Source organism: Abramis brama (assembly GCF_963993115.1).
Source record: "Abramis brama genome assembly, chromosome: 25".
Classification (NCBI taxonomy): domain Eukaryota; kingdom Metazoa; phylum Chordata; class Actinopteri; order Cypriniformes; family Leuciscidae; genus Abramis; species Abramis brama.
The window spans coordinates 647,231-715,000 of NC_139987.1; the positions used below are offsets into that span (position 1 = coordinate 647,231).

Genomic DNA, 67,770 nt, shown 5'->3' on the forward strand with positions numbered 1-67,770 from the left:
TCTTTATATTTATAACAATTTTTTAGAACTTTATCATTATCGTCGTTGGTGTGAAAGGACCTTTATACAACTTATTCCAACAAAAAGAATTGTTTTTTAATTAATTAAATGCAACAAACCTATGATGGCGTTATTTCCTCCCAGCTCCAGTAGCTGACGACCTGTAAAAAATCAAAATATTCACTCTTAAAACCATGAGTCAAGTCAGGAACCAAAACAATGTCTTAGGGTTTTCCTAGAGCTGCACGATTCTGGATACATTTTTCTGTTTGGTTTCAAATATATATCACAATTCTCACACAATTCTGAACAACCAACTAAACAAAATAACATGCAACTTACTCGAACAGGGCTATTCAGCTAGCTACATTCGAGGGCCGGATTATCAAATCGAAAAGTTGAACAATTTATTGACATAACAGTTTCAATAAATAAGCTAAAGTAAACCTAAAAAAGTATTGTATTTACTTGGAAATGTGGTACCCCCAACAGTACGCAGATTTATAAGACCATAATAAAGAAAAACTTGATAATTTACAGCTGTGTACAACTATTTTCCATGGAACAAATAAATAAATTACACAAGCTCATAGCTATTCGTAAGAAATAAGAATTACTTTATTTATAATTATGCTTAAATGAAAATATTCTGACAGTGAGACTTGATAACCACAGGCTACTCACTCCCACTGTATTACAAATGCCTAAACACAGGTCAAAAACTATACGCACCTAATGCTATATAAATGACTATAACAGTATTCAATATAATATTACATATTTCTGCTCAAACCATGGTAAATTACTACAGTACATTCATGGTAAATGTTTGTAAGGGTGTTGAGGCTGTTTCAGCCGATTTAATACTAGTTAAATCATCGAGTGATTTGTGGTTTGTAACAGAGAGGTTTGTCGAATTGAAACGCTTCTCACTGGTTGTCGCAACGCTGTTTAATAATAGTGTCCGGGACCGGGAGTAAACTCAACTCCGTGCTGAAACAACTAGTGAAACAGCTGAAAACAGCGCAATTTGTTGTTAAGCGAGAAACCGCTTCAGATGATTCTGTGACAGAGCGAACCCGAATAGTTTCAGACCGTTATGCAAGCGCGTTTAGAAAGAATCGAACCAAAAGAATGATTAATTCACGAATGATTGGTATCGCTGTTTCAGTCGACAGAAATACGGGACACACATAATAACTGCTGAAATATCCGCACGGAAAACGTTTCTCAGGTCAGTCGGAGCGCGCATCACACTAGACTAGCCGCACCGCCAGGAGAAGAGGAGGGTGGTGCCGTCGGGCCGGATGGAGGTGATCGGCGGGCCGCCAGTCGAATAGAAGTACTAGAAGTTCTGACAAAAACCTAATTGCTGCTGTCTGTTTTAAATGTTTAATTAATTTGAATGATTTTTAAAAATAGTTTAAATGAATGATTCATAAATACTTCACTTGTTTCATAACTGGATGAATCAGCGTTTATGAACAAATCTCTTGAATTATCAATGACAAATACATTTCACTTGTCGCCACCTACTGGTGTAATGATGCAATCGATACAATCTTAATTTAAAGCACCAAGTGACTTTCAAAAGGTAATTTACTTATTTTTAAGAAATAATGATACTGTGTGGTTGAAAACAGTGTTTGTGAAGCCGTTTACCTATACGGTACGTGATAACAGCTCTCTCTGGATCAGCGGCAGCGCCAACACAGATTTCACTGTTCCGGTGTGATTTTGTAAAAGGTTAAATAGACAGTCAAAATGTTGTCATTTAGGAATATTAAGATCGTATGGGTGTTTGGATTGAGATCGTCATCTTTTAACGATTAATCGTGAGTCTCTAGGTTTTCCTGATGCCAAAATTTTAGTATTCAATAATAATTGACCAGTGAAATTCACAATTCTTAATACCAGTACCACAGCAAAAAACTAACATGCTACTAAACACTTGTTTATTTTAAAACTTCAATATTGTCCCATCTCTGGCCGTAACCGGTGTAAACCAGTGTTTTTCCTTGATGCCTCGCCACAGCCAATCATGCTGCACGCTTACTGGCTCACTGACGTAGGGCTGGGCGATAAATCGATTTTATTGATTAACTCGCATGTGCAGTTTACATCGACTTGTTTGAATGAAAATCGTTTTTCTCTTTAACATCCGCCGACACTCCCCTCTGGGCTCCCGTAGTTCCGAACGGGCTCAGCGTTTGCCATAGAGATACACAAACAACATGGCAAATGAACAAGACCGCGGCAGCACAAGCATTTACAACTGAATCTGCAGGGCTGGCAACTCACTCATTCACCGTGAGACTCACGCAATTGTCACTGTTCACACGCTCTCACGCCACACATTCATTTCCATACGCAGAGAAAAATCACAAAGCAAAGAGGATACTGACACCGACAGACTTGACACAGAAGGTTACTGTTGATATGAAACAAATTCTCAGCTCTCAGATTCTGTCAATTTAATTACGAAATTCAAACAATAAACACCGTTTTGGAGCTTGTAATTGTGATGTGACAGATCTCTGACAGAGTTCAACCGGCATGTTAACCGATCATCTGTTACTCTTTACTACTAGTTAATAGTAAATAAACACAAATGATCAACAGGTAATTTGAAAGATAAAGTTCAAATTACCGAAATGTAATAGAATCGATCGATCAGAGTTTTTTAACCACGGAAAGAGGTCCATAAAACAGCTGGAGGGCAATGTCACGTAATGTTACATTTACCTCAGGATAGCATTTAATGACCATAGCTGGACCGTTAGTTGGACTTAAAAAAAATTTGCTATAGAGAGGAGTATTTTGCTAAATATGATAACTATATTACATGTTTATTATATTTTTACCTATATCATTAAAATATCATAACGTTATTATTATAAAAAACGCATCATATTTATTTTGAGATGTTATTTTTAACCTTTAATAATAATACGAGCTGACAGGGCTCTGTATGTTTACAGCATTAGTTAGGTGAGATTTTTTTTGGGAGAAAAATTAACATAACACATTAACCAATCTACTGTAGCTAATATTTATCCAAAGGAGTCGATACTGAATCAAGATCAGAATCAAATCACAAGAATTGAATTAAATGGAAATTGTGAAATTTGTGCCAAGCAATAATAAAAACAGTAGCATACCAGTCATTGTACCGTCACTAAACAATCAAATTCTGTTTAGTTACCAAATGTTTTGACAATCACAATACACTTATTGTGACACCCCCCCAATCCCAATCCACCCATTTTATGTTATGTTACATTTTCAGTTCACAAAGCCAGGGCCTGCCATCTTGTCTTTTTGGCTGCTTGTTTCTGATTGCACTTTAACCCCAAGGGGGAAATCCAGATCAAATCCCAGAAGGGAAAATCAAAACAAAATATAAAACTTGTTTTGAACAATTTGTAGATTGATTTTAAGTATGGGGAAGAAAAGAAATCGATTTAAATCGTAAATCAGATTTTTTTGTGAAAAAAAAACAAAAAACATCAGAGATTTTTTTAGGCCATATCACCCAGCCCTACACTGACGTTGACGAGATTAACTCCTTAGGTATCGAAATTTAGTCCCGAACGACAAGATATTTTTTGATACTCAATGGTATCGAGGCAATTCGGTCGGTGCCTAAAAAGTCAGTAGTAAAACTCAATACCGATATGGAGATTATTAATGCTTGCTGTGACTGTACTAAGAAAAGCTATTATTCCTTCTGTAGAGCCACATCTCTAGACACCTGTAACCTAAAAGCAGCCAGTTGGAATAAAAGAGAATGTAGATGGAGAACAACAGATTTGTGCTTTCTAACAGATGCCCCACAATGATCATCACTCCAAATTAGCAGCACAGGACATCGTTTGTTTGTCAGCACAAAATGTAACCCTTTATTACAGAAATTAAAGCTAAATGCATGTCTTGGAGCAAAAGGATATGGTGCAGCTGTGCTTCAGACGACAAGAGTTTGAGCCCCGCCTCGAGGTTCTTTGCCGGTCCTGTTCCATGTGAGTGTATAATGTTGTATGATTTGATATGTGAAATAAAGAATAAAACCCACCGAACCGCTCTTGTACCATCATCGCCACCTGTTTGCCCACATGAGTGCTGCCTGTGAAGGACAGTAGACCCACTCGCTCATCTTTTGCCATGGCCGTGCTGTGTACACACACACACACACAGTTTTATTTAGTGCCATGTCAGCATTCAAAGCTATTTTCTTGGCAAAAATGTAATTACAAAAATACAAATATCATATAAATACAATAAAAACCAAACAAACAAAAACAGCAAGTCATATTATACAAGATTTTTTAAATTAACAAATGATAAAACCTTTATCATAAACACCAAAACCATTTCAGGCATAATCTATAATCTCAATAAGTCCTTAAGTGAGGTAACTTCATAAAAGAGCATACTACTATTATTAAGTCCAGGACAATCTAATTAAATATGTTTAACAGAAAGGGGAATCTTACAAAACATGCATAAAGTTGGGTCTTACACACACACACACACACACACACACACAACTAAATGCTTTTTCTCTGTACAGTAAGTGTATGGTATCAGAATAACAGTCAAAATGTTCATGATACATCTAGTGGTCTTATGTGGCTGAAGTGCTAAACTAATAAGAGTATAAATGTGCTTTATTTCAATTTCATGAAAGCATCACATACCCGATGTCAGCTCCACCGCACGTCATAGAGCAGATCGCACCAGGAAGATGATTGTGCTCCAACACCTCAGCTACAATCCTACACAAGAACGTGAAAAAAAGAAAGAAAATCAAAATCAGGGTCCGGATATAAGAGAAAAAAACACTACAAACTCAAGAACTGAAACTTGAAACCGTAACTTCTCAAAATCAGAGATACACAAAACATTCTCTGATGTCAGTGTTTTTAAATGTATCATACAATATTGAATTTATAGCAGTTTCTGCCTATTTTGAAGTGCCCCTATAATGCTCAGAGCTATATGAGGGCTATCTGAGACAGGTTCATAATTTTGATTAGGGGGTCAACTAAAATATTTTTACATAATTTAATGTTTACATAGATAATTTTAACTCATTTTTCTAATCATTTAGATTGTTGCACCAACTGTTTTTTTACCCTCTTTCTGAATGCTCTTTTTTAGTTTCGGTTTCTTTAAAACCGCCTTCCGAAAAGCCCAGTTTGCTCTGATTGGTCAGCTGGAATCAGTCTGCTATGATTGGTCTACAACTTAAAAGCGTGTTTCGGAGATGTAGAAGCTCTTACCATGACTGGTGGGTCCTCCTGAGGCGCTTTAAATACTACTGTAACTATGCTAACTATCTATGATATCAACTCTGCCATATTTCAAGCCCAAGACCGGCAATAACAGTCAAGAAGAACATGCTGATCGACCTGAACCACCTTCACAAGCACAACTTTTTATTTTAGACCTCTCTTACATTTTAGATGTGATGTTATAACTGTCATTTCTCTACAGCATGGTAAAAACTTTATCAAACTGACCAAGTAATGATGTTTTGCCCAGACTAGTTGCAAAGTTCAACCATCATAGAGTGAAAGTTTATCATTTGCATGTGTTTCTAAGTCTTGCCAATTTAAAGATTCAAGCAATTTTAAACCATTCAAGTGCAAGAAGAGGTGAAAGAACTCGATTCTGTACTCGCGCACTGTTTTCTGTGCGCAGACACTCAGAGTGTGCATACAAAGAGTTTTGAACGGACACACACACAAAATAATCTCAAAATACCCGTCTCGGCAAGTATTCTCGCAAACAGTCAGTTATGTCTTAAGTGAACGTAAACAGTTGAGAAAGAAATTTGATGTGTATCATTACTTTGGATTAGTGCATTAGGTCTTAAAGTGACAGCAGCTTAGTAGTTAGGCAAGTGTTTTTTGTGTGGTATCAAAAAAGTACTTTAAGTGTTCTTTAAGTAATAAATGGAAAGAAAAGTTTTTTTAAAACTGAAACTCAAAAACAGTAATATGATCCGAACCGTGAGTTTTTAAACCCATAAAACGGCATACTAATAGCAGTCAATGAACAATAATCAAGGTTAAGAGATTTAAACATCTTTAAGCACACTGATTAACAGTTTCTCACATGCAAGAAAGCAAAATTGTTAATAAATAATAATAAAAGTTATTGTCATAATGCACTAAACTGGTTTTATTACGAAAAATTCTAAACATTTTTGACTTTGCAATCTTTATTCAAAATGCCTCAGCTTGCTCTTCATGTGATATGCTGACGTCCGCAAGGCTGCAGTTCAGCCAGTGGCTTTCAGATCAGGCAACCCTTCTCACAGTCAATCCTTACCAATACATCAAATCAAGTCCTGCCTTTTTTCTTATTTGATAAGCCATTTCACTCGGAAATAAATGTGAAATAAGAATGGGGGGTGGGAGAGAGACAAATACATGTAAATGACGTACTTGGTAACGGCAACACTTGTGAGGGGTGTCGTCGGAGCTCCTTTCCTGTGAAAAGAATTATAAGTCATTGACTGCTATTACTCATCATCCTGCATCCAGTTGACACCCGAGGAGGAAAGCGAGTCTAACCAAAGACAGACGTTTCCGCAGATGAGAGCGATAGCGTTGTTCCAGCCATACACAGCCACAGGAAAGTTAAAGGCAGTGATGATTCCCACCAAGCCAACAGGATTCCACTGCTCAATCAGCGCGTGGCCCGGCCCTCAAAACACAAGTGAAAAACACACTCGGTGTCTCAATTTATTTAAATACAACCACAGCCCTGTTTATATGCATGTATGAAGTGAAGCGAACTCACTTTCAGAGGGTAAAATGGGTCCGCCGATCATGCGGGACAGTCCTACAGCATAGTCACACACATCCACATACTCCTGCACCTCACCAACACCCTCCACATAGATCTTGCCCATCTCCAGAGACACCTGCACACAACACTCGGGTCACAGCGCTCAGTCACTCATCTATGGGCATCTTTACAGTCATTTCAGTGCAATCTTACCAAGCTGCCGAGAGCTTTGATCTTCCTTCTTAAAGCGTCTCCAATCTGTCGAACGATTTCACCTCTCTTTGGAGCAGGAACCTGAATGACACGTGTGGACAAGGGTTCAGTGGATATATATATATATATATATATATATATATATATATATATATATATATATATATATATATATATATATATATATATATATATGTATCTCTGTGGACCACTTTTATCAAGAATTAAACATCTCATGTAATGCACAAACCAAGCACTGAGCTAAGTTGATCGTAGAGACCATTGCGCTTTGTGAACCAATTTAACCGGTTCATTGGAAAGAATCAGTTCGTTCACAAATCGGGCATCGCTTTTGCGTCTTCGAGACGGTGGAGATTTCTTCAGTAAAGAAATATAGTACAGTAAAGTAAAAAAAAAAAAGAAAAAAGTTACACCAGGTGTTTTTACGCAAAGAGTGTGAGCCTAAATGAGGAGCATCAGAGGGTTAGGCTTTGCTCTACTATTTCCCCAACAGACGTTAAATGTTTGTAAACAATGGTTTGGGAAAGTTACACATTATACAGGGATGCACGATATTGGATTTTGGCCGATATTCGATATGCCGATATTTTTTTAATTTTGTCTGATGCTGATACCGATAACGATGTATATACACATTTTAGCCTGATATATTTACACTTTAATTTTACTGAAGAGAAATCCAAGTCAGTCTCCTGTACTACCTTTACCGTATTACACTCATGTGTTGTAGATAAGGCAATACACAAGACAAACAAAACAACATTTGATTCTACCATAAATGTATCATTTTACAAATGTAGACAGACATTCACCCCTGAAAAATAGGTAAATTATTTCTCTTGGAGAATAAATGATATGCCAGGGCCACATTTTATTTTTAAGTTCAGACTTCAAACTTCAGTCCTTAGGAGTAAAATAAATAAAAATAAATTTTCAAACAAAAAAACCTAAATAATGCAAACAAGTCATTGGATAACATTGGGCTGCATATAAAGAAACAAAATGCATGTGCCATGGATAAATAAAATGGAATCGCCTCCGCACGGACAATAAGGAAATTATTTTAATCAAACCATATTGTTGATGAAAATAATACGAGAACAAAAAAAATGCTAGTTATTAATAATGCATCAATGTTTTTGAAAATAGAATTAAACATTGCTACTATTACAGTAATAGTAAACATCTTTAATGTTAGGCTTAGTTTCAGATGACATCATTGCGGTTTGAGCTGCGCGCGCTGAAGCAAAGAACATTACACTGAATGGCTTTGCCAGAAGGTTAATCAACTCAACGGTTGCTGAAGAATGCAACTAAACCAAAGATGTACAACTTTTTATTTCAATAGTGTATAATTATAATAATATGACAGTCCCAATCATAGCTTTTAATGTTTTGCATTGCCGTTTGATCATGCGCGATGAAGCTGAAGAGAACGAGCACCTGGAAACTGGATAACTTTTCTAGCTGGTTGTTTAAATCACCGAAACGCACCCTATGTGAGATTAATCAGATATTTATGTTACATAAACTTAATATTACGAATTATCATATATATTATCTGCACAAAATGACATGAATGCACAAGCGAATTTAACTCTGCTGGTCAGAACGTGTAATCCCTGTTCTGGACGCGCTATTCCCACAACACCGCGCTGAAACACGGCAACTAAACTCAGGGAATTCACAACGTTTTATTACAATAGTGTTCTCATTATAATGGCATGTACACTCACCTAAAGGATTATTAGGAACACCATACTAATACTGTGTTTGACCCCCTTTCGCCTTCAGAACTGCCTTAATTCTACGTGGCATTGATTCAACAAGGTGCTGAAAGCATTCTTTAGAAATGTTGGCCCATATTGATAGGATAGCATCTTGCAGTTGATGGAGATTTGTGGGATGCACATCCAGGGCACGAAGCTCCCGTTCCACCACATCCCAAAGATGCTCTATTGGGTTGAGATCTGGTGACTGTGGGGGCCATTTTAGTACAGTGAACTCATTGTCATGTTCAAGAAACCAATTTGAAATGATTCAAGCTTTGTGACATGGTGCATTATCCTGCTGGAAGTAGCCATCAGAGGATGGGTACATGGTGGTCATAAAGGGATGGACATGGTCAGAAACAATGCTCAGGTAGGCCGTGGCATTTAAATGATGCCCAATTGGCACTAAGGGGCCTAAAGTGTACCAAGAAAACATCCCCCGCACCATTACACCACCACCACCAGCCTGCACAGTGGCAACAAGGCATGATGGATCCATGTTCTCATTCTGTTTACGCCAAATTCTGACTCTACCATCTGAATGTCTCAACAGAAATCGAGACTCATCAGACCAGGCAACATTTTTCCAGTCTTCAACTGTCCAATTTTGGTGAGCTCGTGCAAATTGTAGCCTCTTTTTCCTATTTGTAGTGGAGATGAGTGGTACCCGGTGGGGTCTTCTGCTGTTGTAGCCCATCCGCCTCAAGGTTGTGCGTGTTGTGGCTTCACAAATGCTTTGCTGCATACCTCTGTTGTAACGAGTGGTTATTTCAGTCAAAGTTGCTCTTCTATCAGCTTGAATCAGTCGGCCCATTCTCCTCTGACCTCTAGCATCAACAAGGCATTTTCGCCCACAGGACTGCCGCATACTGGATGTTTTTCCCTTTTCACACCATTCTTTGTAAACCCTAGAAATGGTTGTGCGTGAAAATCCCAGTAACTGAGCAGATTGTGAAATACTCAGTCCGGCCCGTCTGGCACCAACAACCATGCCACGCTCAAAATTGCTTAAATCACCTTTCTTTCCCATTCTGACATTCAGTTTGGAGTTAAGGAGATTGTCTTGACCAGGACCACACCCCTAAATGCATTGAAGCAACTGCCATGTGATTGGTTGATTAGATAATTGCATTAATGAGAAATTGAACAGGTGTTCCTAATAATCCTTTAGGTGAGTGAATATGACAGTCCCAATTATAGTTATAAATGTGCATTGCTGTTTGAGCTGCGCACGCTAAAGTAAAAGATGATCACCGGTACAATTAAGCACTTACTGCATCGTTCATTAACTCAACCAAACGCATCCTATATTAGATTAGATTAATCAGATATATACACACATAATTAACATTACAACTTACAATGGTACAAAATGCTGCGAATGCTCAAGCGAACTTGACTGTGCTCGTCATGAAGGCTTAACTCCATAGACGCGGCTCTTTCCGCCACAATGCGCTCGTCGCTCTGAAACACTGGCAAATACGAATTCACAACATTCTTTTACAGGCGTGTTCTTATTATAATGTTATGAAGCCTATGTGACAGATTTGTGCTGCACATGTTGCACTTAACTGTATCTTCGTTTTCGAAGTGATTCCAATCATTCAAAACCATGGCGAACAGCGCACATCTCTCAACTGAAGTAAATAATCTATTATCTATCGGCTTTGATATATCGGCCTTATTTTCTTATCAGATCGATAACGATAACATCAAAAATGACCATTTATCGGCCGATATCGATATGTGGTCGATATATCGTGCATCCCTAACATTATATATGGAAATCCTGTAATGAAATTACTGGCATACGTCAATTGTGCACATTATGATGTTTACCATATCATCACCTAGCTTGTATTACCCAGCCTTACTCAATACTTGATAATACGAAAGCTTACATCTGCCCACACTTTCCACGCGTCTTGTGCTTTCCGTACAGTTTCCTCATATTCTGCTACGGTTGCCTGTATAAAGACAAAATTCATTCAGGGAACGAATCATGCCTCTTAATATGCGTTTATTCAGTAATGCATTGTTTTATGAAAAAAAAAAGCAGTTGACGTTACCTGACGCACTCTGGCAATGGGCTGATTGTTGGCTGGACAGTATGAAGTGATCACCTGTATGAAACATGGCTCATTAAACAGCATCCTGTACAAAGAACATCACAATAATGCTTCTTACAGTAAAATGCAACAACTGACAAAGGATAACTATGAATAAAAAGTTCTCTCAATTTTATGTTTTATTATCCTCCAATAGTAGTCTCGAGACTTTTTTTTTTAAAAGTTGAACTTCTTTTAACTATACATGGCTTTCTAAACACACGTCTCTCTTGTGCAAGACACGAGTGCAACGGTCAAAGATGTCCTTCTAGCACAGGTTACATAAACATCTGTGTGCATGGCTTGGTGCCTTGGTCACGGCTTTAACGTAGCCAACCTCGTCTCCGCATTGATCTTTATTTCTGCAATGCTTTGAATTAACAACGCAGCAGCACCGCATTTAGTGGGTTCAACTGGGTAGGCTAAGAAAAACATGCAAGCATGACTTGTAGGAACTGAAAGCGAATCAGACAGCAATGACTCGCTCAAACTAACCCAGCAGAATCCCAAAGACTAGGGATGTGACTTTAATCAACGTGTGACAACACCAATGTTACCGGTATCATCGGGGGGACGTCGGGAGCTTTCCCCTCTTTTCCACCTCGCTTTAAAATGGCTTACGGTGCGTGTCCACTGGCGTGTAGCAAGTGGAGCAGAGCGAGCGTTTTCAGTTCATTCCTATGGAAGTTGAGCTTCAACTCTCACATGCGAGTAATGAACTGGACAAGCACGGTTATGAATGCCTGTGCGGCAATTATGAATGCGAATTAGCGGCAATTTGAGGGCGGCAATTGCTTGAATGGTGAGTTCATCATTATTCTTAACCCTCTGAGGTCGACAAACGCGCCGACGCGTTTTGCCGGATTTTCTCCACATTGTAGCACTATAAACTTAAATTACTCCATCATTTATGGTCATACAGAAAAAAGAAATATAAAAAAAGAATCTGTGATATTTCTCCTTTTGTATGTGTCCACTTACAATCAAATCAAAACATTGTGCTTTTGTAAAATAAAGAAAATAAACAGGGTGTGCGTTCTGCCTCTCTGTCGCGGTGAACTTTTTTTTCTTGAGCACGTCTATAAACTGAAACAAAACTCAGCGAATACTTGTCACACATTTATGAGCCATATACCTTTATAAACATTTAAGTGTGTACTTTTAAATGATCGGATTCAAAACGAAAACAAATATTCTCTGTTTAAGTAATTTGTATAAAACCAACAAGATGTCCAGCTTCTCAAACGCTTGCTCATTACAGTTAATTTGGCCACGCCTACTCGCGCAAAAGATATTCACATGCAAATCTCCACATGGAACGCGAACGCGCTCGTTACCTCAACAACAAAACACTTCACTTCACTTTTCGTCGAGTTTGAAAGACGTGCCTGAGCTTACATTGGATTTAGGCTGCCTCAGTAGAAGAAGAACGCGATTTGAAGACAAGAAAGATAAGGTAAGAAATTCTTACATAGCCTAGTTTGTTATTGTTGCATAAATGTCACGTTGCAGCTGAACTGTTGCTAGATATATGGGGAATATTATAATATTTAGACCCGTGTTTACTGTGTTTGTGGATATCTGCTCAAACATAGATATGTTTATGGTAACCATAATGTTTTATATTTGAGAGTGATCGCGTTTGAATGTATCATATTTTGCAAGCGATCGCGTTTGAATGTATCATATTTTGCAAGCGATCGCGTTTGAATGTATCATATTTTGGATGAAAGCAAAACGCACCAAACGGCTTCATGTTTTTATTATTATCTCATTTCATATCATCATAACGGATGAAAACATTTGAAGTAACATGATAATCAATATATTTTTCTCTAGCTTCTTTTGGAAGATTTATAGGCTGCTATAGGTTATTTATTGTTATTATTATTTTATCCGCACTGCGCATATACCTTATGCCTACAAGGCACAACAAACCTGGTGTTCATTATATTATATATCGTTGGAAACGTGTGTGTGTGTGTGTATTCTGTGAATTTTAAAAAGGAATTTTAAAAAGAAATTTTAACCAGAAAAATCTAATATTTATTTCCAAAATCGTGCAGGCCTTTCTCTTGATATCAGTATGTTCACTTTTTTTTTTTTCAGGTCCCAGATGCCACTGAGGACTTCAACATTCACATGAGTCTCAGTACGTGAACATGGTAAAGTGAAAATCTTGGAAATGAAAGGTATGTACAATGTTTTTAGGAATGGCACAAAGGTCTCTGTCTTTGAAGTGCTTTTTTGGCATTTGTTGTGTATCTTTGGATTATGTTGTGTTGTAAATAAATCCAAACAATTTAAAAGCCATTATTTTTTAAATCTCCTCATTTACAGTATTGTGCAAGGTTGCTCAGAATGATAGGGGCCTGATAGCTCCTAATAGGGCCGTTAGGGGAGGTTCTTTGTCTTTCTCAGGTGAGAAAAGCTTACATATTAATGAGCTCTCGCATAAGGCTTTTTCACACAAAACACGTCGTAAAATTTTTAAATCAATATATTGTCTTATCTGAATGAGCAGTCAGGGTGATTTTCACATAGTTTTGCAGCAAATATTCTAGGCTACGTCATACAATTTTCAAAAGTCTTGTGAAGAAATAATCAGTATGGGTTTCATGGCCTTATTTCAGTGAGAATTTTTTTTTGTATTTTCAAAAACCACGCATAAATGTCATTATCTCAAAACTACAAACTTTTACATACATGCTGCTGATATATTATTGTAGCAGAGTTTGTGCTGAATACAGTGTAATTAGACTTTAGCCATGAAAATGTCACAAGTAACAGAAATAACCAGAAATGTCAGAGCATGTCAGAACACCTCCAGGGCCCAGAAAACAGCTCAGACCTCAGAGGGTTAATGAAAAACAACAACAAAACAGTACAATGAAAAACTCACTGAAATAGGCGCTTTTAAATTTCGCTTTGAAATAAATCTGACTGGTAAATGATAACTGAAATCTGACTCCTGCTGCGACTCTTGTTCGGGTCACGCTGAACTGAACAGGTGTCTTCAGTTGAATTGTAGTGTCTGTTCTCTAACTGAACTAAATGATTTTTATTACTATAAATTTAGATTACGACAGCATATAAAAACTTGTTTACTCACTCACTCACTCAGGGCGGGGCTATGCTAATACAGCAGTGTCCTTCAACAGTCGTGGGCAGGGCTAGTGTTTAGCTCACTCACTCAGGGCGGGGCTATGCTAATGCAGCAGTGTCCGTCAGGGCGGGGCTATGCTAATACAGCAGTGTCCTTCAACAGTCGTGGACGGGGCTTGTGTTTAGCTCACTCACTCAGGGCGGGGCTATGCTAATGCAGCAGTGTCCGTCAGGGCGGGGCTATGCTAATACAGCAGTGTCCGTCAACAGTCGTGGATGGGGTTTGTGTTTAGCTCACTCACTCAGGGCGGGGCTATGCTAATGCAGCAGTGTCCGTCAGGGCGGGGTTATGCTAATACAGCAGTGTCCGTCAACAGTCGTAGGCGGGGTTTGTTTTTAGCTCACTCAGGGCGGGGCTATGCTAATACAGCAGTGTCCGTCAACAGTCGTGGGCAGGGCTTGTGTTTAACTCACTCACTCAGGGCGGGTCTATGCTAATACAGCAGTGTCCTTCAACAGTCGTGGACGGGGTTTGTGTTTAGCTCACTCACTCAGGGCGGGGCTATGCTAATGCAGCAGTGTCCGTCAGGGCGGGGTTATGCTAATACAGCAGTGTCCGTCAACAGTCGTAGGCGGGGTTTGTTTTTAGCTCACTCAGGGCGGGGCTATGCTAATACAGCAGTGTCCGTCAACAGTCGTGGGCAGGGCTTGTGTTTAACTCACTCACTCAGGGTGGGGTTATGCTAATACAGCAGTGTCCGTCAACAGTCGTGGACGGGGTTTGTGTTTAGCTCACTCACTCAGGGCGGGGCTATGCTAATGCAGCAGTGTCCGTCAGGGCGGGGCTATGCTAATACAGCAGTGTCCGTCAACAGTCGTGGACGGGGTTTGTGTTTAGCTCACTCACTCAGGGCGGGGCTATGCTAATGCAGCAGTGTCCGTCAGGGCGGGGCTATGCTAATACAGCAGTGTCCGTCAACAGTCGTGGACGGGGTTTGTGTTTAGCTCACTCACTCAGGGCGGGGCTATGCTAATGCAGCAGTGTCCGTCAGGGCGGGGCTATGCTAATACAGCAGTGTCCGTCAACAGTCGTGGACGGGGTTTGTGTTTAGCTCACTCACTCAGGGCGGGGCTATGCTAATACAGCAGTGTCAGTCTGGCTAGAAAACTAAAACTAAAAACTAAATGTACTAGCCAGTGGGGATTATTAACAAGGTGTGCATAGAGGGTTGAGCCTAGTCATCACATTGTGTAGGTAACTATAAAGTTTACTCTAATGATCGTTGCGACCGAAGTGAATAAATCAAATTAACTTTAGCTGGAAAATAACTTTATTCAAGAATTGCTATAAAGCCAAAACAAACAGGATTTGCACCTGCCCACACTGCCAAAAGAACCAAAACCTGGTTCAATGACCATGGTATTACTGTGTAATTACTGTGTGATTTCATGTAATATTCTAATTTTCTCAGATTTTGATTTTGTGGGTTTCATAAGCTGTAAGCCATAATCATCAAAATTATAACAAATAAAGGCTTGAAATTTCTCACTTTGCATGTAATGAGTCTATATATTAGTTTCACCTGTTAAGTTGAATTCTTGAAATAAATCAACTTTTTGATGATATTCTAATTTTATGACAAGCACCTGTGTATATATATATCAATCAATACTTTATTTACTTTTATAATACTTTATTGTTTTGCAATTTTATATGTGGCTTAGTCAACCTCTACGCTTACGTCATATAGCCATGAAGACTACTGATATATGCACTTGCCACTTTTATCCATTTCTTAACTTAAACAATTAGTCAATTGTGTAGGAAAGTAACGTTAGAGGGAAAGAACTACAGTAAAAATGTGAGCAGATGTGTGAACGTTTATGTCACACATGATTCAACCATCAGCGTTTATTCCTCACAGACTGTAAATGTTTTGCCAGATGAGCTGATGTTTAATTTCAGTCACAAATAACAGATTGACTCTTTTCACTTCTGAACCTTAGAGTCGCTTAACTGTAACTGTACATTCATGAGGAAGCTGCAAGTTCACACACTTGACCAGAGCAGATCATTCAAACATCACACAACAATCTCAAATGAATGTTATAGTACATTATATTCCAGCATGAAAGAATGAGACCGCTTCGGCTTTACTATATTTAGAGCGCGTGACGCTCGTGACGCTCGCGAGCTCCTCTTACCTCTCCCTGTCCCCCCCACGCGCCGTTATACACGCCGGCGTTGTCCTCATCGAGGCCCAGCTCTTTCAGCCAGCTGTACTGGGGCTGTGTGATGAGCATGCTGGACATGCTGGCAGCAGGTCTGACGCTCAGCGAGGGTTTCCTCCTCAGGACGCGGAGCGGCACGAGTCTCAACGTCAGCACGCGCTGCATCATTAACTACTGACGGCGAGAGCCAGCGGAACCAACGCTCATGCGCGCCCGCGATCACGTGTGCTCGGCACTTCTGATTGGTCAATCGCGACTCACCCACTTCATCTGGTTAAAGGGATAGTTCACTTTAAAATTAAAATTAAAATGCTGAGCTCATCTGAGTTTATTATAAAATGTAAGACCAAAATAATGTTTTCGGACATGAAATCATAGATGTTATCTTTTGTTTTGCTGTAAATTAATCACTAACACTAAATTGGCAATAATGTAATAAAATTAAGTTTTAATGGTATTTTCGTGCCATGACTGTGTGAGAACATGAAGATGAAAAATGCTCGGGACAGTTGACGGGCCAGGACTGCATCATCACGGAAGTTTAAGCAATGACAATTTAAACATTCAAGCGCAAGAAGATGTGAAAGGGAACTCAATTCATTGCTCGTGTGCTGTGTGGGGAGTTTAAACATCCCAAGAAGTGCGCGCCCATGCCTCAGACAGCGCGCAAATACTAAAGTGAGCTCTTTCACATCTTCTTGCGCTTGAAAATTATGGAAAAAGATGCCTGTCTCAGCGAGTATCGTAGTAAACATAGTCAGTTGTCTTAAATGAATGTAAAGAGTTGTGAAAGAAAATGCATCTGTACAGAATGAATCAGCATATTGGATCCCTGGATTTGGTCTTAAAGTGACAGCAGCCTAATATACCTGATAATTTATACAGCAAAGACCAGGCAGTGTTATTTTACATAACTTTATTCAATTTCTGTAATAGGTCCTGCTGCCATCTGTTGGTCAGCTTTAGAAAACAAATCCTATAACCACATACATCCAGCAGAGGACCATAAACATCCATTTATTTTTCTGGATGTGCCCAACTGATCCCTGATCATGTCACCGGTCAAGACAGTCGCAGACCTTGCATTGAACAATGCATTTTAGTCAAATTAAAAATTAATACGAACATTGTGCATAAAGCTAATTAAACTCTTTCTCCCATATAAGACAGTGACAGTTGTAAAATGTTTCTTTGTTCATAACTTTAAAATAAAATCACAATAAGCTGTATTTCATTGTTCAGTTTTAGTGACTTTTGTTTTTTTCTAACGAATTATGTAAGAAATAATTGAAGACGGGCCATTGAATTATTAGAAAAATAATGCCCACCTGAGGTGGTAATGCGGATGTGAAGCAGAGTGGCCGTTACACCTCAGGTGTGTATTATTTTTTATAATAATTCAACGGCCCGGAGTAAATTTTTCCGCTTTTGTCAGGTTTTTGACCTTAAAACGCTCTTGTGTGTAGGACTACTTTCTCACGCATCAAATCAAAACGTAATTTTAGAGTTAACGGAGACTAATGCAGTTATTAAGGCAGTTATTAATGCAATTAAAGAGAGAGAGAGCAGCCTAGGCAAAATGTATAAAAAGCGCTTAAAACATTCCAAACCTTTTTATTTATACAACTTCTATATTAAAATTGGTATGTTTTCACTTCTATGTCCATATTAATCAAACTATATATATATATATATATATATATATATATATATATATATATATATATTTTATTTTGCAGTAATTTGTTCAGTAATTTATTTACAGTAACCCACTCACCCACAATTTGGGATAATGTACAGTTTTGCCTATACAGTAAAAAAAAAAAAAAACCTGTGTGTGTGTGTGTGTGTTTTGTGTGAGTGTGTGTGTGTGTGTGTGTGTGTGTGTGTGTGTGTGTGTGTGTGTGGGGGGGGGGGGGGGGGGGGTGGGGGTGGCGGCCTCTCTCTCTCCGTGGCCCGCGGCAGCGTCTCTTCTCCCGGGCAGGAACACAGCTTCACCTCGCTGCTGCACCGGCCCCCGCTGATCCAGATTACTGCCCGCTTCCTGGGAGCCAAAACCGACACAACGCTGCTGGAGGAATTAGTTGAGTTTTCTTTTGCTGAAGAAAATAGTCCGTTCCGCGTCCATAGCAACGCTATGTTTTTCATGGCAACGGTGTGATATAGGGCTGCGTTCAGCCCCGACAAAACGTTGCACAACGTTTTTTAAACAGAAACGGTGATGCGTTGAACACACTGTTCTAATGACGCAAGAGTTGCAACTATGGCAGCTGAGAAGGCCATTCTTTGTGTTCTTTGTGAAGAATTTTCAGAGCCTGATGAAGTCGGTATAAATATGTGTTTAATACTACAAAATATGCCCGATGTTACAGTTACTGCACTTGCAACCCAGAACAAAAGAGAACATCCCAATCGAGTGAAGGGATTGCTGAAACTGAAGCACACATCTTACCTAATTCAGACTAAAACACATCTATTTAGCCTCACATACTGACTTTATTTGTAGTTCATACTGTTTTAATACCCTGTATTTTCTTTCTCATTTTTAGGAAAAGCACTTAATTACCATTGTTTATTTATATAAATGTCATACACTTGCAATGAAGCTAAAAATATAAACAACTACATCATTATGTTGATGTCCTATATTTTTACAATAAAACTTAAGACAAACATGTCTTCTAATATCCTCAGCTGTTGCGTATACCGAGCTGCATTGAACACATTTGTAAATTACTTTCCTTAGACCCATTGTGCGAGTTCACTTTAATACCGCGTGCTTTATATACATGTTGCTGCTGATTGGACTGCAGTTCTGACACACCCACTAAACAAGAGAAAACGCATCTCAAACCCCGTTGCACACCGGTGCACGCCGTTTCCAGGAAACATGACGTTCAACCGGGAAACCGTAGCAAAACGTTGCGCACCGTTTTGAACTTGAACGTGCCCACTTATTACCAGAGAATGTCTAATAGGAAGAGAATTGGCACTCTCTGCTTACTTCCGGTTTCTGGACTGGCTGCAGTAACACGTCTCTGTCCATGCGGGGGCGCTCGCAGGCGAGTGCAGAATGAATGGAGGTCTATGGCGAAAAACCCTCAAAATCCACTTTTCTCAGGATATAATTTTTTGTCTAGTAATTTGAATGTTGTATTCGAAAGGAGATGCAAAGAAATTACACATTGCTGGGTGTTAGATTTTTTAGAGTCACTTATTTGGTTTAAAAAGTCTTTTAAAATTTCAATGACGTCAGAATGCTGACGTCATTAGCAGAATGCTAGCGTGTTGTGGGCAACAACAACTCAACTTGTAAGAAATCGAAAAGAAATAAGTACTCGTTCATTCAACTTTCGACCTATAACACATGTTGAACTTGCAAAACCTACAATAAAATCTGAGATTTCTCAACGGCAATCGGGTGAAAGAGACACATTTAGCCGTCTAGCCCCATAGACTCCCATTCATTCTGCACTCGCCCGCGATCACCTCCAGTGGAATTCTAATGGAACTGCAACCAAGATCGATACAATGGGGCTAATAGGAAGTGCCAAGGCTCTCCGTAGACGGGCTCTGTTATTACATGGCTTGGTTGAATACATACAACCGGCGTAGCGTCATAGAACGTCTCTGAAAAGGTTCACGCCCACTTTTAGGGGAAAACAATCCGGCGAGCGCCATTATAGTATCGGATTGAGGACGTGTACTAACCCTTACAAACATGTAATTTGTATTTAAACATTTTTTTTCACACAGTAGGCTACCCCTATTATGTATTTGTATTTAATTAAATTCTTCCACACAGTATTTTGTATTTTTATTTTATTTTAAACACATTTCCATGTATTTATGCCCATCTCTGCCTGCCATCATCATCAATATTTTGCTGTTATGGAAATATCATGAATTACGGATGATGCTATCGAAAGCTAAATCAGGCTAGTTGTATGGCTGGACAGAAAAGTGCACTCAGTAGCTACTCTAAATATAAAGACATAATATTATACATTTAAAGATGTTTACTTCTTAAAACCGAAGTAAAATCATTCACTGGCTACCTGGTGACTCGATGAGGTACGTATGGAAGCCCGTTTCCGCCACGTTGAGTAAAAAAAAAATTTATTTAAGTCATAATAATGAGAAACTTTCTCATAATAATGACTTAACATCTCATAATAATGAGAAACTTTCTCATAATAATGAGAAACTTTCTCATAATAATGAGAAACTTTCTCATAATAATGACTTAACATCTCAAAATAATGAGAAACTTTCTCGTAATAATGACTTAACATCTCGTAATAATGAGAAACGATGGGTTACTTAACGTAATCCCGGGTTCTTTGATAACAGAGTGAGGTGTTTCGCTATGGGAATCGCTTTGGGCGTGACCAACTACGGAAGCTCCTATGCCACCACGTCTGTCTTTGACAGACAGGTCGACCTGAGATCAGGCTCCGCCCCCACCTATAATACTCAGGTCGACCCCTACGAAGTCATTATAGAGAGATTTCTTCCCGTTCCTGTGCAAGGAGGGAAGTGTTGGTGAAACACCTCACTCTGTTATCAAAGAACCCGGGATTACGTTAAGTAACCCATCGTTCTTTTTCTAACTTCGCTCGGTGTTTCACTATGGGAGATATAGACCACTCCCGGATTGCAACGTACGCTATCATATGGGACTTGATGTGCTGGCTCCTAACACTGCATGAGCTAAGGATGGCTCAGACACATTCAGTCTATAAAATCTCACAAAAGTATGTGGTGTGGCCCAGCTTGCTGCAGCACAGATCTCCTGGACCGAAACGCCTCTAAGTAAGGCCCATGATGTAGCCATGCCCCTAGTGGAGTGGGCCCTTAAGCCCTCGGGAGGTTGGTAACCTCTGCATTCATATGCTAAGGAAATAGCTTCTACAATCCAATGGGACAGTCGCTGACGTGACAATGGCTTCCCTTTGTGAGGAGTAGCCCATGACACAAACAGCTGGTCATTTTTCCTGAAACCTGCTGTCCTTTCTACGTACACACGAAGCGCCCGTACAGGACACAAGGCATTCAACCTCCTATCCTCCGAAGAAGAAAACGGAGGAGGGTGAAAAGCTGCAAGATCTGTAGTTTGACATCTATATGACGAATCCACTACTTTAGGTACGAAAGCAGGGTTAGGGCGAAAGGAAACCCTTGTAAACCCTGTAGAAAACTGCAGACAAGACGGGCTGACCGACAGCGCCTGTAAGTCACTCACCCTCTTAGCTGACACCAGCGCTAACAGTAGTGCTGTCTTAAGAGAGAGAAACTTTAACCCTATAGCTTCCAACGGCTCAAAAGGGTGTTGAGAAAGGGCCTCTAAAACTGTAGACAAATCCCACAATGGGACCATTCGCCTGGCCACTGGCCTCTTACGTCGTGCCCCCTTCATAAAGCGACTTATTAAAGGGTGCTGACCTGCTGTATTGTCACCAAAACCCACATGACAAGCAGATATAGCTGCTAAGTATACCTTTATCGTAGAAAAAGCTTTCCCTTTATCTAGCAGATCCTGGAGGAAACATAATATGTCCCTCACTGAACATTGAAAAGGGACAATATGACTCCGTCCAAACCATCCTTCAAAGACTCGCCATTTATTACTATACAGTGAACGAGTGGAAGAGGCTCTTGCACTCTGTATAGTGTGTACGACTGATGGGGGCAGACCTGCTGCACTTAAATTCCACCTCTCACGGGCCAGGCCCAGAGAGCTATCCTGTCTGGGTGAGGATGGTAGATTTCCCCCCCCCGCTTGTGACAGGAGGTCCCTCCGGGGAGGGAGGGGCCACGGCTGACCCGACAGTAGTTGAACTATCTCGGCCACCCAAGGTCTGGATGGCCAACGTGGGGCTATCAGTATCAGCGACAACCCCATTTCCCTCACCCTGGCTAGAGTGGGTGAAATCAGGCTCAGAGGGGGAAATGCATACAGCAGGACATTTGGCCATGGGTGAGCTAAAGCATCCACACCCAATGGTGCATTTCCATCTGCCAGAGAGAAATACAGAGGACATTGAGCGTTTTCCTGCGAGGCGAAGAGATCTACGACCGCCTGACCGTATTTCTGCCATATCTGCTTCACCACCTGGGGATGAAGCTTCCACTCTCCGTACAGGGGATTTCCTCTGGACAATAAATCTGCCCCCCTGTTCAATATCCCTGGAACATGGGTTGCCCTGATGGATAAAAGCCTTATGTCGCACCACACAATCAGCTCTTTTGCCAGCTGGTGCAGTTGAAGAGAGCGTGTGCCTCCCTGTCGGTTGATATAAGCAACCACTGTGGAATTGGCTGTTTTCACTAAAACATGCTGGCCCCTGATGAAGCTCAGAAAATGTTTCAGCGCTAGAAACACTGCCAACAATTCCAAGTAATTTATGTGTTTGTGAATTAGCTGAGGAGGCCAAACACCGTTCACAGCTCTGCCCATCAGAGTCGCTCCCCAGCCCTTTAATGACGCGTCCGTCGTCATAGTGACTCTCGACGACACTGCCCCCAAGGGAATCCCCGATCTGAGGGTCGCGGGGCTTTTCCAATGTCTGAGCGCTCTGACGCACGCATAAGTCACTCTCACCGGTCGGTTGAGATGATGCCGAGAACACAGACGCAGATGCGCGACACAGCGCTGAAAGTCTCTCATTATGAGTAGTCCCAGCCGTACTACAGATATCACTGAAGCCATTAAACCCAGCATCCGTAGGCACAGTCTGAACGGGACAATTTTCCCCGTCTGAAAACGGGCGAGACACTGAGTGAATGACGCGATCCTCCTCTCTGTCAGAGTGACTCGATAAGAGAGGGAGTTTATACTGAGTCCTAGATATTCTGTGTGCTGAGCTGGCTCTAAGCTGCTCTTTTCCATGTTTATTCTGAATCCCAAGCTGTCGAGATGCAATAATACCATGTCTGCGTCTTTGATTGCTTGCTCTTTCGACGAGGCGCATATCAGATAATCGTCTATGTACGACAGTATTCTTATCCCCTTGTTTCTCAACGGGAAAAGTGCTGCTTCCACACATTTGCTGAATACTCTTGGTGCTAGAGACAGACCAAAGGGCATTGTCTGAAATTCGTAAGCAGTGCCTCGAAATGCAAACCTGAGATACTTCCTGTGAGACGGGTAAACATCTATGTGAAAATACGCGTCTGACAGATCGATCGTCACAAACCAGTCGTCCTGGCGGATGGATCGACAAAGTGTTTTGTGTGTCAACATTTTGAATGAATATTTCCGTAGGTGTTTGTTTAACACACGGAGATCTAGAATTGGACGCAGAGATATGCTCCCCTTCTTTGGGATCACAAAGTAACGGGAATAAAAACCCTGACAGCCCACTTCCTTTGGCACCACTCTGATGGCTCGTTTGTCTAAAAGAGTGTCTATCTCGGCCGTCAGGACGCGAGCTGATTCTCCCTCGGCCACTGAGGCTATCATACCATTGAATCTGGGTGGTTTCATGGCAAATTGAAGCCTGTATCCCCGTGAAATCGTGTTTACAACCCACGGATGAGCTGTGCATGCGCGCCAACTGAGTATGCGAGCTGAGAGAGGTCCCCTGTATACTTCCCCAACGCAGGCGCGCTTTGATGACGTCATTACCGTCTCCGCGCTGACCCCTTCTGGAGGCGCGCGCGCTCCCTCCGGCGGAGAGGCTAGGGATACACATCTCAGTGTTTGGATTTTTCTGCAATCTATCGCCCTCGGCTGTCTGCCTGGCTGCGATAGTGAAACATTTATTGTGTTTAATGAATTTGGGGAGCATATCGCCCTTAGCCTGTGGCCTGGATGCGATAATGCATTCTTTATTAAACATTCCCCTGAACTGATGGGCGTTTGAAGACCCTGTGTGAGTGCTTGGTGACACTGGAGAACATTTTGAACTTGATAGCTTATAGCTGGAGCCCTTACTGAACTGAGAACAACAGGGCTGGACCCCCTCTTTCTCTTTGCGGGCAGAGAGAGAAGTGCAGGGGAACATTCGCATGTCAGGTCGCACGCTTTTTCTTCCGATCCTCGGGGTGGGGTGGGCGGTTTCTCGCGGCCGCGGCCGCAAATGAATGTTTCCCCCAGGGTCCGGAGCCATCAGATCTCGGACGATGGCCAGATTGCTGTCCGCTGGGAGGCGGTCTCACACTCCTAGCTCCCGTCTGTCTTCCTCTCGCCGCAGCGGCTGCTGCAAAACCTTGCCGTGGTGGCTGAGAGGGTGGTCGCGGTGTTTGCTTGCGTGGTAAACAGAGGTTAAAAGCCTCGTCCTCCTGTTTCCTGAGGGTGCTGGTTTCTCTCATTTTCTCGAGAGCTGGTCCGAAAAGGCCCTTAGTTGGGTCGAACGCAGCGTCCATCACCTCTGCTTTTTGAGCGTCGCTTAATCCAGACAGGTTCAGCCATAACGCTCTCTCACCTGAAACGGCCAAGCCCATAACACGGCCACAGCCCTGAACCGCGCCACGAGAAGAGCGGAGAATTAGGTCGTTTACCACACATATCTCGTCCCAGAGTGCTGGGTTCGGCACTCCTGTATCTAGTTGTCGCCCCATCTCCTCCAAAATCTCTGCCTGGTACGCTGACAGTAAAGTCACCGCGTTCAGCGATATCGCACTGACTGCGCCGCATACTTGTACATCCTCTGATAGACGCGGCTGACGTATTTGGGATGCGAAATTTGGGATGAGGCAGAAATAGATCGGCGATTCGGATGGAGGTGATAGGCCATTTAGAGCATCCCTTGGTCGGGAGCTTGCTCTTAAAGGGGCTACCCCAATGGCGGGACATCTCCTTCATGCACGCCGGCACGGCGGGTAGGAGTTGTCTCGTTGTGGTTTGAGCAGGCGGTAGCCTTTTCCCGTCATAAAGGTCCCTCTCTGCTCCTTCTGCATCCTGGGCTGCGGGCCACGCTAGGCCCAGTTTTGCCGCGGCTCGCTTGCATACCTCGTGCAGGTTACTGTCTGCCTGAGAGCCAGTGTCAGTCGTGCTAGGGGGTCTAGACTGCTGGACCGGGAAGAGAGAGTTGTCTTCCTCCTCCTCGTCGTCCATGTCCAAGTCGAGGAGGTCAGAGTTAGCATCGCCCTCCGCGTCCTCGTCCCCCGGCTCCTCCTCCTCGTGTGCGAGAAGGCCATCGAACAGAGGAGGCATATCCGGGGATTCGGCTTCCATCATATCAGCCCAGCTCGACGTGGTAGCTCGCTGATGATCGTTAGCCTTAGGTTTAGCGATGGCTCCGGCCAGACATGGGTCCTGCTGGCTAGCCACCGCCACTCTCAGCCTTCTCTCCAAAATTTTAACCGGCAAAGACGCACAGTGAACGCACGTTTGCGGGTCCGCAAGCGACGTTTGAGCGTGCTTAGCGCCCATGCACACGATGCACATGGGATGGGGCTCCCTGCCCGAGACGGTTGCTCCACATGAAGATGGACACGGGCGGGGTGCAGGTTCCTTCTTCGACTCATTCCCTTTGGCGGGGGTAATGACTGTCGACATAACGGCTGGAGAGAGAAGGAGTGATTCGAAGACTCGTCACAACACGTTAGTCCGATCAATGGTTTACAGGGTAGTTAGCCCTTTTCGCGGCTCGCCTGACGTGTAAAGCCTACGGTGGTTTGACACCACTGAAAATTCTATCGTCGTGATGACGCGATATTCCGAACAGAATAGCTCGCCTTGACGCGGACACTATTCGGTGTGACACTCAACACAGTCCCAATCCAATCCACTGATGCCGCGTTCGGTAGCGTAATCCAATGACGGCCCGCCTGTTGAACAGTTAAGCGAAATCAGCGACAAGGTTCGGACGTGCTGAGAGAGCTTGTTGTAGTCCCTCACGGGAAGAAAGCGAGAATGACTTCGTAGGGGTCGACCTGAGTATTATAGGTGGGGGCGGAGCCTGATCTCAGGTCCACCTGTCTGTCAAAGACAGACGTGGTGGCATAGGAGCTTCCGTAGTTGGTCACGCCCAAAGCGATTCCCATAGTGAAACACCGAGCGAAGTTAGAAAAAGAACTTTCTCGAAATAATGACTTAACATCTTGTAATAATGAGAAACTTTCTCGAAATAATGACTTAACATCTCGTAATAATGAGAAACTTTCTCGTAATAATGACTTAACATCTCGTAATAATGAGAAACTTTCTCGTAATAATGACTTAACATCTCGTAATAATGAGAAACTTTCTCGTAATAATGACTTAACATCTCGTAATAATGAGAAACTTTCTCGTAATAATGACTTAACATCTCGTAATAATGAGAAACTTTCTCGTAATAATGACTTAACATCTCGTAATAATGAGAAACTTTCTCGAAATAATGACTTAACATCTCGTAATAATGAGAAACTTTCTCGTAATAATGACTTAACATCTCGTAATAATGAGAAACTTTCTCGAAATAATGTCTTAACATCTCGTAATAATGAGAAACTTTCTCGAAATAATGACTTAAAGCCACAGTATGGAATTTTTCTCCACTAGGGGTCGCTAACCTCTTTACAATAACAAAGGCATAGTTTGATGACGCAACACATGCTGCTGTGTCTATCTATCGATCTGCGCTCGATTGCTCTTCCTTCATCCTCCAACTACCCAGATGTCTGTCACAGTAACTTGAAATTGAATTTGGTGATCTGAATCTGAATTGTGAGAACTGAATGTGAGGATATATAGAGAGTTGAATTTTCAGTGAGGATCAAATTGTATTGGACTTCAGTTCCAAACAAATAAATTCAATTTCAAATTATACAATTCAAATTCAGTTTTTCAATGCAATTATTCAAATTAACCCTCTACTGCATAGCGTTGCTCCCAGGCAACAGAAGGTTTTCTTAAGCCCTATGTTCAGTACATTTTTCTTTAAATGATTGCAACCAATTAGAATGTTTGAAAAAGTATCAAAGAACAGTCCAATAAGGTTTGGGAGTCACTATCAAGCACCATTTGAAGGCGGGACATCCTTTTCTGACACTTGGTCACTGGAGCACATGGTGTGAGATGAAAGCAAGATTATTTGCTTTAGTAATCTTATTTAAAATGACATGAACTGTACATAAAAAATATATGTGTGTGTGTGAAGGTGTAGAGAAGCCTTTTGGCAGGTTTTGTGAAGTTTTTTTTATTTTGCATGTTCACAAATTCAGTTTTTCTTTTTGTTGCCTCAGGGCAACGTTGTGCGATAAGAGGTACTTTTCAAGGATGTCTTGGACAATACCTCACAATGGCAAATAATGTGTTACAAGTAGGGAAGATGTAGGGTTCCTGGGTGCACAGGAACACCCAAAGTCACCAAAGTGACACCAATGTGCAGCATCCACCTGGATGATGCGAAGGCAGCCATATTGTGCCAGAACGCCCACAACACACCAGCTTATTGGTGGAGAGGAGACAGAGTGATAGATGGCTCGCAGTCTCTGCTCTAATTCATCCCAAAGGTGTTCTATCAGGTTGAGGTCAGGACTGGTGCGCAGTCATGTTAGAACAGAAAGGGGCCATCTAGAAACTGTTCCCACAAAGTTGGGAGCATAAAATTGTCCAAATTGTCTTGGTATGCTAAAGCATTAGGAGTTCCTTTCACTGGACCTAAGGGGCAAAGCCCAACCCCTGAAAAACAACCCCACACCATAATCCCCCCTCTACAAAACTTTACAATTGGCACAATGCAGTCAGGCAAGTACCGTTTTCCTGGCAACCACCAAACCCAGACTCGTCCATTGGATTGCCAGTCAGAGAAGCGTGATTGGTCACTCCAGAGTCCAGTGGCGGCGTGCTTTACACCACTACATCCCACGCTTTGCATTGCACTTGGTGATGTAAGGCTTGGAAGCAGCTACTCAGCCATGGAAACCCATTCCATGAAGCTCTCTACAAAGTTTGGAGGTCTGTAGCTATTGACTCTGCAGAAAGTTGGCAACTTCTGTGCGCCTCAGCATGTACTGACCCCACTCTGTGACCTAGTTGCTGTTGTTCCCAATTGCTTCCACTTTGTTATAATACCACTTGTAACAGTTGACCGTGGATTTTTCAATAAATCAATAAAATGTTCCCAAATGAGCCAAGAAATGATGTGGAATAATTTTTATCATGTGCCATCAAAATGCATGCAGTAGAGGGTTAAACAATACAATTTCAAATTATGTGATTCAAATTCAGTTTTTCAATGCAATTATTCAAGTTTAGCAATTCAAATTCAAATATAATTGATTCAAATTCAGTTTCTGGTGGCACATATTTCAGCCCATATAGTCATTTTGTGCTAAAACAATGATAAATGATCCACAGTTTAGACTGCTGTCGTGCTCAGTGTGTGAAGAGTTTTGAAAAATGAACCTAAGAATTGAGAAATGATTGTAAAAAACAAACCGTAAGCGCTGTGTGTTTCACACTCTGGTCCAGTAGGTGGCGGAAATGCACCTTCTATAATGCCGACCGCTAAAATATCACCAGAAGAACCATAGAGAAGAACGGCCCACAGGAAAATGCGCCAATGAGAGCGCGCAGCGTCGATGACGCTTACAGTAAATACGGGCTCGTTACTTCCGGCCGAGAGAAATGGCGGGTGACAGAGCCAGAATGGAGGATCTCGAGGATGGAGAGCTGGAGTCTGATCACGAGTCTGATATGCGGGATGCTGCAGAGGAGCGAGTGCAGGTGAAGCCTGTTCATTCTGTACAACACACTCTTGTTGTGTTCATGTCGACTGATTGACTGTATGTTGAGATTTCTGTGCGAATCAGTGATGTATCTGTCGCCGTTTAAACATCAGCTCCCAGTGTCCGCTAATGTATCATAGACACTAACACTGTTGTGCAGTCAAATGAAGCTGTCTAGGCCAGTTGTATGTAGTTCTGTTCTTCCCCTCACCCTTTTCCAGCTTTGCACATGATATTTCACGTTTGAAGCATTTTTACTTCAATAGTTTGCTAGACCAGGGGTTTCTAACCACGTTCCTGGAGCCAACACTGCACAATTTGACACCCATTTCAGATCTTCGAGTCTCTACTAATGAGCTGCTGCTCTGAATCAGTGTGTTTGACTGAGGAGACCTGCAGAATGTGTGTTTTGGGCTCCAGGGATGTGTTTGGTAACCCCTGTGATAGACTGCTAGTGTGGAGGCTTCTTGAATGGACCTTTCCGCTTGAAAATGTTAACCCAGGTTCATTTTAAATGCTGGTTCTTATTTCATGCTTTCTCTTGCATTGATTTTTCATACTGAAAAATCATGGCATCTAAATCTTTAGAGGGAATGCATTGACACTTTCCCGCAGTAACACACTCCTCAGCCGGACTGAGTGGCAGAAGAGCTGCTGCGTGACTGGAGTTAATAGTGGAAACTGCGAAAACACGAGTAAAACAAACGATTATCAGTTAAACTGAAGGTTGGACTCAATACAGTGTTCCTTACAACTTACCAAAGATCCAGTGATCCATGGATGTTGACATGCAGCCAGGAATCGTGTTTCCTGACATTTATATGTGCCTGATTTCAACGCCGGGGAAATACATGAAGCACATTTTCCTGTGAATACTTTATATAAATACAGTACAAGTATATAAGTCTAAATCCGTGTGATCACTCAATATCAATGTTAATCCTAAACACCTTTCAGATGTAAACGGCTGCTTATTCAAGGGTTGAACATGGCTATGAGCCGGTGTTATATATGATAACCCATTCAAAATGGACTCCTGTCACATCCGTAATGCATGTTTCTAGTCTTATTGTGATCGGTTACTCAGTGCATGTTGTTCTAAAGGAAAATGTTAGTCTTTATAATCAAACTTGCTTTGCTTCTGAATCCAATATAAGCTGATGTCATGCAGCCTCTCATTATGCAATCATCTACTCTTCTGCTGACACCATTCAATCAATCTTTCATGCTCTTTCTGATGTTGACTATATTTGCAGGTCTCTTCTTTCCAGAGCAGAGGACCGTCTTGGAGTGCCGCCTCCGTCACGGGATACCGCAACTGCAAGAACACCGACTCCAGCGACAGCGGCTCCGACTCGGAGGACGAGGCCGTGCGCTGGAGGCAGAAGCGGCTCAAGTGTTCGAGTGTCCCGCCTCCGGTCCAGGCCAGCGCCGCTCGCAAGGTCAACAACATCTGGGGCTCGGTGGTGCAGGAGCAGAGCCAGGAGGCGGTCGCAGTGGAGCTGGGCATCCTGGGCATGGAGGCGGGCGTCAGCATGAGCAGTCGCCAGAGCGAGACCTATAACTACATCCTGGCCCGCAAGATGATGGAGAAGGAGCGTGGAGAGCAGGAGGAGGGGTTGAAGAGCATGCTGGATGAGGAGCTGGAGGGGTACATGCAGAGAGGAGGAGCCCCGAGAGAGGAGTGTCTGAAGAGAAAGCGCTCGGCCAAGGAGAGGCTGGGCCCACGGGCTGAGATGGACGTCAAGGGGCGATATGAGATCGTGGAGGATGACCCTGACGAGAAAGTGATTGATGAAATCGCACACAGGTCAGAACACATGTAGTCAGATGTAGTGATGTCATAGGTACCAAGTCGGCACTGAAATGCACATGGGAGCGTTTGAAAGCAGCGTCTATCAGCGTCAGTTTGTTTTCTTGAGAGAATTCTCCATGTACATTTTAATTGACTCTTTTTGTTTGTATTTTTAATCAAATAAATGCAGCCTTGGTGAGCAGAAGATACTTCTTTTAAAAACATTAAAAATCTTACCGATCTAAAACTTTTGACTGGTAGTGTATATTCAACAAAGGAACTGTGCATGTGTATAAACCTTTACATAAATTTAAATTAGATTTTTTTTTTCTTTTTTTCCCATTTTTATTTTTCATAAATGGTTTCTATAATTTTTACAAGATTTTAAGATAGTTGGATGAAAAATGTCCCTGGTCATTATCTTCATATACCTTAACTGTAAACCTTTTAAATAACCATGCTTTTGTTTACTCTCTGTTAAAGACTCATGGAGCCAAAGAAGGATCTAATAGAGCGTGTGGTGAGAGTTATCGGGAAAAAGAAAGCCATCGAGCTTCTGTCAGAGACGGCAACAATTGAACAAAATGGAGGTCTCTACACTGTGGTATGTGGAAAACTGTCACGCAAAGTTCATCCAGTTCAGGACATAAGATCAGAGTTTGGAACTACTGTTAATTTTGTCAGCTATTTTTTATTTATTTATTTGGTGTTAGTCCTGTGTCAAAATGTTCTTTTTAGTTTTTATCATATTTAATCAAACTATCCTGTTTTTTGTTTAGTCAAGTTTTAGTTGACTAACTCCTGGTTTCACTGACAGGGCTTAGATTAAGCCAGGATTAGGCCTTAGTTCAATTAGAGCATTTAAGTAGCTTTTATAAATATGCCTTAGAAAAAAAAAAAAAATCGTCAATCGAGCTGCACGATTAAGCGATTTATCGATCTCGTTTCAAACACACACACACAATCTTATTCCTAAATGACAATGATTCTGCTATGTCTCTTAAACCTTTGACGAGTAGCTGCGATCACAGTGAACACTCAGATGTGTGTTTGCACTGCTGCTGATCCAGAGAGAGCAGTTATCATGTACCGTTTAGGAATGAAGCCGCTTCACAAACAACCTTTTCAACCACATCTTTATTTCTGTGTAATAATTCACATCTCATATAAACACTGGTGACTACGGTAGCATCCAATAGAGTAAAACAAATAAAGACTGTATCATTGATGTTGTTACACCAGTAGGTGAACAAGGGACTTTTAATTGATTTTTTTGTTCAAGAGAATCGATCAAACGGTGATTCGTCGAGGAATGAAACAAGTCTTGGAGTTAGTCACTGAATCATTCATTCAAACCTATTTTTAAAATAATAATTTACTTAAATACTTTGTCAGAACTGCTAGTAAATAGTTTAGTTGTCTATTCAGAATCGTGTGAGAATTGGGATCTCTATTTAAAAAAAACAAAACAAAAAACAGTTTACTTGTCCTTAATGTTTTAAATTTGCATTAATTAGGCTAGTAGGTTTGCTGTAGTATCAAAATTGGAATAAAGAATTGATTATTTCACTAGTATCTGTTTGTACCACTGACCCAATCCTCAGCTCTGAGCTCTGCTGGAGCTGCTCTGAACATGTGCTGTGCTGATGAAGAAAAGATCAAATATGACAGAGCAATAGAACGAACAGTGACAGTAACAGAAACTCGTAAAATACATTTTAGCAGGCTTAATTAAGCTTGAAAATAACTGAAGGAAATATGTATTTGCTGAACAAATTAAGCCAACTAATATAATTCATATTGTTTTGGTTTCTCTACCAATACATTTAAAAATTACAAATGCAGTGAAAACATAGGTGTCTGTACTCGGTATCGGCATCTACCAAAAATGAAAGTATCGGATTCATTCTGGAAAAAGTGGTATCTGTGCATCCCTATTTATAATGTTTGTAAAGGTTTCATTTGATTTACCGGTATTTAATATACATTAATATAATTGCTTGCAATTACAGGTGTTTTTTAAAGTAAAATCATTTTCTCTTTCATGAGATTACTTGCTGTTCTTGGCCGGGTTTCGTTTCTCCGTGTTGTAAACTCTAGGGACGAGGATCTAAACCGTGAATTTTTAGGGGTGTGATACTTAAATGATGATTGTTTTCAGACGCCACATTTATCAACGTCTGATCATTCGTATGATAGGATTGGAAGCATACGAATGTTTCATGAATCACACGTGAACCCTGTCGTAAGATGATTTCTGCACGTTAGATTGATAAATGAGGCCCACTGTGCTTAAGCTGATAACACACAAACAATTCTAATTTCTCTTGTCTCTATTGAACACACCCATTAAACATTCACAGTGCTGGAGGAAAAATTATTGCTGAGTCTCAATTTGCCTACTTGTACTACGCCATAAAAATATGTACTCCTTTTCTGAAGAAAAGGTACATACTTTTGAGTGTGTAGAAGAGTAGACAAGCTTTGGGACAAACTACTTCGTCATACAATCGCGTCTTTAACGGTTGCTCTCTGTCACTGGCCTGTCAATCATCTTGCTACAGTTAAAATCCTCCATATTTAATTTAATTTCCTACCATATCGGAGAGAAATGCAGAAGCTCGTTGATCTTTCATACAGAGACTCTCCTCATATTCATGCATAATGATGCATTTAAAAGTTAATGGCCAAACGGATCTTTATAAAAGTCCACATTGTTATTGCAGATGAAATATAACACGGGATAACTTTTTTTTTTTTTTTTTAATCAGCTACTTTGATAAAAGACACTCAAACATGAACACACAAAATGATCTCTGAAGACATAGGATCAAGAGTAGTTGATCTCCATTAGGCTGGAAAGGGATACAAAGCAATCTCAAAGAGTTTAGGCATCCATCAGTCGACAGTTAGACAAATTGTTTATAAATGGAGACCGTTTAGTACTGTGGCTACTCTTCCTAGAAGTGGGCGTCCAGCCAATGACTCCTAAGGCACAACACAGAATCCTCAATGAGTTAAAGAGTAACAGAGTAACCCATGCTCATGAGTCTGCCGGACGCAAACCCCCACGTTCGTGAGTCTGCCGGACGCAAACCCCCACGTTCGTGAGTCTGCCGGACGCAAACCCCCACGTTCGTGAGTCTGCCGGACGCAAACCCCCACGTTCGTGAGTCTGCCGGACGCAAACCCCCACGTTCGTGAGTCTGCCGGACGCAAACCCCCACGTTCGTGAGTCTGCCGGACGCAAACCCCCACGTTCGCAAGTGAACGGGCAGGGTGTCCATGGCAGAACACCACGGAGTAAGCCGCTGCTCACCTGAAGTTTGCCAAAGAGCACCGTGGCAAACCACAATGCTACTGGGAAATTTTTAATGGACTGATGAAACAAAAGTTGAATCGTTTAGGAAGAAAACTCGGCACTCAGTATGCCGCAAAAAGGGCACCGCTTACCAGCATCAAAACATCATCCCTACGGTGAAGTATGGTGGAGGGAACATGATGGTTCGGGCTTGCTCCGCTGCCTCAGGGTCTGGACCACTTGCCATCATCGAGGGGGAAATTAATTCCCAAGTTTACCAAAATATCCTCAGCTCTAGTCCGAAGCTTAGTAGAAGTGGGGTGTGCAGCAGGACAATGGCCCTAAACATCAAAGTAAATCCACCACAGACCGATCACATTTTTATGGCAAATTACTGCAGAAAACCAGATAATTTCAAGGGGTTTACGTACTTTTTCTTGCCACTATAGATTCAAACATGTTGATCCTGTTGAATTTAATCAAAATGATATTGGATGAATATTACTCAGTGTTTTGTTGCATTTCCTGCAGGATGGCAGTAGGAGACGGACACCTGGTGGAGTGTATCTGAACTTGCTAAAGAACACACCCAGCATCTCTGACGGGCAGGTGAAGGTTAGTCATCACTCAAGTGTTTGGGTGGACAAATATCAAGCAGCTGTGTTTTCATCAACTCTCAAATATAAAATTACACAACCACAATCGCTTGTCCTCGAGCCGCAGAGGCCTCAGCTGCACCAGGCCTGCAGTCTCAGAGCCACGGCAGAGCTTGAGCTTTAGTGATGTCAGAGCAGGAATATTTCCTTCAGAGCGGAGAGCCATTCTGAAGTCAAGTCATCAAACAAACCACGCTGACGTGGACACCAGGAGAAACGAGTTACAGAAGGCTATTCAATCCGCAATTCACCAACAGATTTAATGTAGTAACTCTAACTGTAACCATGGTATTGTGGCAGAAATAGTGTTTTTTTTAATTTTTTTTTTTTATATATATATTTTTTTTTTATATATTTTTTTTATACATTATTCAATTCAGGGTCCGTAATCTTTTGAGAGTGAAATTCAAGCACTTTTCAACAACTTTCAAGTGCTTTACACTTTTTCCAGCACTTCAAAGCTCTAAATATTATCCAAATGTTTTTTTTTTTCATGTTCATCCTTCAAAGATTTTCCTTATTTGTAAAACTAAAAGTTTCAAGATGTAGGGAAACTAACCCTTGGTACAGAGCCCCTAAAGGGACCTTTGCAAAACAACAAAACAGACATTCACGCGCACACGAGAAGTTTTTTTTTTGTGTGTTCTCACGCGTTACGATTTCCAGTTTTTGCATTCTAACCCATTTCTTTTGTGTATCACTGCCAATTTACTATGAAGAAAATGAGATGAGGGATGCGCATGAATTAATAAAGATCTATTTTGCTATAATTCTGGCTTTCATTTGGGCCGTGCACCTCTAATATCATGGCCTTGTGTCCGCTCTAACACATCCTCTGTGACGGCCGTGGAACAGGCAGATGGCGCAATGCGGCTGTGTGCACTTTACTCTTTGCCACATTCAAGGGTCCACAAAGTCTGATGAAGCAAAAAGCGCTCAATTTCGGCTTTCATTAGGGCAGTATATTTATAATGTCCCATATAAAACTTTAATGGCAATGAAAAAATTATTGGTACAGTAAAACATACAAAAAATTCATATTACACAAATCAAAACACCCTTTGTTAAACCACTTTGTCAAATGTAATTCATCCTGATTTTCTTAATTCAAATCTAACAGTGCTTATTGCAAGCAGAGCCACAGACGTAAAGGACTTTGAAGCGTCACATTGTATAAAGCGGAGGCTCACGCTTTAAAAACTGACAAAGGAATCAGTAGCTGGATTCAGCCTTATAGTAACTAGACGAACTGCTCTAACAAAATCCAAAATCTGAGCACTTTTTATCGGCCCTATACACACAGCTGTATTGCACCAGCCTAAATTCATGTTGCAGTTTCACGGCTGCTACAGAGGATGTGCTTTATTAATTCATGAGCATCCATTCGGTACTCTCGTTTACTTCATAGTAAAATGGCAGTGACGCACAAATGAAATGGGTTATAGGCTAGTATACATAAACAGGAAATTTTAACATTTGAGCATGTAGAACATTGTTCGTGTGCACGCAAAAGTCTATGTATTTTTTATTTTTGCAAAGGTCACTTAAGGGCAAACAAACACTCATTTAAAAATAAATGCAGCTCTACAAAAATCAGACGCTGGCGCCAGCATGTGTAGAACTTCCACCGGTGCTACCGCTCTCTAGTGTTAGTCTGGAGCCCTGTTATTCAGGTTTTATAGCTAACTATTGAGCTATGGACATTGAATGTCATGTGACATCTTGTTTACAATTCTTTCCACGGTTGAAATCTGAAACTGATTAAGCGATTACATTAGCCTGGGTGCCAGCCCGAACACCGCCCACAACATTTTTTGGTCGGGAAGTTCGGTCTGGACTCGATCCGTTGAGGAGTAATTATACTCGCCTCCCAGAAGGCCGAGCCAATCAAATTGCCAGGGCGGGCTTTAATCGATGATGGACAGATGATCTGCGGTTACGTAATCACCCACGTCACCAAAGAGCGCTTGGGTTGAACTGGTTTTCAACAAAGACGACTGCAGCAGGAGAATTGAGATGTTTACATTCCGCTATCGCGTCTGTTATAAAAGAAATCGACAGCGCATTCATTTTAAAAGACGAACAGAGAACCGCAATCAAGGCATTTGTCGATCGGAAAGATGTGTTTGCCGTCCTTCCTACGGGATTCGGCAAAAGTTTAATTTATCAGCTGACTCCGATGGTCGCTAAGAAGATGGGACGCAATGAAAACCCTGTGGTCATTGTGGTTTCTCCTTTGGTCGCACTCATGGAGTGCTTTATTACTTTACTACTACTTCCTGCGTGTGTGCAGTTGAGCTCTGTTGACAACTATGCTTCGCTCAACATGCGTCACTTACTGCGTTGCTCTGATTGGTTGTAGGTCTATCCAATTGAGTGCAGAGTTTTTGTTTTTTTCCTGGTTCGGTTAGACACGCCTCATAATCAAAGCCCTATGGAGCAGTATCAGACTCACATTCTGCCTAGAATATGAGTATGACGAAGTCAAGCTACGATTACATGAGACATGATATGGATTTTCATTAAGTTGTCCTGGATCTTTCAACGTTCCTGCTTGTTGCTCATGTTTATGAACACGGGTCCCTACAGCCAGGGTTCCTACCCCGATGGGAAAAATATGGAAACGAAAACCAGTCTGCAAGATCTTTGTGTTTCCAGACTATTTCCCCTGTTCTGTGTGTAGTCAGGTGTTCGGCAGCTCTGGCTCAACGTCCGGTCTGAGACCGCTAGAAGCCGCTGTGGCGTGTGTCGACCTGCAAGGCCTGCTGTCTGAATCTGACACTAGCATTTATGTACACATTTAATTCTCTCTTTACATGCAAATCTCAGAAATGTTTGCATGTTCCCTTCACACAGGAGATCTTTTATGAGGAGAACCAGAAAGAATACAACAGCAAAAAGGCTGCTAAGAAGCGACGGAAGCAAATTGTTGCAAAGAAGATGAAGCAAGCCATCAACACGCTCAACCTGCAGGAAGATGATGACGTCTCGCGGGAAACCTTCGCGAGTGACACTGAAGAGGCGCTGGGGTCGCTGGAGGAGCCAGCGCTGGGCACCGAGGACGGCCCTGTGGTCTACAACACAAACGACCTGGAGGTGTTCTGATGCTCAGCTGGCCTGCTGCCGTGCTTTAGTGGAGCACTACATGCTTGACTAACTCTCAGGATGAAAGAAAACGTTTGATTAGTCAGAGTGACTGTGGAAGACTGATGTTTTGAATTTGTCCTAATGTTCACGAATAGCACTTAAGTTCCCTACTTGTTAAACTCTTTAGCTTGTTAGAAGACCATCAGAAGCAGCCAAAGGTTGTACAGATTTTCTATCTTGGCTGATTTATGTTAATGAATTGTAATTTTTTCCTGTCTGAATGTTTTGATACATTATCAAAATAATAGGGGATAGCAGTAAGAAAATGTACTTATTTCAAAGGAACTTGGAAAAGCTCTAGATGTTTGCTAAAGGTGCACTAGTCATGCAGTACTTGTTTGATGTATGATGCAAAAAGTTTTGCTTTGGCAGCATGTCAGTTGTCATATTGGCTCAATTTCTGTGATTAAAATGTCTGTCTTTTTAAAAACATTTTACTTTCACTGTATCTTATTTAGGTTTAAGGGCAATGATACTTTGTATGAAGGTGTGAACATTCTTGAACAGACCCCACACCTTTATGCTTCAGTATGTGCTCAAATTAAAAAGTAAACCCTTTATTTTTGTGATCAATGCACTCTGGTAGCTTCTGTGATCAGGTTCACTTCTGCACGTGGTATTAGGGATGCACGATGTATCAGCCACCATATCAGTAGCGGCCGATATATGTCCATTTTTTATGTTATAGTTATCGGCCCTGTTGGAAGGCCAACCAGTTGGAGTGGAAAAGGGAAATGACGTGCTGTACAAAAAGTTGATGCAAAATCCAAAAATGGTGTTTATTGGAAGGTGATAAATATTTACAGTGCAGGAGAAAACAAAAATAAATAAAAACTGTACAAAAGGAAAAGAAAACAGCAACAATGTGCTAATTTTGGCTAAACCAAATGGCCCAAGTTCACAACGCTGCTCAGTCTTGGAGTCCACAATCAGAACTGAAATCCTTTCAGCCAGCAAGCCTATTTATAGGCTGAAGCCCCTCCTATAGAGCATACCAATCACATGTACAAACATTTTAGTTTGTAGTGATCAAATTAAGTAATATAAACACCCAAAACAACACTTAAACCTTCCAAACAGGTTAAACAACAACCATTAACAGAGAAAGAGTTTAACAACAAATTAAATGGCAAAAGCAACTGTTTCTAAATCCCCTCCCCCTCTGACATCACACCAAAATGGTATCTTCCACAGGAAGTGATGTGGCTGTTTCTATAAAAAACAGATTAACCTGGATCATGGGTTTGGTTGTACAGAGTGTGAACCGGGAAGTTTGACTGCAATAAGGTTTGTGGAAATTATGTGGAAAAATAAAGGTAATTATTATATGAATTACTATGTGTTTTGGCATTCTGTTATTTTTAGAAAAATATTAACATCTTTAAAGGAAATTTATCAAGAGTTGAAAATTATAACAAAACACAGCAGCACCAAACTTTAGACTAAACAAAACAAAAACTCCATAACACTTTCCTGATGTGTACACAGATGTAACTATTGCCGGCAATGCACAGTATTAGTGAAATGGGTGTGTTTGTAAGTCCAAGTTTATAGAGTCACCAGGTTAACCTGTGACAGGCCCAATAAGAACATTTGGCCAAATATTAAAGCCGATAAATGATGCATTATTTCCTTAAGCTGAGAGACTTCAGATAAGCACTGTACAACATGATGGTTTTGAATTACTTGAAATATGATTGGAATCACTTTGAAAAGGGTATAGCCTAGGCTACATTAAAGTATAATGATTATAATAAGAGCATTATAATTGTCTGCTTGGGACATGGCTTTTAATGGTGAGACTTTTGTTTTTGTAATCAGGCTCTCAAAAACTATATAAAGATTTGGATTTATCAGCCAATATATTTGTTATTGGCTTTCAAATATAAAGAATTAGAATAGGCCAACATTTTAATATCGGTGTATCCCTACATGGTATAAAATACAGAAATCTTTTGCTGGGTTCTCATAAAAGTGCTTCATTTGTGACACGTTTGCCTGAAAACGCTTCTCTGTCTGGCAATACGATGGACGAGTCTGGGTTTGGCGTTTGCCAGGAGACCGGTACTTGCCTGACTGCATTGTGCCAAGAGTAAAGTTGGGTGGAGGGGGGGTTATGGTGTGGGGTTGGTTCTCAGGGTTGGCCCCTTCCAGTGAAAGGAACCCTTAATGCTTCAGCACACCTAGACATTTTGGACAATTTCATGCTCCCAACTTTGTGGGAACAGTTTGTGGATGTTCCTGTTCCAGCATGACTGTGCACCCGTGCACAAAGCAGGACCATAAACACATGGATGAGGAGTTTGGTGTGGAGGAACTGGACTGGCCTGCACAGAGTCCTGACCTCAACCCCATAGAGCAGCTTTGGGATGAATTGGAGCGGATACTCGAGCCAGGCCTTCTCGCCCTACATCAGTGCTGGACCACTAATGCCCCTCTAGAAGAATGGTCAAATCCCCATAAACACACTCCTAAACCTTGTGGAATGACTTCCCAGAAGAGTTGAAGCTGTTATAGCTGCAAAGGGTGGACCCCAGGATGTCATTAAAGTTCATGTGCATGTAAAGGCAGACGTCCCAAAACTTTTGGCAATATAGTGTACATGTGTATCTTGAGTATTTACCATTTCAAAAGCTTTACAAACCGATAATGAATCTGAGAAGCTCAGGGGAAAAAATAAATGTTCAAAGAAACCGACAGTGATCAGTCTCAGTTGTCATAAGCCTTGATTACAGTTTTTCACAATTGCTAAGACATCATTTTCTCACAACATAAAACACAAATCCAGATTTTCAAACTAAACTCACAAAACTCAAACAATCGCTTCAAAACCATTTAACCTGTACTCAAAATCAAACACTGCTTTCAGATCATACACACACAAGTCAATAATATAGAGCTGGTAAGTCCCGCCCATCCGTAAAACCCCACTGGACCTCTAGGTTGAAAAATCGTCAATGCAAGTGAATGTGAGAAAATAATTATTTTCTGGTCCCGTTTGAATTGTGCCATGAATGTGAACATATGTTGCCTGTGAATTTTTGATATAATTTTTCATGTTACGAGTTTGACAGTATATTGTATGATTCTTTGGCTAGCAGTTGTGGAAAAGACATAGCGAGAAAGACTACATGTCGCCTATGTGACGTCACCCCGTAACACATTTTCCCTCCACTTGTCAAACCACGGTGCTAATGCTGCGATCATCTATGGAGACAGATCGAGATGCCTGTGTCTTTTGTACCCAAATGTCACCATTCAAACCAAATGGGCTGTTCTTTCTTCAGATTCCAGTCTAACCGTATTAAACTTCTACCCGCTAAATGGTAGCATTCTTCACACGAAAAATTATATTAAAAATTCACAGACAACATATGTTCACATTCATGGCAAAATTCAAACGAGACCAGAAAATAATTATTTTCTCACATTCACTTGCACTGACGATTTTTCAACCTAGAGGTCCATTTGGGGTTTTACGGATGGGTGGGACTTACCAGCTCTAGCACTACAGATCATTTATTAGACACTACATAAAAAAATGGAGAACACAGCATCCAGAATGTTACAGAAAAAAAATGTATACAGTAAAGTTTTTTCAATTACATAAACTATAGTAATTTCAATTGAGTAAGGTGAATATATCATGTACTGTATGCACTGCAAGAATAGTATTGTACTGAATATTGAATTGTAGGCTACTGAATGTCTATATACACTTGCATACTGTAAAAATACTGCAGTCCAACTGCAAAAGCCAAAACTCTTAATGAAAAACATGTTACAGTACACTCAAATACTGTGAGTTGTGCAATGGCAAAATCTAGGTCAATGAGAGATTGATTCTGCTTCAGCATCATGTCCTCCTGCTGGCTCTGGCCTGAGGACTTCATCCACAGCACGGGCTGTGTCGTCTCTCCCAGGCGAAGAGAAAACCCTCTAGTCTGACAGATCCAGCCTTGATAACACTCTTCCTCGTCCTCTTCCTCATCGTCCACCGCCTCTTTTATGTCCTCTTCCTCTTCTCCCTCTCAGACTGTTTCCATCTATTGTTCGTATTGAACTGGCTTATATTTTATAGTATAAAGTTGGTTTGAGCACAACATTAGAAACAAGAGTGTACCATTTTGAACCGTTGTGTGTAAATGATGACAACTGTGTTTTATTTGTGTTTAACTTTTGCCTCTTGTGTTTAGAGTTCTGCAAAAAGAGTGCATGAGATTTGCAGATAGTGTCTAACTGCCTTAACTTGTTTAAGGTTTTTGCAGAAAGAGTAATTTATTCGACAAATTGGTTTAGGCTATAGTGAGAATTTGGTTCAGAGAATGGGGATTAGTGTATTAGCAATTGTGAAAAACTAATACTACTTAAGCAGAAAAAAATCATTTAAACCTGAAACAAACAGCGAAGTGTCAGTCATAATTGTGTGTTTCGTCTGATCATTAATATTTGATTCAAGCATGATCACAAAAGAAAAGTCAGACTACATGAGATGTTTATTGATTGTTGCGTTGTTTACAGTCGCTGTAACTGGAGCGCGAGCACGTGCTGGTGATGTTGCTTTCAGCGCGTTTTTGTGCAGTTTGAATTTAGTCTCAAATGCACCGTTGAACCCCCGATGACGTGGCGGTTGCCGATTGAGTGTCCGTGGTCACGTGTCAGCGTGGTTCTGATGAGCGGCCATATTAGTTCAGTTCATTCTATCACGCGACCGGGCTCACGGTAAGACGCTCACACACATATATTTATTATTTCATATTATACAGTGATGTCGATGTAGGACACTGCCGTGATTAAAGTAGCTCTTGTAGAATTACACCCTGTTCGCTCGGAGCGTTGTTTCTATACTTTTCATTCAGAAGGTAAACCGTTTTTGTCGTGCTCATAATCATTAGCGTTGTTCGGGTGTTATAATTGAAGTTAAACCATGTTCTTCTGCTCGCTGAGCCGAGGAGTGAGCATAGTTCATCATTCACGCTGACTCTTGTTGTGTTGTAAATGCAGCTAAAGCATGGCGAGCGCGGCGTGTACCCCGGCCGGGCAGCAGCCGTTGCCCCGCGGCGGCAGTGCGACTCCTTTGAGCCCCGCGCGGATCTCCAGGCTGCGGGAGAAAGAGGACCTGCAGCAGCTCAACGACCGGCTGGCGGTGTACATCGACACGGTGCGCGGCCTGGAGACGGAGAACAGTGCGCTGCAGCTGCAGATCAACGCGCGCGAGGAGGAGCGTGCACGCGAGATCTGCGGGGTCAAGGCGCTTTACGAGACCGAGCTTGCGGACGCGCGCACGGCGTTGGACCAGACGGCGCGGGAGCGCGCGAAGCTGCAGATCGAGCTGGGCCAGATCGGGAGCGCGCACGAGCAGCTACAGCAGACGTGAGACACTATATTCAAACTTCAATCTCATTTCTCTCTCTTACTGTATAATTGTGTTTTATGGGCATGACATCTATTTTGCTTTTTGCTTAAAAATACACAAAAAAATTGGAGAAACTAAAATATATTGTTTTATTTTTTTATCTCGGGGTCAGATAGCATTTTCCTGTACTTTGAGATGCACCAAAAGGATAATTTCTTGGCAAAAACTGTAAATTCTGGATGTACTTGACCGAAAGTGACTTGTTTTTTTAAACTTTTTTTTAATTAACATTAGACTCTTAATTTAATTTAACTTAATTAATTTTACCTAAACATCGAAAGGTAACACTTTACAAAAAGGTTAATTTATTAAACATTGATGTATTAACTAACAATGAGCAATACATTTGTTACAGTATTTATAAGTCTTTGTTAATGTTATAAAAAATAACTCAAGATTAATTGATAATTGATTTATAGATTTATTGGCCGATTTTGGTTTCGTGCCGATGATATTGTGCATCCCTAATGACAACACTATAACACATTTTTAAATGTATTATAACTAAAATTATATAATACGTCTTTAATAGGTTCGAACACTGACTTAAAAACTTATTAAACAAGAAGATTTGATACTTTTTGTTTTTTCACTATCATTAATGTATGGACCGCAAGATTCAGCTCTCGTTGTCTCTGCAACGTGCCTTTTTCTTTATCGCCAACTCCATCTTTGCTTGAAAAAATGATAGATAATGATTATCATTTCTTGTGATAAAACAAATTAAATAAGTAAATGAATGATCAAATAAGTAAACTCTCCAGCCCTGTGCGGGATCCCCAGGCTGACGCTGACCGTGGAGTGTGTCGGCCAGCAGCAGGTCCTCTAGCCCAGAGCATCATGTGATGGCGCTCAGTCAATGTGTGTGAAGCTCTGGACCAGACGAGAAAGGAAGGTTTTTTTAAATGCTTCTCCAATATGCTTTGGTATTTTTATAATTAGTGTATATTTTCCTGCATGCATTGTGTTTTTACTTTTTTGTTTTTTTAATCCGGGTCACAGAGGCCTGTCGGCTCACTCTTTCACTCTTTTTATGTCTAGTTTCTTGTATTTTGTGTCTGTGTGTTGAAGTGGTCTCACACTAACAGCAGTTTTGTGATGGTCGTGTTTGTTGTGAGACTCTTTAGTGAATCAGTTACAGGCTCACGTCATATGCTCATCTTGTGAATGAGTGTTTGTAGTGCAGTGTTGTACAGCTGTCTGGGTTGCTCGTAGTGTTTGGTTTAGTTTTCCTTGTTTGTCCATCAGTGTTGTGATGTGCATGTGTCTGATTGACAGGAGCAGCAGTTTGTGTGTTCAGTGTTTCTCTCAGTGCTCAGACTGAAGCGTCTCATTGGCGTGTAGCAGCTGGAGGAGGTGAATGTTCACCAGCTGTTTACCAGTCTCCCAGTGAAGCGGCTCTTTGTTTCCAACCTTTTCTCTGGACTGAAGCACATAAGATGCGTGTAGCACATGTTAAGATTATCAGAAGCAGAAACTCCTGAAGTGAGAGCTCGTGTCCTCCAGACGCTCTCGGCTGTGTGTGAGGCGTTCCTCTCATTCCTCACATTCCTCAGTTCCTCCGGAGAAGGAGACTGCTCAACACTAGTGTTGCTTGAAGACCTGTAAGCACACACTGTTCCTCAGGCTTCAGGACGCGCTCTCTCTGGTTGAGCGATGTTGTTGAATTACATCTTTTCATTAGAGGGACATTTGTTCAACATGTATTTGAACATGCATCTTGATCCCTAGCTGTGGGGCCAGTGAGAGCCAGCGCTACCAATGAGCCGACCGCAACAACAGCCTCTGATCTCGAGCCACAAAGCCAAAATCAAGCTGTTCGATCAGTTCAGTTTATTTCTTAAGCACATGTAATGACAGCAACGAGGTGCTGTACAATACAAAATAAAAGACCATAAGATGACAGATAAAAGAAAACAGAAGAACAAAACAAGACATTACAATGTATTATAAGCCAACGAAAAGATATGTTAAGACTAGATTTGAATGCAGATAAGGTAGAAGTGGCCCTAATGTGGTTTAGAAGGCTTTCCCATAAAGTGGGACGAGCCGCAGAAAAAGCTCGATCACCCCGACCCTTTGAGCCAGTTCTTGGGATTTGGAGAGTGTTGATCTTCAGACCTCAGGCTTCGTGAGGGATTATAGTGGTGTAGTAAAACAGACAGATAGCTCTGCGCTTGATCACGTAGAGATTTATAGACCAGTAATAGGATTATAAACTCAGTTCTATAATTAACTGGCAACTAGTGCTGTCAAAGTTAGCGCGTTAATAACGCGTTAACGCAAAATCATATTAACGGCACTAATTTTTTTAACGGGCGATTAACGCAGCGCGTATTTTCTGTTTGACCCGTGGCCCAACCCCTAGTTGGAGAAATGGAGATACACAGTGTTGCCAACTTAGCGACATTGCAGACCCCTTTAGCGATTTTTTTTCCCTTCAGAAAAGCGCCCAAACCTTATTTAGTTTCTGAGAATCGCCGGTACTGCCGGTACTGCTCTCCCAGCACGCGCGCGCGCGCACCTCTCTCTCTCTCTCTCTCTGCGTATCGCGCGGAGGAGCAGCGCTTTAATTCAGTTAAACACAGATATTATGTTGCTTCTCTAATTTTACATGCAAGTATAGCCGAAATCACAACACAAATATTGTCTTTATCTTATGTGTATTTGATTTCATCAGACGACGGCTCGATTATCAGGATTTTTGTGCGTTAACGTCCAATATTAACGTCTTGGAAGGGAGAGCTGGTTATGTTTATTGGGTCGCGTTTCAGTCACTATTTCATATTCATTCCGTTGTTTGACTACAGAAACAGTAAAATATACCAATGAAAACAGTTTTATTTAGAATTTAGCTTAATTAAAATGGGCACAGAGAGAGACAAACTAATGTAATAATAAATAATAAATGTACATTTAGCGTTTTCAGAAGAGCTGCCCTGTCATGAAAAAATCTAAACATGTTTGTGTTAGTAAATTGCTTAGTGCAAAGAAAGAGAAGTAATGGGAACCTGGTATTTCTTTGTTCTTTCTACATGTGTCTAATAGACATGAACAAGTTCTTTGAAAAACATCTATGACCTTTGAAACATGTCTCGTCTTCATGCTCTATGTTGACTATGGTTTCAATAATAAACATACATTTGCATAAAGCATCCATATTTATCCATGCCCATGTTGATTTAGAGTATTACAAACTTGAAAAGTTTTAATTTAAGGTACATTTAGAACAAATAAAAAATGTGCGATGAATTGCGATTAATCACGAGTTAACTCATGACAATCATGCGATTAATCGCGATTAAATTTTTTAATCGATTGACAGCCCTACTGGCAACCAATGTAAATCTTTCAGAAGGGGAGTGACATGCGTACGTGTTTTGCATCCTTTCAGAAATCGTGCAGCTGCAATTTGAACCACTTGTAAATGAGAAATTAAAAAAATTAGATATAACATAGTAAATGGAGTTGCAATAATCCAGCCTAGTCGTAATAAAAGCATGGATTGCCACTTCCAGAGACTTCTTGGATAGAAATGGCTTAATTTTAGCAAGCAAGCAAGCAGAGATGAAAGACTAGAACTAGTCACAGAGCTAATGTCAAACTCCACACCCAAATTCCTCACAACAGAAGAAACAAAAGGTTGTAGACATCCAAGATCGATCTTGTTACTTCCTGGAGAAAGAGGGGCCAAAAACAATTACCTCTGTTTTATCTGCATTCACAAAAAGGACGGTTTTAGAAAGCCAACATTTAACCTCATCCAAACAGGCAAATATGGAGTTAGAGCACTCTGATTGTGCCGAGCCACGGGCAGTAGTGATGCGCAGATCGCGGTTATATCCGCGGACGCTGCGGGTAATCTGCGGATCGGGCGGGTCAAGTAATAAAAATAACATTCTGATTAATTTTGGGTGGGTTGCGGGTAGGGCTGGGGTAAACGATTATTTATTAAACGATTAGTCGGGCGATATTTTATCGATTAGTCTAATTTGAATTAATTATCCTGTCTGTTATTCGCATATCTCTCGAACCGTTACTCCGATGGATTTCAAACTCGACAGCTGTCTGGGCACGAGTAAGTGCAGTGCCAAGTTTGACGTTGTTTGGATGAGAAATGCAAAAGATATTGTTAAATATATCAGTAAAAGAAGCACTTAGAAGGTTGTGGTTTAAAAAATAAACATTCTGACATAAACACACTGTCAGCTACAATGTTTACTTCTGAATAATATAGTATAAACGTGATAAATCCATTTTAATTAATTTGAGTTAATTTATTTTCTTTACCAAGAAAGTGGCAAGATGAAAACCACTATTTTCTGTTTCAAACTTTCACATAGCATCTTTAGGTTATAATAACAAATAATTCAAATCCAGAATTAGATTTTCAAAGATTTATTATAAAAACAGATTATTTTCCCCCAAAAATGCAATAAATTCATGACACGTTTTTTTAAAAATGCAATTAATCCATTGAATCAATATAAAAGTTATTTTTCATATTGAAACTGTTGAAAATACACAACAAAGTAAGTTGATCCACATGACAGCCTCTGAACTCGGTCAATACTAATCTTATATTTAGCACGTACGGGACTAAACATAGGCTACATTCAATCAGCCATCGCTAAGAAATACCTTCTGAAATATTTTGACGGCGATCAGCTGTAAAATGGCTTGGTCCTGCTCGGTTTTCGTTGACTGAGTACAAGAATTGAAAGTTTTTTAAAAGATCCCCTGGGGTTAACGTGTCAGCATTCGACATAAGTTTGACGCTGTCGTGTGAGAACAAGCAACAGTCGGCATTTCTCTTCCTCCCGCGTGCCTCATCTTGTTAATCTCCTCACGTAAATGATTCGATTTCGATGGCTTACGTTTCTTCCCTACGGCAGAATCCACCACAGGTTCATCAATGCCGTCAAATGTATTAATTTTTTTGTTTATTTGTTGATCAAAAAGTGCAAAGTAGATAAGGAAAACTAGGATGCCGGGTGTATTCAAAGTGCCGCCGTTACGGTTTACAATGCGTGGAATGGTGCGCTGTGATTGGTTGAGCGGATTTATCACATTCTGCAGAGAAAGGAGACTGGCGTTTGTCGCGGTTTGGAAAGAAAGGGAGAAAACATGACAGAATAACACGGCGGGTGGTGTGTGTGTGGCGAGCTGTACCTCCGGGAATGGTAAAAAATAAAATAAATAATAATAATAATAAAGAAGCGTTGACGCAAAAAATATGACGTAGACGTAATTTTGACGTAACATCGATGCACCGCTACAGCACTAGTTGCGGGTGGATATAAGTCATTATTAACGAAATTATTAACTACATTCTCTGAAATATGAGCATGTTTAAAATGTATTTTTTTTCCGACAGGCACTAATTTGCAGTCTCTTTAAGATATAGCCTATGCTGCACGGGGCCGCTTTAAGCAGAAATGGAGCAGGTCTGAGAGTGAAGTACAAAAGAATTAAAAACAAAACAAAAGGAAGGAAGTAAAGAAAGAAAAAGTACCGTGTGGGAGCGTTTTAGCGAAGTGGTTAACGAGGATGAATCAAGTGTATGTAATATGCAACGGCTGTGAAGTGTGTGTTCGCCTGTTCGGGAAGTCGCAGTGACAGAAACGGTGACATTCCAGTTTAAGTTTCAAGGGAGTAAAGCCTGTTTATGCCATTAAGAAAATGAAATTCTGTAAAATTGTTTTAAAGAAATGTTCATTTAAAAGCAGCGCTCAATCATTAGTGTATTGTTACCATTAGATCGCCGAGTCCGCTGTTGAAGGTGATGATCGTCCATTTACGCTCCATCCATCACGCTTAACCCATCAGAATAATTGTTTGTTTTAGAGACAATACAGCTTTTTGATAAAGCTCTAATTGGTTTCCTTTTGAAATGTTTCAACTTAAATTTGTAAACGGCAAAATAGATTTATGAATGTTGTGTGTGTACAGAAATAGTCAATCGTGATTTTTATTTTATTTCTTTAAAATCGAAACCGCATTATGGTTTAGACAAACGATCTTGCGATGTACTGACGTGCACACAGTAGTTCTCGGCGCAGTCACCTGACACACGAGAAACGGTCTCCAGCCTCTGATGGTGTGTGTTGTGTTTGTCACAGATGTGCTAAGAAGGACGCGGACCTCGCTGGCGCTCAGGCCCGACTGAAGGAGGTTGAAGCCCTGCTGAACTCTCGAGAGGCGGCGCTGAACACTGCGGTGTCCGAGAGGAAGTCCCTGGAGAACGCCCTGGCAGACCTGCAGACCCGCGTACAGGAGGTACATGAGGCGCACACACACATGAAGCATGGAGGATAATGGGTCTAGAGCTACTAGGGCTGTCAGTTTACACACATTCCAATGATCACTCATGTGTAAATTAATGATCAATCAATTGTTAGCCTTAATACTGCAGCGGCATATAGCCAACAGCATGACAGTTAAAATGTAACTCCTGTTCTTGAGGCGCTCTTCCTGGAACAGCACGGAAACGCGCCAACTACACCCAATGAATTCACAATTTATTACAATATTGTTCTCATTAACATAAATGGTACAGTCCCAATCATAGTTATTATTAGTCGTGCATTGCTGTTAGAGCTGTGTGCGCTGAAGAGCTGAATTGAACACTGGTAAACTGGAGCACTTTGCTAGCGCGTTATTTAACTCAACGAAACGCATCCTGTATGAATTTAATCAGTTGTATACAAAACACAATATTACAAATTATATCTGCACAAAATGATGCAAATGCACAAGTGAACTTGAACTAAGTTATGTGCTTGTCAGAATGTGTAACTCCTGTTGTGATACCCAAATAATTCACAATTTATTATAATAGTGTTCTCTTTATAATGTTATGTAATGTGGCATTCAATCATAGTCATTAGTCGTGCATTGCTGTTTGAGTTGTACGCGCTGAAGATGATCATCGGCACGCTTTATACCGCATTAATTCTTAACCAAATGCATCCTATATGAGATGAATCGATATATATGCCTACACAATATTACAACTTACATTTGCACAAACAAAAGGCTGCTAATGCACATGCAAACTTAGTCATGAATATGTGTTTCATTGGATCTGAGCCTTTTAACATAAAATGGGCCCAAACATAACTTCGGTGCGCTCGCTTAATTTTTCCTTGTCTGCTTTACGTGTTTGCGGATGAGCAGTACGCATACGCATTTACCTTGCTTAATCGATGATCGATACGTTTTATTGATTAAATTGGCAATTAATCGATTGTCAAATAATCGTTAGCATCCCTAATAGCTACTTTTACATGCACCCATATAATCAGTTTATAATCAGATTGATAGCTCAATCAGACTGAAAATCCTTCAATGCAAACACCCCAAATCGATCCGAATGAATTTCAGATGTAGATCTGAAATGATCTTATCAATAGGAAAAAGAATATGGACGTACAGTACAGGTCAAAAGTTTGGAAACATTACGATTTTTTTAATATTTTTGAAAGAAGTTTCTAATGCTTATCAAGGCTGCGTTTATTTGATCAAAAATACAGAAAAAAACAGTAATATTGTGAAATATTATTACAACTTAAAATAATAGTTTTCTATTTGAATATACTTTAAAAAATAATTTATTCCTGTGATGCAAAGCTGAATTTTCAGCATCATTACTCCAGTCTTCAGTGTCACATGTGACATCCAGTCGATCACATGATCCTTCAGAAATCATTCTAATATTCTGATTTATGAGTGTTGGAAACAGTTCTGCTGCCTAATATATTTGATGAATAAAAGGTTAAAAAGAACTGCATTTATTCAAAATAAAAAAAATATTTTCTAATAATATAAATCTTCTTTTACTATCACTTTTTATCAATTTAACACATCCTTGCTGAATAAAAGTATTGATTTATTTCAAAAAAAGAAAAAAAAATGACTGCCCCCAAATTACTGACCAATAGTGTATATTGTTACAAAAGATTTATATTTTTAAAACGTTTGCCTTTTTTTATTCTTTTTTTTAAACTTTATTCATCAAAGTATCCTAAAAAAGTATCACAGGTTATGAAAAAATATTAAGCAGCAGAACTGTTTCCAACTTTGATAATGAATCATCATATTAGAGGATCATGTGATAGACTGGAGTAATGATCCTGAAAATTCAGCTTTGCATCACAGAAATAAATGATAATTTAAAGTATAATAAATTGAAAACCAATTATTTTAAATTGTAATAATATATCACAATATTACTTATTTTTCTTCTGTGTTTTGATCAAATAAATGCAGGCTTGATGAGCAGAAGAAACTTCTTTCAAAAACATTAAAAATAGTAATGTTTCCAAACTTTTGACCTGTACTGTAGACCAGTGGATCCTAAACAGGGCTACCGTGTTTTGCTGTTCGTTTAATTCTACCCCATCTTAAAATAATATTGAAACTGTTCTTGTATTTCTAACGGCAAAAAGTGTAAAAACAGGAAACTGGTAGTGCCTTAACAGGTCACAAATATGTGTTTCATTGGATCTGAGCATGTGCATTATACATGTTTTCCGATGTGAATCGTTTGCAACGTTTATGGTTCATATAAACAGATCATTCAGAATCCATTTCGATTATGAAAATTAGTGCATGTAAACTTGTCTTTTGACTCAAACATAATTATAAAAATGGCAATTTTAATGTCCGTATACAAATCAGTTGTTAATTAACAGGGTTTTTTTTCTTGAGAAATGTATGTACTGTACAAGAAATATCCAAGGTATTTCCGAATTAATCAAAATATTGGAAAATATTTAATCGCAAGCTTATGAATCGAAATCAAACATCCAAACTAAACTAACCAAACTTTGACATCCCAACTCCACATTCGCAGGGCTCCACATGACCCCAGCCGGCGAGTAAGGGTCTTCTCTAGAGGAACGATCAGGCATTTTCAGAATGTATTGTACTTTTTAACTGCAAATGCCTTTGGTAATACTTGGTTGTATTATGTGTACTGTATAAGGTGGCAAACATCACCCACAGCCGCACAAAAACACAAAATTAATTGACTATTGCAGAGTCAATTCAGAAGGTCTATTGTTTCATGACTTTCCAGTATACATGTTTTCATTGACATTGCCAACGTAGTGTGTGTGTGTGTGTGTGAGTCAGTCAGTGATGAAGTGTGTCTGTGTTCAGCTGGAGGGCGGGCTGAGCTCGGCTAAGAAGCAGCTGTCAGATGAAACTCTGCTGCGCGTGGATCTGGAGAACCGCTGCCAGAGCCTGGTGGAGGAGCTGCACTTCAGGAAGAACATGTTTGAGGAGGTCAGTGGCAGAAAGGGCTAAAGAGAACCAATGCCTGAAAGATTCAAAAATAGTCTAATCTGTCCTCAGTATGTGCATGTGCATTCCTTATGATTTGGAAGATGGAGCACACTGTGATTAACTTGATTAAATGCAACACACAGAGGTCCTAAATTAAGAGCTTTATTAGTGTAAGACGATCCGATCCGATCCGATGCTCGGATACCACCATTCTTTGTCGGTCAAACAGGACCAATCCAAATCAGATATTGGGCGTATAGTATTCTGTGTTATTGTTAAGCCTCACAAAAGGCACAAAAACATTATAAAGCACCATCAACTTTTCGTGCACTATATTAGAAGTGTTCTGAAGCCATTCCGTAAATTCAAGTTCACGTTAACTCTTCCCTCCACTGCGGCTGTCAGTCATTCTCCATTCAAACTGCGCATCACATTCAGTTACGACAGTCAACATGATGAAACTCTCCAAGATGATTCGATGTTCCTATTATTATTATTATTATTATTATACTTGATCTGTAGAGAAAGGTCTATGGTCTCGCATAAAATGACTCTTGCTGGAGTTTATTGCTGTTCATGTAACTTTAACTGTTAGATCACACTGGAGTAGAGAGCACTATAATTGTTCTTCATGCACACAGTAACTGACATATTAAAACTGTTAAAAGAAAAGGCTCAAACTATTGCATTGATATAATACACTATGCATCAATGTCTCTTCCCTTTTTTCTTTGAACTTTTCAATGCGAAATGCTGCGACTCCATGTTGCTTCAATCACATCAGTCATTGTGCCGCTCTGTATTGGAGCCTTTCATATTATAATACTTTTGTGCAGTGAAAGATTATTAATAGCCTTTCTTCTGTCCTATTCACTTTTATTTGTTCTCCATCTCCACTAAAAAATGTTCACTAAATGTTTAGATTTAATACAGTTATTGTGCACTCATGATTTTTCTAGAGTAACTTTTGCTGCTGAATTTTCCACTAGTCAAGTCACCTTTATTTATACAGCGCTTTTACACCACAGAGCGTTTCAAAGCAGCTTTACAGAGATAACAGGAAAATAATGCAACAAAGTTTGTGTCTAGAAGACAATAGCGTCACAGTCCAGCTTAAGTAAGTTTCATTTCTGTTGTAAAAAAAGTTATTTAGTTCATATATGTATCTATCTCTATCCATCTATCTGGAGAAAAGTGATGTCATCGTTCAGTTCTCATATAATGGTGTCAGTGCAGGCAGATCAGTAATATTGTCCCCAACTAAGCAAGCCAAAGGCGACTAGGCGATAATCTCTAATAGTATTTTGTCATGGATTATGATCTTATGATTTTTTTTCATGTGTTTTTTTATTTTATTTATTTATTTATTTATTTTTATTATCAGTTCAACACAGAGAGGTATAGAAAAATAATAAAAACATTTTTTTAAAGGTGCGTTGTGTAATATTTATGAGGATCTGTTGACAGAAATGCAAAATAATATACATAACTATGTTTTCAGTGGTGTATAAAGACCTTACATTGTTTTTTTCACCTTGGAATGAGCCGTTTCTATCTACACACTCCGCCGGTCCCCTTACATTGAAATCGCCATTTTGCGTCACCATGTTTCTACATTAGCCTTAAACAGACAAACTACTACAGAGTGCGTTTCGTCACTAGCAAAATATTTGTGGCTTTATGTAACTGTGCATTGGACCAACAATAGGATTGATTTAGACTTTTCGTCGCAAGTGACAGTTTACTTTGCAGTGTGACGGATGAAATATTATAACACCTATCGACAGCATGCGTATGTTTGCCTCGGTCTGACTCTGAACAGACGCATTAACAGCCGTTCATTCAAAAAAATTTATATTTATCGCGCTGAATATTCATCTTGGTTTGAACAGGCCTTAATATGCTGATTTGGTGAAGTAATATCATCTTACAGTTGAAAACTGTTGTTCTTTGAATAGACAGTTCAGAAGAACAGGATTTATGTGAAATGGAAGTCTATTGTAACATTTATTGACTGTCACTATTGATCATTTTAATGCTTACTGAATAAAAGTATTTTTTAAAATGAAAACTAGTGTACTTGCAACAGAGTATGTGACTGGAATGACTCGCTTTAAGGCCCGGTTTTAAGTTTTAGCTGCTAATAGACTTCATATTTAATACATGAGAAATTTTTGCAGCAATGCAGTTTCATTTTTGAAATGGTCACAGGGAAGAGAGCGCAATCAGTTATTTTCACCTATTAACTGAACAGAATATTTCCCAGTGAAGTGCTTTGAACTGCAGCTGATATCTGTGTGATTGTTGACAGGAGATCAAGGACACGCGCCACAGACACGAGACCCGTCTGGTGGAGGTGGACTCTGGCCGGCAGATGGAGTTCGACTCTAAACTGGCTCAGGCATTTGCAGACATGAGACAACAACACGACGAGCAGATGAAACTCTACAAGGAGGAGATGGAGCAGACATACGTGGCCAAGGTGATCGCAGGCAGTTCAGTAGCACGTCCAAACAGATGTCTTGTGACATCTCTGCACGTGTGAAGAAGCGCTTCCTCAAGTTTCTGACTTCCTCTGAAAGCTTGTTTAGTTCCTCTTTGCCTTTCTCTGAGAGCTCTGAGTGTGTTTCAGCTGGAGAACGTGCGTCTGTCGTCCGAGATGAACAGCTCTTCAGCCAATTTGGCCCGTGAGGAGCTGCGCGAGTCCACGCTGAGAGTCGAGAGTCTGGCCGCTCAGCTCTCTAACCTGCAGAAAGAGGTAAGCGTCTGACCCGACCACACCAGCTTCATCTGCTCTATATTCAGACACTTTCCCACACGATTGGAGACTAAAGTCAAGTTGTTGCTCATCATTACACCTTGTGTTCATTTGTTATAGTGCTTGTTCGCTCTCTAAACTTGTTTTCGTTTAATCCTGTCTGACAGTCTTCAGGAAGTGACATTTGTGATTGATGAGAGACCCGCACTGTTACTCTAGCTATACTTAACATCCTGTTACAGCGCTTGCACACGCTGTGCTGTTGAAGTGAAACTGAACATGATTTAAATTACTCTTTGGATGTATTATAGTCAGAGCTGCAACAACTGATTGATAAAATCGATTATACTTGATAATGAAAATAATAAAACTATGAATTTGATTGTCTGCCAGTGTGACTTTACAGTAGTGAATAACACATTTCAATGGACAAACGCATATAGAAAAGAATATTGGTTATCAGTTTTGATTCCCATTGACTTCCATTGTAGGGTCAAAAAATACAATAGAAGTCAATGTGAACCGAAACTGTTTAGTTTCCACAGAAAAAGTCACAAGGTTGAGTAAATGATAAAGGATTTTTCATTTTGGGTGAACTATTCCTTAAGTGATCATAATCAAGTTCCTATTTGATGTGCAGTTAGTTTTGATTACCTTGCTGTTTTGTTTGTCTTGAACAGGCGCGTGCGTGGCAGGATCACGTCAGTGAGCTGGAAGCGGCTCTGAGCCGAGAGAAAGATGTGAGCCGCCGGTTACTGGCAGAGAAGGAGTGTGAGATTGCTGAGATCAGGGCCAAGATGCAGCAGCAGCTGTACGAGTACGAGCAGCTCCTGGACGTCAAACTGGCGCTGGACATGGAGATCAACGCTTACAGGAAGATGCTGGAGGGAGAGGAGGAGAGGTGAACACGCCAACACTGCTCATGCAGATATATGGGCAACAGTCATGAACGCTAAAATCGTCAAGAACAGTCTAACAGCATTGAGCCACCAGATCGTAGTGACCGTTAACAGCTAGAGTGTTTTTTTTACACCATATATGATGTTTTCTCACACGCATACATCTGCATATCTGAAAGAAACTGTTAGGCGTTTTTTTGTGCCATTTTAGTTGAAACCAGACCGGTTTAAACAGTTCACACTGACAGTGACCAGTTCACACTGCACTCGCCAGACGGCAACAGGCACTCTGCGGGGTTTGTCGGATCAGTGTGTCCGTCAGAGCTTGTTTTCGCTGACTGAACCCGCTGAATCGGCCCTTTTCAGGTCGAGGAATGTCTGAAACGTGATGTTCTGTTCTCTGGGGATTGTCCGCGTCTGTAGGTTTAGTGTGAATTGGCCTTAAGATTCAAGGAGCGTCATTAAACAGTGTAACTTCATTAACATACAGTACCATACAAGAACCAGGAAACTTAAATAAGCTACACTTCAGATACATCGCCAGATCTCCCGCATGTGAACAGTGTTGGCAGTATACTGATTAAGGGTGTTGCACAGTGATAAACACAGATCTGGTCAGTGAAGTGGTCATAAGCTGTGCTTTTTGTAAATAAAACACTGCTATTGACCATTGAGGACCAGAACTGTTCTTTAATAAAAAAAAAATATATTACTTGGTCTAAACCAGGGGTTTTCAAAGTCTAAGACGGTGGACACAACTTTGGACACATCTTACCCAATGGGTAAAAAAAACAAAAAAAACACAGCAATGTCAGACTCTTAACTCCTCACTTTTATCATTGTGTTAACATGAAAAGTGCTGAAATGTGCAGTTAAGGCCTCGTTTACACTGTCAGTGAAATGTGACCCAATTCCGAATTATTTGTCTTTTTTTTTTTTTCTGAATTATTTTATCTATTTATTTATTTATTTATTTATTATTTTTTTGCTCATATGTGACACAGATCGGATGTGTTCTATGACAGTGTAAACAGGAAAAAACGCATGCATTCGGATATTTCCAGATCGGTTTCAGGCCTCGTTCATATTGTGGAAATACATCAGATATAAGTCCGATATGTGCCAATGCGACTGTCATGTGAGCGGGCAGATCGGATCTTCTGAGGCATTTCGTCTCCGTCTCCGTCTCCCGACGCGCTTCTGCAAAGGGACGGACGGCCCAAAGAAACGTCGTAGGAGAGGAATGTGGACAAACGTTGACACAACATATCAAAGGTTGGCTTGCTCATCCTAAAATTTCGGACCGACTGCTCCTCGTTAAAGCCCGCCACAATCTGCTCCTGCCAGTCCTGAGATCTCTCTCACACAATAACTGAAGCGTATGCAGAGGCTGCAATGACGGCCCTTTTCGTCCTCCTCCGCCTCAGTCATGGTGGTGTTTGGCGAACTTTGCATATATCGTAGAGCTAGCATCAAGCATATTTTGTGAATTCGCATTTGTCCATCTGTGGAAAAGGATTTAACCCTTTAAGCATGCGCAATGTTTCAGATAGTATGGCAAGTGTAAACGCATGAATCAGATACAGTTGAAAGAACATGTAAATGGATGGTAAATTGGGCATCAAGACCTGCAGTGTAAACAAGGCCTTATTTTCAGAATAAACTTAACTTTTAACTTTTTAAATTTATTCATTTAAACTAACTATTAGACTAATTTTTACCACTCTCCGCGCCTCCCCAGGCATGCTCTGGCGCCCCCCTGGGGAGGTGCGGCCCAAACATTGAAAACCCCTGGTCTAAACTAATAGTCATCTTTGACGCTCTTCACCGAGTGCTTACACAGATGCACACAGGACCGTTAGAAAGCAGATTCTCATATATATATATATATATATATATATATATATATATATATATATATATATATATATATATATATATATATATATATATATATATATATAATATCCGCTGAGAGACGCCTGCATCTGTGCAAACACTTGAAGAGCACAAAGCCTCATTTACAACATGTGTTTGAAGCGTTGATAAATTGTAGCCAATCACAGATGTATATGTTGAGCGTGTGAACACAATGGCCAATAAAAATGCTAGAGGGAAATGCTGGTGTCGTCACATTTTAAATATTTCTTATTTTAAATACCGAAGTCGGTATTTTTGACACTATTCCCAGGTTTATTTGTTGGGAAATGCTGAGATGTTCCCAGGTTTAAATAAAAGAGGTTGGTAATTTTTTAAATGTACCAGGTTTATATAAAACAAGTATATAAAACTGTATGGCCTCATATGGTGAGGTACCATCCTCGGCTCTTATCTTGGCAGAAGTTCTTGTTCACCTGCTAGATTGTTTCTATACATGGATGTTGATTAGCTTGAGCTTAATGGCTGATGGTGAGTTGATGCTGTGTCAGGCTGAAGCTGTCTCCCAGCCCCTCGTCTCGAGTGACGGTGTCGCGGGCGTCCTCCAGTCGCAGTGTTCGCACCACACGCGGGAAGAGGAAGCGTGTGGACGTGGAGGAGTCCAAAGCTAGCAGCAGCGTTAGCATCTCTCACTCAGCATCTGCCACTGGAAACATCTGCATCGATGAGCTGGACGTGGACGGGAAGTTCATTCGCTTGCACAACAACTCTGAGCAGGTGCGTTTGACTCGCACAAACTCATTCATAACCTAATGCTCCTACATTGTTGAAGTTGGAAGCAAGTAACTTGAATGAAAGTTTTTGTCTGAATATTTCAGGATCAACCCATGGCAGGATTTCAGCTGATTCGAACTGTCGGTGATGTTTCTGCGGTGTACAAGTTCACTGCTAAATACACTCTGAAGGCTGGACAGAAAGTGACGGTACACATCACATCTTCATAGATGCAATTATGAGTAAAGCCTGTCACCTGACAGGCTGTCAGAGGGGGAATGTCAGCATATGCCTTCATACTCTGCTGAACCTGCTGTTGCGTCTTGTTTTGATGTGGTCAGATCTGGGCGTGTGATGCGGGCGTGAGCTCCAGTCCTCCTGCTGACCTGATCTGGAAGAGCCAGAGCTCATGGGGGAGCGGCGAGGACATGAAAGTGCTTCTGCTGAGCCCAGATGGAGAGGTGAGGCCCATCTGAGGTGTACCTCTGACTGCTCAACCAGGCATTGCTCATCGGTGGCAGGGTGTGTTCTGAAGTGTCCCTGTCGCTATAGGAAGTGGCTGTGAGGAGCACAGTGTTCAACACTGCAGTGGAGGAGGAGGAGGAGGAGGAGGAGGAGAAGGATACTCAAGTCATCGAGGAGCGCTTCTTTCACCAGCAGGTCTGATATCAAGCGCACATCATCTTCATCATTACACACATCAAACCTCCTCGTCATCGTGTGTGTGTGAGGCTCTGCTCAGTGTTCTACTGTATGTTTTCACAGGGAGATCCACGTGCTGCCAAGAGAGGCTGTTTGGTCATGTGATCAACACTTCAGCCAATCAGAGCTGCCAGTTTAACCACCATAAAGCTTCCCGTGTGCTCGATTTTCTGAGTGAGAGGTTTTTTTTTTTTTTTACTTGTAAAATCTCTCACTTCAGTTTGTTTTTGTGAATGTTTATCAGCTTAAATTGAATGAACCAAATGCTTTTCTTTTCATGTGTGAGTTGTTTGAGGACGCTTTTCTGAACTCGTCCATGTTGGATTCTGTGACTAAACCTTTTTTTCTTTTTTTATCATGTTTATATTTTATAAGATGGCATTTTAGGTCTTTTTATAGACAGTTTTTTATAATGGCTAATAGTTTTAGTAAAGTTCTTACAGACAGTAGACACATTTGCATGTTAGTTTGAATAATGTTGAAGTTTGTCATTGTATTTAAAGCAGCTGTTTGAGTAATTCACTACACGATCACAGGGCCTGAACGCCTCTTCAGCTCCACTAACCTGTCAACTGAACAATTACAACAGTCATTATTTTTGTCTTTTTTTTTTGAGAAGTGACTTTTTTTCCTCCAATGTAGGATCAGTGAATGTTTTCTGTATGCGAGGTGTCGGGTGTTTATGGGATGTGATGTACCAGCCAAGTCTTAAAGCGCTGCAGTTTTGTGTCTGAAGCGTTCATCTCTTTCACTCGAGTGCAGCTCGTCTCCTCCATAGAGGAGTGTGTCCAGCGGTGAAAACACTGCCTGCTGATATGATCAGTTATCAGTGTGCAAGCTATTAAACCTCAAGATTCAGTACTGTATTTTTATTTTTTTTACAGATCAGGTTGTCAGAGCTAAGATGCTGAAGTTGTATTTTGTACTGCTTTTGTCTATTATCTAACGAACACTAGCCTTACACGTACATTGATTTAACCTGTCACTTGCATGCTTTTTGTTTTGCTGCAGCCTTTATATTAAAAACGATTGAATAAAGTGTTGATTGAATGTATTTTCAGGGTGTTCTCTTTCATTACGGTAATTGCAATCATCTGTGAAATGAAGTAGTAAAACTAAGCAGTGTCGCGTTGTCAGACTATTGTGAGCTGTTCTCTGACTGGGAATTATGCATTTCTATATCACCTCTATCAATGCCTAGATGAATCTGCAGCGGTCAGGTGGTACAAGTAGGAGCTGTCAGAAAAGTCTCCGCTTACAAGCTGGAATTATGAGAACATGAACACTTTTTACAATTTGAAATCTCGTAATTATGCTAATTATATTATTACTCATAATTACCGCAAATTTCAATGTTTTTTTTCTAGGCAATAAGACAGTTGGCCACTTTAAAGCAACACTAAGGAACATTTTTTACCTTAAAATAATGTTTCCAAAATCGTATCAGTGGTTCAAGTCGTAACAGGGTGAAAGGCACTTCTGGAGTCGCTTTGCAGCCCTATATCTGATATAACCACACTATGCAAGGTTGCCAAACCGGGTCGCGTTTCTGTAGTTCGAATGAGACATAAGAAAACTACAAATTGTAACAAGCGTTACAATAGTCATGATTTAGTTTTTCTTCGTTTCTGATGTCGCAATACATCATACTTTCATGAAATCATGCAGCATAATCTACCTTGTCTGTGGACATCATTCATCCAAAAGCCGGTGCTGGATAAACGGCGAGCGTGCGTGCGACGGTAGGCTGCGGGCGGAGAAATTATTTACGACAGCGGTAATGGACAATTCCGCTTCCAACCTGTAGGGGGACCGAAGAGGAAAAGTTCCTTGGTGTTGCTTTAACTGGAAAACATATGGAGCTTAAAATATGACAATATGATTTGAATTTGAATTGTGTAAATTTGAATTATTTACAAGTGAAATCTAACAAAATTGAATTTTAGGTGGTAGTTTAACTAGTTCTGAATTTGATTTTTTTAAAACGAATATTGAACATTTGAAATTTAACAAATTGAAATGTTTTTATGGCTGAATTTCCCACTAAACATTGGACGTCGGATAGACGTGCAGATCATGTCTATATTGGGTCCGTCGGTCCATGACCAATTCTGGACATCTATTCGACGTCCAAACTAGGTCCACTATTTGGACGTCCAACCATGGACCCAACTTGAACGTCATATTTACGTTCAACATTGGACCTGAACTGGGTAATTTTTTTGGACGTCATTTGGACGTCTATGACAGGTGCAGGAAATTTACATGATTATTAATATTTTTTTTAATTTACAAATGAAGAGCTCTTTTTCAAAACGCGAGTTTGTCATGTCATTTTGCGGTGTACTGAACCTATTCACTGCTCCATCCACGTTTCCAAACCGCTATATTTAAAATGTACTGCAAGATGCAGTTTCTTTCCAAACCGCCGAACCTATTTTTAGCCTAAACGCGATAATCAGAAATTATCTCACTCTCTCACCCTCAAATCACTCGCGCCAGACGCTCAATTCGCCTCATTCGTGCCGCATGGCCTCCAGATGCGTGTAAACGCGTCTTTACATCAGACGCTCTTCGTGTTTGGTGTGAACACATCAACAATTTTGTTGTTTGATTTAAAAATCATTGTTCAACATGTTTAGACTGATAACTGGAGACGCATACAAATGACTGATGCTGTAGCTCAAACAGTAGAGCGTTGGCACTTACAACAGAAGATCACGAGTGTGTGTGTGTGTGTGTGTGTGGAGGAGAAGCCACTGTTTTGTTTGAGCGCACTGAGCGCGATTATTGTTTGAAAAAGACGTATCGTATCAAACAAACTTTTGTGGACGGACGTCAACATTAGACGTGCGGAAGACGTCGAAAAAAGACGTCGCCTGGCGTTACAAAACAACCCCTTCAATGGACCAAATTTGGACGTCCAAAAATTACATGAAAATGACGTCACTACGACGTCACACTGCGCAGTGGGTTTATAGACATGTATTTTCCAACAGCTATTTTTTTTGTTCTGAATTCGTATACTGCAAATATTCAGTTTAAAAAAATACAGATTCAAGTTTTCAAGATGAAGAAATTCGGAACTTCAAATTCAGTTTTCTAAAATTCAAGTTCAAAAATTCAGATCTTACCGAAAGTAGGTCACAGTCATCCACAGGGAAGAGTAAAGGATCTCAGATAAGTCGAACAGCAATATAAAGGGCAAGCTGTGCCGCACACAGTCCTACTTGTTATTCCAAACATTTCCCTGTGAAGACGCTGATTTAGCCTATAGGGGAGAGCCGGGACAGTTGAAACACTTTTCAGATAAATGTCATTTTCTAAGATAAGGTTACAGATAGATTTTTTATTTTTTTGTGATTAACATCTCACATATGTGTTCTCGTGTTATTCGGTACAAATATAGAATGATTTAAGTAAAATTTGACTTTGAACGGGAGTTGTGCTTTGTTTCAATCGTCCCGCCTGCGGGACGAATGAAACACGGGTGGGACGGATGAAACATAACAGTTTAAACGGCAACTATTCATCTAATGCTTATTTTTGTGAACAATATCTGACAAGTAACTTATGTACATATTGTTACAAACATATTTTGTAATTTATTTTAATTTAAAGGTTCATATTAACCATTTTTGTTCTGTCGCCCAATAAATAATCGGTGATAAGCCTATGCGCATTTTGTAATCTTTCTAATAGGCTATTTTGACGAAGATAAACAAATCCGTTTACAATTAATTTCCTTACATTTCTTCCTTGAGTCATATTGAGTGTTTGCTAGTTGAATAGCCTGTTATTATGAAGAAAACGAGGTCAACCAGAAGACCATAAATTAAATTTATTGAAGATTGAAGATTGGACAATTGATGATTATTACAGAGATAGCATGTGTTTTGTAATTGAAAATTAATTTGCATTAAAAGAAACACAAGTCTAGAAACAGTATATGAATATATGAACAGTATAGGCTATGACCAGGTTTAACGGGCAGGACGCGCTGTCGGGACGGTTTAAACACTTTCAACCGTCCCGACAGCGCCTCCTGTCATTTAAACCTCTTTTGCCCTTAAACTAAAAAACTCTGATATTGCACACTTAAGGGTGTGTTGCAGTACTAATACACCTGCCGTATTATCATTACAATTGCACATGAAACAATAAATCCAACTTGTCAGTCAAAAAAAAGTACCGCACGAAAGAATTCACTTACAGCTGAAAACAGCTTTGCGGCTTTAACTCCGAAACGGCACGACGTAAAGAAGAAATGTTTTCGCGGGTATGGTAGGCATTGCGTGCTGTACGTGCTGACGAAATTTGACGTACATGACGTGAGTGGTTTTCAAGGAAATCTCTGTGTTTCATCCGTCCCGCGTTTCAATCGTCCCGCCTCTCCCCTACGTGTATTTTGGGACTCGACTGAATTATGACTAAATCAGCGTATTTACAGGGAAATGTTTGGAATAACAAGTAGGACTGTGTGCGGCACAGCTTGCCCTTTATATTGTACAACAGACCAATTAAATTAGGCAGAATAACGTTTTATATGTTTGGTTGACTGTGTTTCATTTTGATAATGAGCAGTCTGCGATATGAAGCAACGCCAGAACTGATACTATGTTGTGTGAGAGCGCGAGCGCCATCTCTTTGTTCCACTGCTGGGAAATAACTTAATACTCTGTTATTTATAGTCATACAGATAATATGACATCATCCGAAACAGTAAAATGTATATTTTTATTTGTGTACATTCAAAATGACTACAAAATATCATGTCATTGGAAAAATAAATAAAACAACATGATGCGCTGCTTTAGCGCGTCTCGGCCTCTTTAGATCTTTCTGGCGCTCACCAAAAATGAACCAAAATACAGAGAATAGCCTTCTTGGCGCGCCTACTTTTGAAAGTCAACATTTAGATTATTTAACGTTAAATGCATTATATATGCCTGAGTCACTTTGGAATAAATCACAGCGTGTTTCATGATAAAGCGTGACTTAGCCTATAGTATACAGTCCAGAAAATAGGCTATAGGTTATAGCAAATTCAGACCAACTGCTGGTCTACACAGAGAAAAAGCCCTTTCTAAGCTCTTCTGTTGTACCGAGCCATTCGTTAGTCTAGTTGTTTGATGAGAAAGTTAAATGTAGCCTATAGTTGCAATACACGCGTTTTGTAAGCTCAGTGCAACTGCAGGAGCGGACTATTATTACTAGAATATTAGAAATCTAATACTCAAGCTGTTTTCTCATTTTTCTACTCTTAATATTAAATAAAAAACGACTGAACGAAAGATACACGGATTCTCTTGAACCACCACCGCGTTTGCGGCAGAAAACTACTGCAGTGCAGCCAAAATGCTCTGTTCGACTTATCTGAGATCCTTTACTCTTCCCTGTGGATGACCTGTGACCTACTTTCGGTAAGATCTGAATTTTTGAACTTGAATTTTAGAAAACTGAATTTGAAGTTCCGAATTTCTTCATCTTGAAAACTTGAATCTGTATTTTTTTAAACTGAATATTTGCAGTATACGAATTCAGAACAAAAAAAAAACTAGCTGTTTGAAAATACATGTCTATAAAATTCAGCCATAAAAACATTTCAATTTGTTAAATTTCAAATGCTCAATATTCGTTTAAAAAAAATCTAATTCAGAACTATTTAAACTACCACCTAAAATTCAATTTTGTTAGATTTCACTTGTAAATAATTCAAATTTACACAATTCAAATTCAAATCATATTGTCATATTTTAAGCTCCATAAAAACACACAGAGTTATGCAATTTAATCCGTTACAGTTACTGAGAATTTTTTTTTAAATTAAATTAGTTGCTTATGAAAATGTTAACGTTTACAAAGGGGGTTACTTTTGAATGTTTACTGTAAAAAGCCTGGGATATGTTGAATAATATTAATTTGCTGAAGTGATGAGATACTTAGTAGATTGTCCTCACTCAATGGCTGGTTGTCTAAGTGGTGTCCACAAAATAATATAGGGTTCATAGACAATTGGAAAAGTTTTTGGGGCAGACCTGACCTGTTGAAAAGAGATGCTATTCATCCCTCCTGGGTTGGTGCTGCTTTTCTCTCTAGTAATATGGCTCATAGTCTTAGAGCTCAAACATGACTAACTGGGGCTCGGGTCAGGAAGCAGACAGACTGGCTAAACCGACCGTCTGCTAGCGGCCTCGCGTCACCAAGGTCAGATAAATCCCATCACATAGAGCCTCTTCACCTAGATATCATCATATAGAGACTGTGTCTGTTCCCTGAATTAGGACATACAAAAAATGTCCAAACCCATCTAAGGGTAAAAATTTAATTGATGTTCAACAAATAAAAAACAGATCTAATACAGATGAGCAAATGATAAAGCTCGGGTTGCTGAATATTTGATCCCTTACTTCAAAAGCACTCATTGTTAATGATATGATTACAGACTATAATCTAGATGTGCTGTGTTTGACAGAAACCTGGCTAAAACCAGACGATTACTTTACCTTAAATGAGTCCATCCCGCAAGATTACTGTTATAAACATGAGCCTCGTCTGAAAGGAAAAGGGGGAGGAGTTGCTGTAATTTATAGTAATGTCTTCAGAATTAGTGAGTCTAGTTTCACATATAATTCATTTGAAGTGTTGGTGCTTAATGTAACACTATATAGTGTAAATGACAAATCACGCTTGAGATTTGTGCTGGCTACTGTATACAGGCCACCAGGGCACCATACAGACTTTATCAAAGAATTTGCTGATTTTCTATCAGAGTTATTACTGGCTGCAGATAAAGTACTAATTGTTGGTTATTTTAATATACATGTGTGGCAGTTTGCTCTCTTAAGCGCAATACAATACCAATTATGGCACAAGAAAAATAGACTACGCCACCCCGGAATGGGCCGGGGACCCACCTGTACATCAAGTGCAAAGCACACAGACACGCAGTGGCTGGGTCAGATATCAAACAACAGGAAAATGTTTCTCATCATTTATTAAATAACAGCAAGAAAACTAAAAAAAAAAATATATATATAATAAACACACATTGAAAGGAATACATCAACCATAACACATACTACACCCACAATTTAACCACTTCAGAATTGGGGGTTCGACTCGCCTGCCCAACAACCACTGCAATTATTTGTGCGCTCACCACACAACATCAAATCACAATCTGTGAACACTGCAAGTCGATAAGTGATCACCACCACACCAGGGGACTTTGGCGTTGAGTTATTACCCCAATTCTGAATGGGAAAAAAAGAAAAAGAACAATATTAAACATAGACAACCACACACACACACACACACACTCACACACACATACGTAAGAATCTGTTAATTGAACTCTCTTCGCATACAGACAAAAGGCATCGATTGGTCACACACAAAAGAAATGGAACCACCACTCACTGGCTGACGCTCATTAATAGCTTTTCAACATCGCGTCGCCCAATGATTAGCCTACGCTCTTCTGAGTGTAATCTCAGGTTGAATTACAAAAAAACCCCACATAAACATTCAAAACATACAACACCAATTTCACAAACATAAACACTTTAAAAAGACATCACGTTTTCCGCTAAAAGAACAAATAGAGGTGACAACACAGTTGTTTGCCGCTGTACCCAAGTCCAAAGATCAAACACTGAAATTGAGCGTACTAAATTTAGAATGCGTCACCACGGCCGTGAACGCGCCACTGTTCCGGTCGCCTCTGGACTCCTTATCACGGGACTGAGAAATGGAATAGTAAGTCAAGTGGTCACTATGGCAAGCCGTTTTAGCTTAAATTGTACCCAGCGTTACTCATCGTAATTGCATTTTTACTAGCAAGAATTCAATTAGAGAGCTCTACATTTCAATTCTTACTAGTAAGAATTACAATTACAGAGCTTTCTAATTCAATTATTACTAGTAACAATTCGATTAGAGAGCTCTACAAATGAATTTTTACTAGTCATATGTCTCCATTGACTTCCATTCATTTTTAATTAGAGAGCTCTACAATTGAATTGTTACTAGTAAGAATGCAATTGCAGAGCTCTTTAATTCAATTCTTACTAGTAACAATTTAAATAGAGAGCTCTCTAATCCTATTATTACTAGTAACAATTCCAATTGGAGAGCTCTCTAATTCAGTTGTTACTAGTAAGAATGCAATTGCAGAGCTCTTTAATTCAATTACAGAGCTCTGCAATTATACATATCTTTAATTCGTATTTTTAC

At 40.3% G+C, this 67,770-nt stretch overlaps 4 protein-coding genes across 5 annotated transcripts in view; 2 read left to right on the forward strand and 2 right to left on the reverse strand.

The window, feature by feature from the left end:
- Nucleotides 1-16,480, reverse strand: part of aldh7a1 (aldehyde dehydrogenase 7 family, member A1) — a 24,270-nt gene extending 7,790 nt beyond the window's left edge. Inside the window, exons 1-10 of the mRNA XM_084104812.1 lie at nucleotides 16,223-16,480; nucleotides 10,874-10,927; nucleotides 10,706-10,771; nucleotides 7,012-7,092; nucleotides 6,811-6,934; nucleotides 6,582-6,714; nucleotides 6,453-6,497; nucleotides 4,698-4,775; nucleotides 4,073-4,170; nucleotides 120-161 (exon numbers count right to left, since the gene is read on the reverse strand). Coding sequence (XP_083960938.1) covers nucleotides 120-161; nucleotides 4,073-4,170; nucleotides 4,698-4,775; nucleotides 6,453-6,497; nucleotides 6,582-6,714; nucleotides 6,811-6,934; nucleotides 7,012-7,092; nucleotides 10,706-10,771; nucleotides 10,874-10,927; nucleotides 16,223-16,417 — 916 coding nt within the window. The 5' untranslated portion in view covers nucleotides 16,418-16,480. The remainder of the gene's footprint in view (nucleotides 1-119; nucleotides 162-4,072; nucleotides 4,171-4,697; nucleotides 4,776-6,452; nucleotides 6,498-6,581; nucleotides 6,715-6,810; nucleotides 6,935-7,011; nucleotides 7,093-10,705; nucleotides 10,772-10,873; nucleotides 10,928-16,222) is intronic.
- Nucleotides 16,481-28,785: 12,305 nt separating this feature from the next.
- On the forward strand, nucleotides 28,786-38,246 carry phax (phosphorylated adaptor for RNA export). Its single transcript, XM_084104040.1, has 5 exons — nucleotides 28,786-28,913; nucleotides 30,172-30,725; nucleotides 31,194-31,314; nucleotides 34,543-34,626; nucleotides 37,524-38,246. Exons 1-5 carry the CDS (start codon nucleotides 28,815-28,817, stop codon nucleotides 37,770-37,772), a joined length of 1,107 nt encoding a protein of 368 aa, XP_083960166.1. The 5' UTR covers nucleotides 28,786-28,814; the 3' UTR covers nucleotides 37,773-38,246.
- Nucleotides 38,247-42,488: 4,242 nt separating this feature from the next.
- Nucleotides 42,489-60,586, forward strand: lmnb1 (lamin B1). 2 transcript variants are annotated; one of them, XM_084104113.1, is made up of 12 exons: nucleotides 42,489-42,536; nucleotides 42,819-43,187; nucleotides 49,353-49,509; nucleotides 52,396-52,521; nucleotides 54,833-55,003; nucleotides 55,154-55,279; nucleotides 55,960-56,180; nucleotides 58,608-58,833; nucleotides 58,935-59,039; nucleotides 59,172-59,291; nucleotides 59,383-59,490; nucleotides 59,596-60,586. In XM_084104113.1, the coding sequence occupies exons 2-12, from the start codon at nucleotides 42,826-42,828 to the stop codon at nucleotides 59,635-59,637; spliced, it is 1,764 nt and encodes a 587-aa protein (XP_083960239.1). In that variant the 5' UTR covers nucleotides 42,489-42,536; nucleotides 42,819-42,825; the 3' UTR covers nucleotides 59,638-60,586. The 2 variants fall into 2 exon arrangements, with proteins under 2 accessions (XP_083960239.1, XP_083960240.1); XM_084104114.1 differs by having other exon boundaries at nucleotides 42,502-42,676.
- A 5,926-nt stretch (nucleotides 60,587-66,512) lies between these two features.
- cUnh5orf63 (chromosome Un C5orf63 homolog) overlaps nucleotides 66,513-67,770 on the reverse strand; it is a 6,121-nt gene continuing 4,863 nt past the window's right edge. The window contains exon 5 of the mRNA XM_084104306.1: nucleotides 66,513-66,788. Coding sequence (XP_083960432.1) covers nucleotides 66,743-66,788 — 46 coding nt within the window. The 3' untranslated portion in view covers nucleotides 66,513-66,742. The remainder of the gene's footprint in view (nucleotides 66,789-67,770) is intronic.

Coding starts and splice junctions, on each gene's coding strand:
- lmnb1 (XM_084104113.1), top strand. CDS start 42,826: ATGGCGAGCGCGGCGTGTACCCCGGCCGGGCAGCAGCCGTTGCCCCGC. Junction 43,188..49,352: donor CACGAGCAGCTACAGCAGAC/GTGAGACACTAT, acceptor TGTTTGTCACAG/ATGTGCTAAGAAGGACGCGG. Junction 52,522..54,832: donor GGAAGAACATGTTTGAGGAG/GTCAGTGGCAGA, acceptor GATTGTTGACAG/GAGATCAAGGACACGCGCCA.
- phax (XM_084104040.1), top strand. CDS start 28,815: ATGGCGGGTGACAGAGCCAGAATGGAGGATCTCGAGGATGGAGAGCTG. Junction 30,726..31,193: donor ATTGATGAAATCGCACACAG/GTCAGAACACAT, acceptor TCTCTGTTAAAG/ACTCATGGAGCCAAAGAAGG. Junction 34,627..37,523: donor TCTCTGACGGGCAGGTGAAG/GTTAGTCATCAC, acceptor CCCTTCACACAG/GAGATCTTTTATGAGGAGAA.